The sequence below is a fragment of the Rutidosis leptorrhynchoides genome, chromosome 8 (genome assembly GCF_046630445.1).
Source record: "Rutidosis leptorrhynchoides isolate AG116_Rl617_1_P2 chromosome 8, CSIRO_AGI_Rlap_v1, whole genome shotgun sequence".
Lineage (NCBI taxonomy): Eukaryota > Viridiplantae > Streptophyta > Magnoliopsida > Asterales > Asteraceae > Rutidosis > Rutidosis leptorrhynchoides.
This window is the reverse complement of record NC_092340.1, coordinates 243,601,964-243,674,052: the sequence shown is the minus strand read 5'-3', so window position 1 is coordinate 243,674,052 and position 72,089 is coordinate 243,601,964. Positions and strand designations below refer to the sequence as shown.

The window sequence follows — 72,089 nt, the reverse complement described above, 5'->3', positions numbered from 1 at the left end:
CCACACCTTTTAAACTCGTTTACGGAAAAGCATGTCATCTTCCAGTAGAAATTGAACACAAATCATTTTGGGCTCTGAAGACATGTAATCTTGATTTACATGAAGCTGGAAGTCTACGGTTAAGTCAATTAAACAAATTAGAAGAATTAAGACATGAAGCATATGAAAATTCATTAATCTATAAAGAAAAAATGAAGAAATGGCATGATAAAAGAATCAGAAGTTCAAAAGAATTTAAGGAAGGAGACAGAGTTCTTCTTTTCAATTCACGATTCAAGCTATTTCCGGGAAAATTGAAATCAAGATGGTCTGGACCATTCATAGTCAAAAGAGTTTTCCCGTACGGAATAGTAGAATTAATAAATTCAAATGGAATTGAATTTAAAGTTAATGGTCACAGAGTTAAACATTACATAGATAATCCAATGGAAGTTGAAGATGAAGTTAATCACAATTTTGACACCACAGCTAACTAAGTGTGTGATGGTTCGAATCTTTTTAGGGTAATATATATTTCTGTTAGAGTTAGATATTCTATTTTCGTGTAGTTTCTGAGAATGGAATACTTATGGTCTTTCTCTAGCAGACCCTAAAGAACTAGTCTTCTCCCCCCATTCTGAATTTTTATTTTTTTTTTAGGTTTTACGAGATGAAAAATTCCTTTGATCTGAACCATGGTCTAATGCTACACGCTATGATTACTAAACGTATTAATGACACCCTTCCGAGTGAATTGGTATCATTCATAAGAAGCAAAATGGACGGAGTAAGAAAAGAACTCAGAAAAGATCATCATAAGATACATTTTGGTAAAGGAAAATCAAAATCCGCAACAAAAAGAAGAGCACGACACCTTGAAAGATGTTATAAATGCGGAAAATGGTCACACGAAGGTAAATGTTCAAATAATCAAACATATTCAAATACCAAATTTGTTACTCTATACAGAGAAGGACCGTTTATATGTATAGAAGAAAAGATATTGAAGATTCGAGGTTATGCTTATGTAGCTATGGAAAACCAAATCACACGACTCTCATATGAGTCGGTTAAAGCAGGTCTCTGAGAATTCTATCTCACAGGTAAGTATGTACAGTTTTTATTTTTTTATTGCTTTTAACCTTTTGATAATAAACGCTGAATCGTTCGCTATAAAGTACTAAATTGATATTCAATAAAATTAGGTATGCGTAACTGAAATTATTGATATCATACAAAAATTTATTACATCACTGCGAAATTTACCGTTTATTCTTAAGGTATAAATATCTTTAATCAATCAACCCAAAATATTTCAGAAATTCGTCAGGAGTAAAACTAGGTAATATAGCCGAAATTACTTTACCGAAAAGAGGGGCGTATAATATTTGATTGATTAAAGTGGGATAAAAGACCAAAAAGATTTGTAATTTTATTTTTACTTTATTTTTAAAATTAATATATAAATATTAAATTAATATTGTAAACTTTTTAAAATCAATATATTTAAGTTTGTAAATATTTGAAAAATTAATATTTTTTAATATAAATTTGTATGTATAAAAATGATATTTATATGAATTTTTAATTTTATGCATTTTAAATTTAAGTTTGGTGTGAATTTAAAAATAAAAATTTACTTTATTTCACTAAGTTAAAAATATGATTTTTAAAATTCGTCGTGAGTTGAAAACTAGGTCGTTGAACCGAAATTGCTTTACCCGAGGGAGGGACGAGAACTTTTATTATCATTATTTTTAATCTTATTGAATTAAAGTATGACAAAAACATTAAAAAAACCAAAATTCTTTACTTTTAAAACAACGCTTAAAAGTGACAAATTTTAAAATTTTGTCGAAGGACGGACTAGGACAACGATCCGAAACAACCTTGTCCTAAATAACAAGGACAACAAAATTTTAATATTTAATTAATTATTTGTTTTAAAAAGTATAAGGTTTTTATTAAAAATAAAAATAAAAATAAAAAAAATTACCAGAACCCCATGCGATCGCATGGGGTTTGGCCAGTAAAACCATGCGATCGCATGGTGTCAAACAACTGGTCAGGTTACAAGTTCAGCGAGTTCTGCTTCTGTCTCACTTCTCCAACACACACAATACACGAACATACACACACATACACTCCTAAATTCGCCATTTTTTCACCAAATTCAACCAAATTTCATCCTACAATCTACTCTAATCATGCCTAGGTTCGCATTTTTCAACAAGAAGGTAAAAATTACACCCCTCAACTCTTAAAATTCTTAGTTTATATGATAATTACTAATATTTTACCTAATTTGATTTTGTTAATTTCTAGTGTAATTAGAGTTAAATTGTTAGTATATTATGCATGTATAACCTAGATTGATGCTATTTAACATGATTTGAAGTCAAAAACTTCAAAATTTTTAGAAATCTAGGGTTTATGTTCTTGAGTAATTTGGGACTTTTTGATATAAACAGGTTATGGCCGATTTTTGTCATGAATTATTGCTAAATTAAATAGTGTAACATGTTTAGGTAGCTAAATGATCCAAACTTTGATCCCAAACATGATTTTTGAGAATTAAAGTGGACTTTTTAGGTATAAAATTCATGAACTTGATTAAATTGATTTAAATGCCATTTGAAACTTGTTTAATTGCTAGTAATGGTTGTTTTAACATGTTATTTGAGTTGAATGCTTATAAACTTTGTAAACATTTTCATATATGCTTATTTGAAAAAGTGCAGAATTGTAAAAATTGTGAAAATGTGTATAAGTTTAATGTTGATTGAACATGTTATTGTAATTGTTTCAAGTTGTTATTTTGCTAACACTAATGCATATTTGGATGCACAAATTTTGTGTTTAATGTGTTTTGCAGAGAAATACCGATACTGATGGTGCATCATCATCATCTAGACAACCTGCTCCAGAACCTAAACCAGAAATGCAATATGAGCCACAATATGAACTACAATATGAACCGGAGCAACAACAGGAACAACAACAACAACCTGATCAACACGTACCTTATTATGATCCGCAACAAGAATATGTTGATGCCTACGTAGTATTTCCGATGCATCCAATAGTACAACATCCAACGATTCATGAAGAACATTTGCATCCCAATTTGAGATTTGATCGAAGCTGGAAAGATTACCCAACATATCAAAGTAACAAATTCAAATTGGTACCAAAAAATGTAGAAGTGCCAATGGTAATCGATTGGGAGCCTTTGGAAAGGGTCCAACTAGCTAACCGTGTTAGAATGCTACTGATCCAAAGGTATGGCAGCTTTTCTTTTCCCGATTGGGAACGTTTATTCACCATTCGTAGGCCTGTATATAAGGAATGGTTCATTGAGCTTATGAGTACTATTTCACTTAATGCGGATGTAGATAGGATAGATGATAGAAGTTTTCTTAGATTTATACTTGGCCGTAGGATGTACAGGATGTCCATGATGGACATGTCCAGGGCTTTACAGATATATATGCCCGCTGAATTACTATTACCCGATTGTACAAATTTGATTTATCATGGTGAAAGGGTAGATAGGAATTTTGATGCTAACGTCGTCTGGAGGCGTATGTCAGAATATAATGTTTTTGGGCGGGCAGGAACACACTCCTACTTACATATTAACAGAGCCGAGCTTCGTATAATTCATAGATTTCTGGCTAACTCGATTACACAGAGAGGTCACAACAAGGAGAAAATGACCTTACATGATTTATTTTACCTTAAGTGTATTCGAGACCCAAGAGGCTTTGTTAATATCCCTTACTGTGTTGGTTTTTATTTGTCTAAGATGGTGGAAGGAATACAGGAAGGGGGAGTAATAGGAGGAGGTATTTTTGTTACTCTCATTGGAAAGTATTTGGGTATAGATAGGGATCAAGGGGGTCCACTTTTGGTATGTAGGGAACAGGTTAAGCCTTTAGGATTGAGGGTCTATCAGGGTGCTAAGGTATTAAAGAGTAGACGCAATCAGGCAGTACCCTATGATGGTAATCATCCACAGGTAGAGAGAGGTTCAGATGAGGAAATGGAGGAAGCAGATGACATTAGGAATGTCATTAGGGAGGCTATGACTGACGTCTACCAGCGTATAGATGAGGTAGAAATGACAAACGAGGATAGATTTAGTCAGTTAGAGCTGTGGCAAGCCCGGAATGAGTACGAGCATTCTAGGCAATGACAGCATGATAGATGGGACTATCATCAGCGTCAGATCATGAGTCGGCTATCACCTCAGGATCACTACATACCGACCCGACCCGCTTACTATCCTCCACACCAGCCCGAGATGAGACCACCATTTACTCTCTACGAGCCTAACCAGGCCTACCAGTACACCTATCACCAACCGTGGAACCCGACCGACGACATGAACTGGAACCCCTATATAGATTGATATAGTTCCCATTGGTGATTTCTATGATTTTTATCTTTTTTTTATTTATTATTTATATTTATTTATGTTTAAACATATAATATTGTGATACTTTTATTGTAATGTTTAATATTTTTATTATGTTGTACTAATATTTCATATTTGATTTGAAAGTGGGATTTTAAGTCCCATTTCAAATTACCATGCATGTTATTTGTATGTATGTATATTGTCAATTGTACACAACAGGGTAAAACAGTGCATTTTCAAAGACTGGCACTAAGTTCAGCAAAAGCTACTAATTTTGATGACAAAACGAAAAACAAATGTGATGTAACAACAAGGCGGAATGAACAAATGATTTGCACCATTTATCATTCAAAAAACAAATGCCAATATGTTTGGAAACTTTGGTAAAAATTTAATCATTTTTCTAAGCTAATCACCCTCAATAATTTAAATTGTACTGATTTCTTGCAAATGAGGGCATTGCAAGATCTTAAGTGTGGGAAGGGGGTTAAATTCTTTCGGATTTTTAAAATTTTAAACTTAAACACTTGGTTACCATTAAAAAATACTAGTAACGCAGTAGTTGTATTAGAATCTAGTGCTCTCTGATAATAAAGAACAGCCCTAGTCTTATATATTGACTACCCAATTCTAGTAAAAATTTTAAAATTTTCAAATAAATGAATTCAAAATCATGTTTATACATATTTATGAACGATAAAACTAGGTGTTAAACACCGAAATTATTGTTACCTCGGAAAGGACATAAATTGAGAAACAATCCAAAATGTTAGAATTCATTTAAAATGGAATAGATGACAATAAAAAGGCAAAGAAAGGAAAATAAAAGACAAGTGTGGGAAAAATTTACCAAGTTATTTAAAACATATATCACATATTTTAGTTCAAATAATTGAAGATACTTTTGTTTTGGACAAAATTAACCGTTTTACCCGGTAAATTGTAATATATTTGAAAGAAAGATGGATCTACACGATGAATCAATTCTATCATTAAAAGGAAGTAAAGTCTTCCGAAAAAGACACGCGCTTCTTGATTTAGGTCAGGAAGTTATCGTCCATACCAGTTGTAGAGTCTACGAAAAACCTTGAAAAGTTTTTTCGAAAATCAGCTGGAAATCCACGGACCTCAGCATCAAACAGGGTCGCCAAGTGGTCAGACTTATCCTAACCATGAGAGGATCTGTCTCGTAAAATGGGGAGGGCGCCGTGCAAATTAGCTTGATAAGACTAATGAATCAGATTCCCAGAAAGGATAATCTCCTTAAAGATCAAAAATCAGCTTTTAAGACTGATATTACTCAATCCTTGAGATTGACTTTTAAAGATTGAGAATTACAAACTCATGGAATTCGATAATATCTAAACTCGAGCTTGAACGAGAAAATATTTTGATCAAATTACAAATCGATTTGTTTTCTGAAAACCCTATTTTCAATGTGTTCATTACCATTGAACGTAAAATCCTAGAAATTCACCTGGAATTCATCAGGTCACCTGAACCAAATCAGGTGTCAACCGTAAGAACGGTGGTTGCATAGCATGGTCAAAGACAGGACCTTGTGCCAGACCGAAAAACCATAAGGGTGAGCTTTACTATTGCTCCTATAAAGGATAGTAATTGCATCCGACACGTTATAGACCATAATTAAAAGCATGTCACGGGACATTGCCTCAACAGTTGCTTGTTCAACGCTTTCCTTTACAACCGGACGGTAGTTTACCGAAAGGTAATATACGGAGCAAGTATACTGGACGTGTTGGTTTCCCAATACAAGGTTAGCAAGTGGGTGACACAAAACCGCAAGTTTTGAGCTAAAATTTTCAAATCTGAAACCCACAAAACCCACAAAAACAATTTTGCAAACACCGGTGAAGGGTTATTCCGGAAAACTTATCCAGGGTAAAAGCTAGATTTAATTTTTAAAAGATCAAATGTTTTCATAAAGATCCAATTTCCTTAAGGATCTAAATTTTCATAGTCATGTGAGACTGTAAACCATAACGTTACTATCATTGTTTATACCGCCATATAGAAATCACTGATTTATAAAGTGTGAAGAATAAAGAAGTGATTCTAGTATTTTTATTTCAAGACTATATTGCTTGAGGACAAGCAACGCTCAAGTGTGGGAATATTTGATAATGCTAAAAACGAACATATATTTCATCTCATTATCCCTCAAGAAACACAAGCTTTTAGTTGCAATTGTTTTATTTACAAGTGATATTCGTTTAAATAATAAAAGGTGAAGACAAAAGACAGATTCGACGAATTGAAGATGCAAACGACCAAAAAGCTCAAAAGTACAAAGTACAATCAAAGTGGTTCAAATTATTGATGGGATACGTCTCAAAATTACAAGAGTACAAGACGCAAAACGCAAAGTACAAGATATTAAATTGTACGCAAGGACGTTCGAAAATCCGGAACTGAGACCAGAGTCAACTCTCAACGCTCGACGCAACAGACTAAAAATTACAAGTCAACTATGCACATGAATATAATATAATATATAATTAATTCTTAAAATTATATATATATTATATTATATTTATAAAACCGTCGGCAAGAAGCAAACAACAAATGTGAGCTGTCCCAGCTGGCCATGTGATCGCATGGCCAGGAAGAAGGAATTCCATGCAATCGCATGGCCCCTATTTGAGGGTCAGGTCCTATAAATTTCGCAGTTTTGGTTGAACAAACACACATCTTTTTCTTTCTTCATTCTCTCAACGTATATATATATATATATATATATATATATATATATATATATATATATATATATATATATATTATAATTTTAATTTTAATTTTAATAATAAGGGTATGTTAGCGAATGTTGTAAGGGTGTAAGTCGAAATTATGTCCGTGTAACGCTACGCTATTATTAATCATTGTAAGTTATGTTCAACCTTTTTAAATTAATGTCTCGTAGCTAAGTTATTATTATGCTTATTTAAGCCGAAGTAATCGTGATGTTGGGCTAAAATATTAAAATTGGGTAATTGGGCTTTGTACCATAATTGGGGTTTGGACAAAAGAACAACACTTGTGGAAATTAGACTATGGGCTATTAATGGGCTTTATATTTGTTTAATTAAATGATAGTTTGTTAATTTAATATAAAGATTTACAATTGGACGTACCTATAAATAACCATATACACTCGATCGGATACGATGGACGGGATATTTATAAGTACTAATAATCGTTCATTTAACCGGACACGGGAATTGATTAATAGTCAATGGACTTATTAAAATAGGGGTGAATTATATACAATGACACTTGGTGTAATTATAGTTTAAGTCCCCAATTAGTTGGAATATTTGACTTCGGATATAAGGATAATTTGACGAGGACACTCGCACTTTATATTTATGACTGATGGACTGTTATGGACAAAAACCAGACGGACATATTGAATAATCCAGGACAAAGGACAATTAACCCATGGTAATAAACTAAAATCAACACGTCAAACATCATGATTACGAAAGTTTAAATAAGCATAATTCCTTTATTTCATATTTAATTGCACTTTTAATTATCACACTTTTATTTACTGTCATTTTATTTAAATGCACTTTTAATTATCGTACTTTTTAATTATCGCAATTTTATTTATCGTCATTTTATTTATCGTACTTTTATTTATCGCAATTTCATTATCGTTATTTACTTTACGCTTTAAATTAAGTTATATTTATTTTTAATATTTTACATTAGGTTTTAACTGCGACTAAAGTTTTAAAATCGACAAACCGGTCATTAAACGGTAAAAACCCCCTTTTTATAATAATAATAATAATACTACTTATATATATATATATATATATATATATATATATATATATATATATATATATATATATATATATATATATATATATATATTTATATTTTTACAAATATAGTTTTTAAAAATATAGCGTTAAACTTGGCGAGTTCCATGTGGATGAACCGGACTTACTAAAAACTACACTACTGTACGATTAGGTACACTGCCTATAAGTGTTGTAGCAAGATTTAGGTATATCCACTCTATAAATAAATAAATAGCTTGTGTAAAATTGTATCGTATTTAATAGTATTTCCTAATAAAATATAAGCTATTTCGTATACACCTCGCATGACATCACTCGGCTTCAAGTCTTTCTTTTCTCATTTTACTTGGGTAAGAAATCAGTGGTTGGTATGTTTTAACATAAGGCTTAGCCTTAACTGTGTTATCTTCATTAATCTTTTCAACTATTGGTTCTGTTTACTTCTCTTGTTCAGGCTATGGTTCTTGTGGAGTAGGAATAGAGTCATCAGAAATTATAGGCATTTCAGGTGGTTTAAGTGTAATATCACTTCTTGTGGTAATGGCTTTAGCTGTTTCATTCCGGGGGTTAGCATTTGTATCGCTAGGTAGACTCCCTGGTTTTCTTTCACGTATCAACCTTGCTAGGTTGCTTACTTCTTGTTCCAGATTTTGAATAGAAGCTTGTTGATTTCTAAATGGTTGGGTATTTTGTTCATTGGTATGTTTCTGAGATGTGAAAAATTGAGTTTGAGGTTCAACTAGCTTTGACATCATATCTTCTAAATTTGGCTTTTTATCATCAGTTTGTGGTGGTTTAATTGGAAAAATAGGTCTTTGCTGATTGTAAGTATTTTTGGATACTTGTTGATTGCTAGGACCTTGTTGGTTGTTGTATGGAATATTTCGGTTATAATTCTGGTTTTGATTGTAGTTTGGTCTTGGCGGTTGATAATTATTCTGATAATTATTTATAGGCCTTTGGTTCATGTATGAAACATTCTCTCTTTGTTCCATTGTTTGTTCAATACTGAGACAATCTTTTATCAAATGTGGTCCTCCACACTGCTCACAACTAATTCGTATTGAGTGAATATCTTTAGTCATCTTTTCCATTCGTCTTTCGACAGCATCTATCTTTGCGGAAATGGAATCAAAGTCATGGCTAGAATCGGCTCTAGCCGCTTTAAATGATCTAACGATATATTTTTCTTGATGCCACTCATGTGAGTGGGAAGCAGTGTTATCAATAATTTTGTAAGCTTCAGTTGCAGTTTTCTTCATAATGGAACCACCAGCTGCTATATCGATGTCTTTTCGTGTAGTGATGTCGCATCCTTGGTAGAATATTTGTACTATTTGATAAGTGTCTAAACCATGTTGCGGACATCTTCTTAACAACTTTCCAAATCTTCTCTACGCCTCATATAGAGTTTCATTTGGCTTTTGCATGAACGTAACAATTTCTCCATGAAGTCTCACGGCTTTAGATGCCGGAAAGAATTGTTTAAGAAAATTTTCAACTAAAACATCTCATGTATCAATCGCCCCTTCAGGTAACGATTCTAACCAATCTTTGGCTTCTCCCTTTAAAGTCCAGGGAAATAACATGAGATAGATCTGTTCATCCTCCACTTCTCGGATTTTAAATAGAGTACAGATCCTATTAAAGGTACGAAGATGTTCATTTGGATCTTCCTTCTGCGCACCACTAAATTGACATTGATTAGTTACCATGTGTAGGATTTGTCCTTTATTTCATAATCTGGCGCATTAATGTCTGGTTGAGTAATTGCGTGACCTTGACCAGTGCGTTTAGCTCTCATTCGGTCTTCCATACTTAGAGGTTCCAGATTTTCCATGATTGAATTTGTTGAATCTGAATCACTAGAGGATTCTGACTTAATGGTTTCTTCCTCGACAATCTATGGATGAGTGATTTGTGGTTCAGGAGGAATGATTAGTGGTTCAGGATCTCTGAATTGTCCCTGGATATCCTCCGGATTCTCATTTGTGAGGTCGGTTCTAAAAATGGATTATCGGAAATTTGAATTGGAGTACTTGGTCGACTAGATGACGATTCTAAAGAAAAATCAACGGCGACAATATTAGCTAGATGTCTTGATCGAGTTACAGGTGGTGAACGTATGAAAGGTGGTGAACGTTTTGCTCGGTGCATTCACTGAATATCCTATTAGTTATAAAAATAAAAATTATATAAGTTATCAAATTAATAGACTTTTCTGATTTTGCCCACATTTCGAATAGCCAATAGATGCAGCAGGTAGCCAGGACCCTTTAAATCGGAAGCCCACAACTCGCCACTAACAAATCCAACTATTACTACGAATCAGAAAATTTTGGATGTCTATCAATTTAACCGCTTAAAATAATTTTTCGTTTTGAAATTTTAGAGAAGAAATAGAAAATTCTATGTCCTAAAAACTAGATCGTCGAGAAATAAGAAAGAAAAAGAGCGCGTCGAAAAATGTCGAAAAATAAAAGGTCGAAAAATTAAGCGTCGAAAAATAATAAAATGCAGCGTCGAAACTTAAAAGTCTAAAAACTAAAAATTAAAAGTTACGTCTAAAGGTATTAAAGCTTAAAAGGAATTCTATATCCAAAAAGGCAATAACTTAAAAAAACCAAAATTTTAAATACTAAAGCAATAAGCGACGTCGTAAAATTCTAAAGCGCCTAAGTCTTAATCTAAAGAAAAAGCACTTAAGAGATTTTACGGCAAAGCCTAAAAATCTAGAAATAAAAATAACTACGGCAAAAACTAATCTTAAACTAATTACGAACGATAAATATACAATATACGAATAAACGATAAAAATATACAATTTATAAAAACACAAATAATGATTACATATTTTTTAAAAAATATATTATTTTTATATTATTTTTATAAAAGTATTAATTTTTATATTTAATAAAACTAATTAAAACTTAATATTACAAATTAAATATTAACACTAGAATTAAAAATTGATTAAATAACTAAAACCCTAATTAATAATTAATTAATAATAATAATTATTAAACACAAACCCTAATTGTACGTACTAGGATCAGACATGTCAGACAGGGTCATGCGGTCGCATGACTTTGTAACTGAATCCTTATGCGATCGCATGAAGGTCAGGTTCAGTTCACATGCAGGTTTAGATCGACAGGTTTAGGTTCAGTTTCTATTTTTTTCTGTTTTATATTTTTGTAAAATATTTATATAAAACTTATAAATAAGAAAAATTTACTTATTAGTTTTTATAACTTTTCACAATAAATAGAAATATAAACTTTTTAAATTTAACTAAACTTAAAAATATAGATATATATTTTTCTTTTTCTTTTATATTTTTAATTGTATTATATAAAATGTATTTTTATAAAAATGAATTAAAGCTTAATAAAATTTTTTTTTTAATAGCGTTTCGCTTCGGCGTTCCCCGGCAGCGGCGCCAAAAATACTTGATGTGTGCAGCAGCGTATACGAAATAGTTATATTTTTATTACGAAATACTATTAAATACGATACAATTTTACACAAGTTATTTATTTATTATTAGAGTGGATATACCTAAACCTTGCTACAATACTATAGGCAGTGTACCTAATCATACAGTAGTGTAGTTTTTAGTAAGTCCGGTTCGTTCCGCAGGGAGCTAGCCAAGTTTAACGCTATATTTTTTTAAAACTATATTTGTATATATATATATATATATATATATATATATATATATATATATATATATATATATATATATATATAAGTAGTATTATTATTATTATAAAAGAGGGGTTTTTACCGTTTAATGACCGGTTTGTCGATTTTATGTCTTAAGTCGCAGTTAAAACCTAATGTAAAATATTAAAAATAAATATAACTTAATTTAAAGCGTAAAGTAAATGACAATAATTAAAGTGCGATAAATTAAAGTGCGATAAATAAAATGACGATAAATAAAATTGAGATAATTAAAAAGTACGATAATTAAAAGTGCGATAAGATATAAAATAAAAGAATTATGCTTATTTAAACTTCCGTAATCATGATGTTCGACGTGTTGATTTTAGTTTATTACCATGGGTTAATTGTCCTTTGTCCTGGATTATTCGATATGTCCATACGGTTTTGTCCATAATAGTCCATCAGTCATAAATATAAAGTGCGAGAGTCTTCGTCAAATTATCCTTATACACGAAGTCAAATATTCCAACTAATTGGGGATTTGAACTGTAACTAGGTCTTAATACTTTATTTAATGAATACAACAGGTTATCGACTGCGTGTAATCCAAGGTTTTACTACTTTGTTAATAATTACACCAATTACCCTTGAATGTAATCCACCCCTGTTTTATTGAGTCCATTAACCATTAATCCATTTTCGTGTCCGGTCAAATGAACAATAATTCGAATTTATAGATATCCCGCCCACCGTGCCCGATTAAGCGTATGTGGTTATATATAGATACGTCAAATTGTAACCTTTATATTAAATTAACAAGGTATCATTCATAGTCAAATTTCCATAAGTGTCGTTCTTTTGTCCAAACCCCAATTATGGTACAAAGCCCAATTACCCCATCTTTAATATTTAGCCCAACATCACGATTACTTCGGTTTAAATAAGCATAATAATAACTTAGCTACGAGACATTAATTTAAAAAGGTTGAACATAACTTACAATGATTAATAATAGCGTAGCGTTACACGGACAGAATTTCGACTTACAAACTTAAAACATTCGCCACTATAACCTTATTATTATTAACTTAAAATTAAAATTATAATTAAAATATAAATATAAATATAAATTGAGAAGAGTGATAGATAGATATATTGTGTAAAAATTCGGCCAGAATTCGTTGTATTTAAAGAACCTCAGATGCTACAGTACTCCATGCGACCGCATGGAGTTTGTGCTTCCTGGCCATGCGGTCGCATGGCCGCCTTTCACTGGTCAGGTACTTTTGTTTGCTTCTTGCCGACGGTTTATTAAATATATATATATATATATATATATATATATATATATATATATATATATATATATATATATATATATATATATATATATATATAATATATATATATAATTTTATATAATTATATATATATTATATTATATTTATATGCATAGTTGACTTGTAATTTTAGGTCCGTTGCGTCGCGCGTTGATAGTTGGCTCTGGTCCCGGTTTCGGATTTTCGAACGTCCTTTCGTACTATTTAATATCTTGTACTTTGCGTTCCGCGGCTCGTACTCTTGTAATTTTTTAGACGTTTCTCATTAATAATTTGAACCACTTTAATTGTACTTTGTACTTTTTAGCTTTTTAGTCGTTTGTGTCTTCAAATCGTCGAATCTGTCTTTTATCTTCACCTTTAATTATTTAAACGAATATCACTTGTAAATAGAACAATTGCAACCAAAAGCTTGTCTTTCTTGAAGGATAATGCTATGAAATATATGTTCGTTTTTGGCATTATCAGATGCTTTAGTACTTCGATTTTATATACAGATGAGTGTACATGTATATTTGGGAATATTCTAGATGCATTTGTTAATGTCGGTTACCAAGTGTTCATCATATGAATGATTTTTATGCACTTGTGAGTGTGATTTTAATTATGAAAAATGAGAATCTTGTGGTCTATTAAAATGATGGAAATGAATATTTATGATAAACTAATGAACTCACCAACCTTTTGGTTGACACTTGAAAACATGTTTATTCTCAGGTTTGAAAGAAATCTTCCGCTGTGCGTTTGCTCAATTTAAAGATATTACTTGGAGTCATTCATAGCATATTCCAAAAGACGTTGCATTCAAGTCATTGAGTTCAATAAAGATTATTATTAAGAAGATAACAGATTAAGTCATTTACAGATTGGATATATTATGAAAGTGTATGCATGCCTATCAACTTTCAATGAAATGAAAGTTTGTCTTTTAAAAACGAATGTAATGTTTGTAAAATGTATCATATAGAGGTCAAATACCTCGCGATGTAATCATATGTTATTGTATTCATTCTTATGGATTAGGACAGGTCGCTACATGTGGTATCAGAGCGGTGGTCTGAGCGAACCAGGTCTTGCATTAGTGTATCTAACTAGTAGTTGTTAGGATGCATTAATGAGTCTGGACTTCGACCGTGTGTGCATGTCAAAAGTTTTGCTTATCATTTCTAGTCGGAAATCATCTGCTTATCATCCTTAGGAAATTACCTGCTTATCATTCTTAGTCTAGACACATCTTACTGCATTGATTGCATGAATAGTGTATAGACAAAATTCGTATCTTTGCGTATCTGCTAATTCATATCTTAACATATCTGTTACTGTAAACTTTGCCTGACATATTACGTAAATCCCTCCGTAATCTACGAAATCTTTTGCTCTATATATGTAGATATTCTATGTAATTAGAATACCATCCGATAGTTGGAAATCATTTCATACCGAAAAACCCTTTACTCAATAGTACGAAATGGAACTCGTCACTAGTTCAAGTTCTTCGGAACCCGACAACTATTCCTACATGGATGTTCACCTAAGCTCCGAAAGCAGTGTCACTAGAATGAATCAACCATCTCCAATTCATCTGATGGGTTCGTAGCCTACTTAATCAATGGAGATGCGAAGAAGGCGATCCCTTCCACCAACCGAATTCACCTCTTGGTGAAGAACCTGAAGCACTTACCGGCGAACCTGTCTGAAACACCATATTCACCCTCATTTCCCGAATATCTCACCATGATTATATACTATCTCAATTCCAAAACCTTATTCATCCACTCGTCCGAACCGACAATTATCCCGGAGTAATACAAGAAGTCAACGAACTTCATGCTCGAGTAATAGCTTTGGAGAATATGGTGCAAAACTTACCAGCTACAGCAACATCCGCATCCCACACCTCAACATCACAATCTGTACCTCGAGCATCAACGTCATACGCACCATAGATACCAAGGAGTACCAACAACAACAACCGATGAAGTATTAATCTATAACATCATTGGAGAAACATTCTGTGGCGATTATGTAATCTCTAAAGTTTTAGAGATTATTTATTCTAGTTCCAACCGGAAAATCAAATGAGATTAATATCATATTAACTCATTAAATCTATATTACATCTGAAGAAAATATATATATGTAAGTATATTTTCATAAAGATTGTAATTAAAAATTCTTTTGTACAAACTGTTAATAGTAAAAATATTTTAACGGGTAGGTAATACCCGAGAAATATTTAAATTTCACATTAATAAGTTACACTGTACATTCTTCGAATCTGATTCAACAGACATTTACTATCCTACTTACATCCACAAGATATATGAATCAGTTCACCACAGAATAACCATTTTCATTCAATTTCATATTTGGATTTTGACTTATCAGAATCCAACAAGTGGCATAATGAAGAAAACATTGGACAAAAATAAAATTTGTTAGAAACAAACAAATTAACTATGAGAAATTTTGTTAAGAATCCACGCTAACAAAATCGTAGCTAACTGTTCCTAGCTAACTGCTAATTCCTTATTATATTTTATTTATCGCAATTTATTTTATCGCAATTTTATTTATTGTCATTTAATTTCTGTTATTTATTTTACGCACTTTAAATATCGGGACACGTATACAAGGTTTTGACATATCATATCGACGCATCTATATATATTATTTGGAATAGCCATAGACACTCTATATACGGTAATGCTGGAGTTAGCTATACAGGGTTGAGGTTGATTCTAAAATAATATATATACTTTGAGTTGTGATCGAGTCTGAGACATATATACAATGGGTCACGATAAGTATTAATTAATTTGAATATTATATATTAAACTATATATGAATTGTTGAACTACTAATTTTGGACTACTAACTGTGGACTAATAACATTGGACAATTAAAATGAATTAAAATATTGATTAAAATATATGAAACTAAACAATTCTTCAAGTTTGCCACTTGAGTTCATCTTAAACCTCGTTTGTATTTTGACTATTACAATTTGCGTTCAAACCTTTCATGATTCTTGAAAACACCTCAATCGAGAGGATAAACCAACCGCACTTCATCTACGGAAGAAAAGATTGATGCATATAGCTATGCACCTGGAAAACTCTCGGAACCTAAATAGAAGTTTAACACGAATCTATGATTCCTTGGCTTTGTTATTACCGAAAATAACTTTACAATCTCTCTCCAGATTAGCCAATTTTGTCACAGCTCCAGCAAATCAACTTCGACTTTTATTCGAATTAGCCTTATTATAACCTCGATATATAAGTTTGCCTTTCGTCATCGTTACCGGGGAACCGTTTATATTCCACCACATTAACAGTAAACTTACCAGCAACTTCATTACTCATTGGCTTAAGTCTCTCCGAAGAACCATTATATTTGTTCGTTAAAACGTATTCATCTACTCATCCACATCTTATAACGAGAATTACCACATCAATTACCGGGGATTAGCAATCAGTATTTTTTTAAATCTCGCAGCATGTATACATCAACAGTTATATGTATACATATAACATTCATCTCTTAGGATTATGAGCTTTCATTCTGAAATTCTGAAGAAAAAAAAATACCCAGTCTACGAATCAATATTCTGAATGTTGAAAAAGCTGAATGAAGCAGCAAAGACTGTAAACGACCTTAACAGTCAGAAGTTTAATAATAAAGAATAGCATGCTGAAAAAGCTCAAAAATTTTGATACTGGAAAACGGATTGAGCAAATCATGAAGGAGGCTGTGGATAAATCACAAAGACTAAACCTGCCTTCAAAGAATCCAAATGATTCAGTATCTGCTGAAGTAATTAACGAATATCTTGCTCCTGACTCTAAACCTTTACGGACAAATTTTCTTCATCATCCATCAATATTAGGAATTCTAAGATATCATCGTATCTTTCATTATAAATATTCTCGATATTTCCGAAGATAAATTCATAACTATTCTCATCTGAGATTATTTATCTCTTCGCGCTATCTGTGTTACATCTTAAAGAAAACTATTTTAGTTTCTAAACATCTGAAAACTCTGAGTTTAAAGTATGAATGTTTTTGAAGTAGTGTTAGTATGAATGTTTTTGAAGTAGTGTTGAGAACTGAAGCATGAGTTAGTATAATATAATGACACTTGATCAACGTGATTATATTACAGTAATTCATGCTGAGTTTCTAAATAGAACGTGATGATTCACATACCATAAAGTCATCATGTGCCATGTTACACGACTCTTACATTCTGTCTAATCTCCGAATATATCGAGAACATATCTTCCTGATAATTCTATCTTTCTCTTGAATTTTGTTAATTTAACCAATCAAGATCGTGCTATTACAATTTCTTTCTTAGAACGTTAGTCATGTTCATTCGAAACTTCATACCTACGAATTCTGGACTATTATTCGCTTGACTTATAGTTGGGAAAAGAAAACAAAAGGATGGAACTCCAAAATATAAAGGAAATGAAGAGGGTGAATTTATAGTGAAATATCCGACAGAGCAATCGAAATAGATTATCGCATTTAACCAAAGAGGATCTTAATTTCCTTAATTACCGAAGAACCAAATCTTATTACGAAGATTTCCTCTAAAATCCCTGGATTTCGAAAATCAACTGTGACTACGTCACTAGTTAAGATGAACCTGCATTTACTCATTTCCTTCTTTTGCGATAGTTTCACTCATACTCTTCGAGTAATCCAATTGTTTTATCCATATTACTCGATGGTGATAAAACTCTATTTATTAACTTATATTCGTCACGAAAACATACTTATTGTCAGCCATGACCATCCCAATCAAATTTCGGGACGAAATTTCTTTAACGGGTAGGTACTGTGACGACCCGAAAATTTCCGACCAAATTTAAACTTGATCTTTAATTGTTTCCGACATGATAAGCAAAGTCTGTAATGTTGATTCTCAAAATTTTTGAACTGTTTCATATATGCATTTGCCCTTTTACCATTTCCGACGGTTCACGAACAATTGATTGTAAATAAATGTAAGTATATGTATATTAATTTGAAATTATAAAATCTAATTTAAGCATTAGAATTAAATATGTAAAATAGGATAAAAAATAATTAAGTGTAAAATTAAAATGAATCTATATATAAATGTATATGACTTCTATGATTAATTATTATTACATGTATATATATATATATATATATATATATATATATATATATATATATATATATATATATATATATATATATATATATATATATATATATATATATATATATATATATATATATATATATATATATATATATATATAATTTATAAATAGTAAATATTCAATAAAGGTTATCATATTATATATGATTATATTAAGTAATTAATAATATACAATACAATTTAAAATATAGTTGTTGTATTAATATTAATACTTTCATTATCATTATGAATATTAATATTAATATAAATATCAACATCATTAATAACATTATATGAAATTTGATACGATTGATTTATTACATTATTATTAATATTGTTATCATTGTTAATAACATTATTATTATAATTAGTAGTAAAATTTTAATTTTAGTTATTATGATTTATAGAAATATAAAAATTTAGTACTCATTATGATATAATACATATTATATAGCCATATTATATTTAAGTGCAAGATTGAAAATAATTGTTATATTAATATTATTATCATTACTTTTATAAATATTAAAATTTGTATAATTAATAGCATTATTTTTAATACAAAAGATATATATAAAAAATTTGATATGTATAAGTTATTATATTATTATATTTATCATTAATAATATTAATATTATCAGAACTAGTATTATTATTAGTATCATTAATAAGATTATTATTATCATTTTTATTAATTAAATTTATTAAAATTATCATTTTTGTTATCATATTATTATTTATCGTTTATTATTACTAGTATCTTTATCATTAATATTACTACTATTAATATCATTATTAACAATATTATTAAAAATTATAATTATACCTGATATTAATAGTATTATTATTACTATTTTTAATATTATTATTATTATTATTTTTAGTATTATTAATATATTTATATTTACTAAATATTAGTATTAATTATATAGTTATGAAATCAGATAAATTAAGGTAAACTGGTGCAGATCGCTTTCAACTTTTATAAATTTTATTTCTTGTTCTGAATCTGTTACATATCGAATCAAACGTACGATTTTGTTATCAGTCACACTCTACTGTTATTATTTTTTTTATCTTCTTCCTGGAACGAATATTTCATGTCGACCTTTTCATTCCATAAATCAAACCCATTTACTCCATGAATCTGACAGAAATTTATTCAAATATTTTCCTACGCTTATCATATATCAACTACATTTGTTTTTATAAATTAAACAGAATTATATTTTTTTTCTCTTTACTCGATATCTCTGTTTTTGGGATCAAATTCTAAAAGTTTCAAAAATGAATCAAATTTAAGAATCCTTAAATGCAGTTTTGTTAGGCTTCTTTTACACAAACTTTCTGCAAAATATCAAATCCCAATTCGTTATATCGACTTCAAATTTTGGAGTTAAAGTTAATTTTCAAAAAGTCAAAGAAATTGTTCTTGACGAAATTTGATTTTGTTTTTACAATTTAAGTTAAATTGATAAGTGAGAACATTTCTAAAAAGGATTTAAAACTTATTTTATTTTTAAACCGTGATCTAAAACACATTAAAACTCGATTTTGATGTTTGAGTATTCATCGTGTCTTTTCTTTCAGCTGCTATTGCTTGTTTTCTTTTTGTTTATTTATTTCTTTCCTGATTAAATCAATTCAACAAATAATAGAATGTTTTTGTTTAAGTTTCACATCCGAATTCAAATTTTTTATACTTGTTATGGATATTGGGTCTCTGGTCGTTTGTATCCTGATGAAGGAGAAGGGAACAGAAACAAACAGTTTAAATGAATTTCAAATCTAAATAAAACAAGAAAGAATCGGATAGAGTGATGGTTAAGTGTGTTTGTGTGTGAGCAGGATGTCACGAGTTCGAGCCTCGTTTGGGGCATTTCTTTTTAGAAAAACATTTACAAGGGTATACACTTTTAATTTAATTTCTATTATTATTATTATTATTATTATTATTATTATTATTATTATTATTATTATTATTATTATTATTATTATTATTATTATTATTATTATTATTATTATTATTATTATTATTATTATTATTATTATTATTGTTATCATTAATTATTGTTATTATTATTATGTTAACATAAATATTATGGTTAATAATATTATCATTTTTGTTATTAAGAAAGATCACTAGGTATTATTATTAGTAAAAATACTATTATTATTATTATTATTATTATTATTATTATTATTAATATCATTAACATTATTATTATCACAAATATTAGTAATATTATTAACATATAACATTTTTATTTATCTTTAGTAGTATTATCATTATTATTAATATTAAAAGCATTTTCATTTTTATTAACATTATTATTATTATTATTATTAGAATCATCATGAATTTTATCATAATTAGTATTATTTTTATATAACAAATTATTGATATAATGCTATCAATCTATAAATATATTAATATAACTATATATATAAATATTAATATACAAAATAAATATATATATAACCTTTAAAATAAAAAATATATTACTAAATTAAATTAAGAATATATATAAACTGGTTTGATTATTATTACATGTTAATTATATGTTTTAATATATATATAACTGATATAGGTTCGTGAATCCGACGCCAACCCTGCATTGTTCAATATCGTCATATGTATTTTTACTACAAAATACAGTATAGTGAGTTTCATTTGCTCCCTTTTTAAATGCTTTTGCAATATATATTTTTGGGATTGAGAATACATGTGCTTTTATAAATGTTTGACGAAAAAGACACAAGTACTCGAAAATTACATTCTATGATTGAATCATTATACCGGATATCACCCTTTCAGCTTGGTAGCCTAAGAATTAGGGAACATACCCCCTAATTGACGCGAATCCTGAAGATAGATCTATAGATGCTTTAGTACTTCGATTTTATATACAGATGAGTGTACCTGTATATTTGGGGATATTCTAGATGCATTTGTTAATATCGGTTACTAGGTGTTCATCATATTAATGATTTTTATGCACTTGCGAGTGTGATGTTAATTATGAAAAATGAGAATCTTGTGGTCTATTAAAATGATGGAAATGAATGTTTATGATAAACTAATGAACTCACCAACCTTTTGGTTGACACTTGAAAGCATGTTTATTCTCAGATTTGAAAGAAATCTTCCGATGTGCATTTGCTCAATTTAAAGATATTACTTGGAGTCATTCATGACATATTTCAAAAGACGTTGCATTCAAGTCATTGAGTTCAATAAAGATTATTATTAAGAAGATAACAGATTAAGTCATTTATAGATTGGATATATTATGAAAGGGTATGCATGCCTGTCAACTTTCAATGAAATGAAAGTTTGTCTTTTAAAAATGAATGCAATGTTTGTAAAATGTATCATATAGAGGTCAAATACCTCGCGATGTAATCATATGTTATTGTATTCGTCCTTATGGATTAGGACGGGTCGCTACATTAATGAAGACGGTAGCTCGACTCGTAGCTAACGGTCGAAACCAGCAGGTTGGTATTGATTGTGATGAGACCTTCAGCCTGGTTGTTAAACCGGCATCGATACGCATTGTACTCAGTTTGACGGTATCTCGACAATGGCCAGTTCATCAGCTAGATGTCAAGAACGTCTTTCTTCACGGACAGCTTTTAGAGATTGTCTATATGCACCAGCCACCAGGGTTTCGGGATCCCTGATACCCGGATCACGTCTGGCTCTTGCAGAAATCTTTGTACGGCCTTAAGCAGGCCCCTCGTGCATGGTTTAAGCGCTTTTCAGGTTATGCTCAGCGGTTGGCTTTCACCAGAGCCGATGTGATACTTCTCTTTTTATTTATCATCACGGTTCGGATACAGCATACCTGTTATTATATGTTGATGATATTGTGTTGACTGCTTCTTCTATAAGGTTAGTCCAGCGAATTATTGCTTCCTTACATAATGAATTTGCTATGACTGATCTGGGCCCGCTGAACTACTTCCTTGGCATTCATGCTACTCGTACTGCGTCTGGAATGTTCATCTCCCAAAAACAGTACGCCTCCGAGATCATTGAGCGGGCTGGTATGCCCTCATGTCATCCTTGCAGGACCCCGGTCGAACCGAGTGCCAAACTTATTAGTCATGGTCCCCCTGTTAAGGACCCCACTTTCTATCGCAGCGTCGTAGGCGTACTACAGTATCTTACATTTACACGACCAGACATCTCTTATGCAGTTCAGCAGATCTGTATCTTCATGCATGACCCTCGAGAGCAACACATGCACGCTCTTAAAAGGATCATTCGTTACATTCAGGGTGCCACTGACCTTGGTCTTCAGGTATATGCATCTTCTCCCACCACATTGGTCGCTTATTCTGACGCTGATTGGGCAGGTTGTCCCACCACCAGACGATCCACCTCAGGCTATTGTGTTTTCCTCGGCAACAATCTTCTATCATGGTCTTCTAAGCGGTAACCCACGCCCTCTCGTTCCAGTGCAGAGGCGGAATATCGGGGAGTTGCCAATGCCGTTGACGAGACTTGTTGGATTCGTAATCTTTTGCACGAGCTTCATTGTCCACATACTTCTGCTACCTTGGTTTACTGTGATAATGTCAGCTCCGTCTACCTCTCCACTAATCCGGTTCAACATCAGCGAACCAAGCACATTGAGATTGATATTCACTTTGTTCGTGATCTAGTTTCTCAGGGACAGGTACGGGTCGTACATGTTCCGTCCAGATACCAGTTTGCTGACATCTTCACTAAGGGTCTGCCATTTGCACTGTTTGACGAGTTCAGATCCAGTTTGAGCGTCCGGAGTACTCACGCTCCAACTGCGGGGGGGATGTTAGCCCATATTTATTAACCCATGTTTTGTATGTGTTGGGTTTAGCCCTCTAGATATTGTTAGGGTTATCATCTATTTATACATATGTACTACACAGTGATTTGGCAATGAAATACAATCAATCTATTCTTCAACAATAAACACTAAAATATAAGAGTTGATATTTTTTCCGTGTATATCAAACAGAAAATAAAAGTAAATATAAAATATAAACTAGATACTACTTCCGTCCCAAATCTATTGTCCCCATAAAAAAACACAAACACAAAATAAGGTCGTAGACACATAATATATAATATATAAAAATGAAATGAAGTGGAAAATAAGGTAGGAAATCATCATAGTATTATACTTTCATTATCAAGAAATAAATAAATGGTCCGATGATGAAAACACGAATAAGTCTCATGCCAAAACGCATATAAGAAATTCAACGGTATATGAGAGTTGATATATTGATAAGAAACTTAACTAAGCTGATTTTAAGGAGTTAGCAACGTCAATAACAAAACGATAACGGACATCAGATTTCTGAAGACGTTCCATGGCAGTATTAATATAGTCAATGGGGATGACCTCAATTGCTGCAGTTATCTTGTGTTTTGCTGCAAATTCAATCATTTCTTGTGTCTCTTTTATCCCTCCGATCAAACTTCCTCCCACTAGCTTCCTCCCTGCCATTACAAAAACGTTAACACATAACCAAAAGATGTAATACAAGATATAAGGAATGTTGCTAACTGAAAGTTTGTATATTTCCTTCGCATACGTTTTTAATTAGTACTATTGCTAAACTATAATGATCGACCAAATCGCAGTACATAGCAATGATATTAAGGTATAGACCACGACTAAAGATTATAAACTGGATGTGACAAACTGGGTGGGACAAGCACATATGTAAGTTTTCGACTAGAAAGGGCCAAATTAGGTTGATACAAAATTATTTTCTCAAATATTTATTTATTAATTTTTTTTTTTTTTTGAAAGGCAAGACCCTAAAGTGAGGTCGGTGGGGATTGAACCTGGGTCTCCTGTGGAGATTTTTTGTTTCTCCATTCTTTGTTTCTTTCATAAAATAAAAACTGAGTTTGATTTGATTGATAAGGTATGTTATTATTGTTATACCCAAAATAGAGAAAACAAAAAGTGGCTTCACCCATTTTAAGTACATCTGTAAAAATTGCCACATGTACTCAAAACTAGAGTTTGACCTCAAATACTAATTTGCTTACCTTCTGTTCTTAAGAAAAAAAGATGCATCAAATATTATTAAGACACGATTAATTCACACACCCCATTACGAATTTAAGAGACATTTGAGCGTCTCATAGGTGAAAAGTCAACTCAATAGACCTTTGGTACAAAAACAATACATTGAGTTAAAATTGTTACATACCAGCAAGCAAAGGGAAAGCTGGTACTTCATGTGGTTTAGTTGGAGCACCAACCAAAATCAATTTTCCGTTAGGCTTTAGAATATCAATCAAAGGCACAAGAGGATGGTCAGCAGCAACGGTATCGATAATTCCATCCATAGTACCCATAGCAGCCTGCAAATATAATTTAAATTGACACAATATTAAATCATTTTAAAATCAATTTTAATCATCAAAATGTTTCCTAGATGCACAGAAGTTGGTTTTTTTGGGCTACTTTTTTCATCTTTTGGGTTTATTTTGGACAAAAGATCAGCTAAAATTAAAAAGTTACCTGCATTTGGGCCTGCTCGCGGCTAACCAAGAACGAATCAGCACCGAGCTTACTAACAGCCTCTTCTTTTTTATCAGGGTTAGTACTAATCACAGTAACCTTAACACCAAGCGCTTTAAGAAACTTAACAGCCACATGACCTAGCCCACCAAGCCCAACAACACCAACATGCATTCCAACCTTATCAAGCCCATAATACCGCATTGGGCTATAAACACTGATTCCAGCACATAATAAAGGTGCACCACCATCAAGCGGAAGGTCTTTAGGCCATGAGACAATGAAGTGTTCATTAGTAACCATGTGGTCAGAGTAACCACCATAAGTTATTTCCGATGTAGCATTGTATGTCATTACAACATTTGAGCAGTATTGTTCTTGATCATCAACACATTGATCGCATGAACGGCAAGAATTAACCATACAACCCACCCCAACGTTGTCTCCGACTTTGACCTTTTTGACCTTGCTACCTACCTCAGTTACCACTCCTACAATCTCATGGCTGCAATGAAGTAACTTTGAGTCAGTTTAGTTGTATCGATAATCTCAATACTCATGTTTATGTTTTGAAATTATTAAAGTTTTCTGTTAGATTTATAATATGACAAAAAAAGGAAGAAAAAAAAAAAAAACCGTATGCTTGAATACGAAAGTAGTTAACTACTATTGCAAGCAAAAACATTACTAGTCAAGTTGTACTTCCCTCCAACAAAAAACATACAGTTGAAAATAATTTTTCTTTTGATAAAAGGTTACCCGGCAAATTGTACTAAAACTAGTTGTAGGGGCCGCACGATGCCGCTTCATCGTATAGATATTTTTTGGCAATGTTTAGGAAAAATTGTAGGGAAAAAGAAGATTAAAAATAACAAAATAAGAAGTAAGCATAACGTTTTTTGATGAAAATAAGTTTAAAAAAATCGGGGCAACATTTTTGTACAGTCCTTCAGTGAATTTGTAGGGGAGAATGAGAAGGAGAATTAAAAAAACAAAAAAAAAAACTGTAGCTCATTACTAGAGCTTGTAGGTACAAATGTTTCTGCGCAACGTGCAAGTCGATAAGGCGTAAAACCGGATACTATTCACTTACTATTCCCAAGGGAATTAGTATATAGTAGTAACTAGTTGTGGAGCCCTCGCTTCGCGCCGGAGGCTCCGTTTTGAATGCGAGTTAAAAAAAAAAGTCTTGATCTATTTTGTAAAAAAGAATTTTTTTGGACATAACATTGAAGGCTTGTTCCTTTTGTGAAAGTTGCTTCTTTTAGCGTTCGGGTTTTATTTTAAAAAAAAAAGTTAGTAAAGTGGGGGTTCGATTTGTATTTTAATAAAAGTTAGTGGGTTAAGTTTGTGAAATTTGAAAAAACTTTACGTATAAAGTGAGGGTTCGATTTGTATTTTAATAAAAGTTAGGGGGTTAAATTTGTGAAAATTGAATATTAGTAAAAAAAAAGTTAGTAAAGTGGGAGTTCGATTTGTATTTTAATAAAAGTTAGGGGGTCAAGCTTGTGAAATTTGGGAAAAAATATACGTATAAAGTGGGAGGTTCGATTTGTATTTTAATAAAAGTTAGGGGTTAAGTTTGTGAAAAGTGAAAAAATGAATAGTACTATTCATTTTCACTTTACGTAGGTATATAATTACCCGTCGGAGGTGTTAGAGTACGACCACCGGAGACCGGTGATGTCAGGCAACAGAGATTTGATTTGAAAATATTGGGGTAGAAACCACATGATTACCATTACAAATTAACCGTCGGAGGTGTTAGAGTACGACCACCGGAGACCGGCGATGTCAGGCAACAGAGATTAAAGCATGGCAGATGAGAGCTCCAGAGAACATCAGGTAGGTGAGGGAGTGAAACCCTAGAAAGTATAAGTAGGTGGGTGGAAAAGGGATGCAAATTGACCAAAATAGCCTTATCAGATTAACTGAAATGACATTGACCACACAGTCCAATCGAAACACTAACTCTCACAACATCAGTAGGTAACTTTTACAAATAGTATATTAGGATAATAAAAATAGTAAAGATGATAAAATGAATAACAACTACCACTAGCTATCAAAGAGATGAGCTTGTTAAGGGATGTTGATAATAAAAGGAACAAGGCAGGGGACCATGTAGATGTGGATAATGTTGCACCTCAACATGTGAGTGGTGATAATCATGCTAATGTCCAAGTTGATTATGATTATTTAATAATATAATAATAATAATAATAATAATAATAATAATAATAATAATAATAATAATAATAATAATTAATAATAATAATAATAACAAAAGTATAATAATAATAATAATAATAATAATAATAATAATAATAATAATAATAATAATAATAATAATTGACATTGCAAATCAATTGATGGTTGATGTTGCGGGTGTTGGGCAAGGTATCAGTTCGGTTGCGTATAATGCACAAGATATACAGATACAGATATGGCACTTGAAGGTCAAGGGTTCGCTAAAAAAAAAAGAAATTGAACGAGATCGTAAATGTTATTGTGACGCCGGTTGCTTCCCAATCGATTGGGTTGGAGACGAGATGCTTGTTAGATAATTTGGCTAATGTTGCTATAGATAATGGTGCGGGTAGGAGGCATTTTATTTGTTCGGACGTGAAGTGCGAAGGTTTTTGTCAGTGATGGTTCACGCATTCGAGTAAATTTCGTGGACCCGGGGTTAAGAAATATGCTTCTAAAAGCAATGCAAAGGATAAGGTAAAAAAGAAGATTGCGTCGGATAATTCGTTTAGTTTAAGGGATAGAAGTAATGATGATGAAGTGGGGGGTGAGATCTAAAATTCGTGTAAAGACGCTCAAGTGGACGGGTCTTGCAAGTGGTCTTACGTGGGCTCAGGATTGGGACGATCACTAGGAAAAGTAGATTCTTTTCGAGGAGTTTGGAACACGTGGTTTCAGTCCTCCTCCGTCGGGTACTAACATCGATGACTAAACCGGATACGGTACGACCTTTTCATTCAAGGCTAGTGCGGGCAATGTCGGCGACACCGACTTCACCGACGATGAGGCCATTGGTTAGTGGGGTTTGGATTTGGTTGTTAGTTAGTAGTTGTCTTGTGTTTGAATTGGTTACTATATCCGTATTTTTTTATGTTGTAGTTTGTTTGTCATGTTGTTTGTTGGCTCTCAGCAGTGTTTGGTTTTAGGTTTAGTTTATTTTTTCGAGCTCTCTGTCCGCGTTAATTTCTTGTATCATGTTTCTCTTTTTCTCAATCCAAGATAAAAATTGTAAAAAAGTCCAAATAACTAGACCACCCAAAACAACCAAATTAAAAAAACAACTAATCAAGATGTCAATCAACCTTGAGTCTATCAACCAAACTAGAAGGTTTAAATCGGATCATCATACGTTTTAGATGTATTAAGAAATCATTAGTCATTGTATATAACTAATAACAGCCATAGTCCGATGCACAGTAATGAAGGGCATAAAAGTGATTTTTTTTAATTATTTATAGAAATCTACAATTAATTAATTTAGAACTAAAAGTAATAGATAAAAATAAATTACGAATGGAGGGAGTAGTATAAAGAACTAACATTATGGAAAGACCATACATGATCATTAAACCTTCTCAATGACACCAAACCGCATTTTGGCCAACGGTATCGTGGTGGCCCTCCAACCAAGAGGTTGAGGGACATATTCGTGGTTGTAAATATTCGTGTTAATGGTGTGTGTGATTTTGCCTTTAAAAAAAAAAAAAAACCTTCTCAATGACATATTGAATGTAACGTCAAAACATAACTTACCCAGGGATCAAAGGATACTTGGCATTGAACCAATCATTCTTGATAGAATGAAGATCAGTGTGACAGACGCCACAGTACAACACTTTGAACCTCACATCTTCATCTCCTGTTTCCCTACAATCAACAATCATCACACTTTTGTTATGTGTTTAACTAAGTGACACCACACATGAAACATACACTCGTTTCAGTTGTCATAACAGAAATAACGTGGCGCTCATGTAATTTTCTAACATTTGTATCAATTTTAATATATTCAACGGGTTCCTAACCTTTACCCCTAAAAAAAAAAATTACTAACAAAATTTTGTTTTTGTTCTTCATCAAAAACCGAATATCAAATTGAGGTGACTACATAATTTACGATATTTTGTATTACTTATCAATGAAAAATGTTATTGATATAATTTTGTATACTTGTGATTCGATCATGATCCATTTAGAAGTGTTAAATGTAAAGCGTAAGTATCCTTCACAATATACTATAGTAAAACTTGCACAATAATTTAATATTCACATTAACGTAATAAAACGCTATATATTTTGTGTTATCTTCTATCTATCTATATAACATATAAAGCATCAGATCTATGTATTGTCTTCCTTTACAAAATTGAATCTACGTAAACGTAAATACAAATGAAATAAATTTAATAAATAGATAAATAAATTAAATATACCTCCTCGAGAACTTAATGGGGGACAGTACGCCGGAGGGATCTCTAGCGGCGTATCCGAAAGCCTTAACGGGATATGCGGTCTCCGATGAACTCTCCATCTGCTACGATATGTGTGCAAATGCAAATGAAAAACGATAATATGTTTGATGGAGAATGATTTAATTTATGGTTGTGGGGTGTATATATATTATGAATGCTGTATAATATATGTATGGAATGGCAATATTTTTTGAGCAAAAGAGATTTATTACCATAACAAATGATGTACGATCTTTTTATTTGTTTTCCTAACGTCACATATGATGAACATCACGTTATACATCATACATGTTTATATTGCATTTGCGTGTATTTAATAATAATGTATATATCGCTGTAGTCTATTTCTATTAAAATCCTATAAAAAAAAAAATTCCTAAAAGGTATAAACATGGTTTTTCAAAAACAAAAATGGTTTTTCAAAGTCAAAATTTATAAAAATAGGGAAACTGACATTTCAAATGCTGGTTTGCAACTTGTCACCCCAAACTGGCATTTCAAATGCCGGTTTACCTACGTGACATTTTTACAAAAAAAAAAAATTTAGATCTTACAAACTCGTGATACGCTCCTTTTGTTTTGAAAGATTTTAAAGCTCGTTTTGTTTTGAAAAGTTCAAAACAACGCTCGATATATTTTGATACGGAGTAATACATATTGTTAACTAAATTTACGAGTAAAAAACTTCTCAAAACAAAAAAAATTATATGTTCTTGAAAGATTTTAAAGCTCGTTTTGTTTTGAAAGGTTTTAAAGCTCGTTTTGTTTTGAAATGTTTTTTACTCGTAAAATTTAGTTAACTATATGTATTACTCCGTATCAAAATATATCGAGCTTTGTTTTGAAACATTTCAAAACCAAAACGAGCTTTAAAACTTTTCAAAACAAAACGAGCTTACGAGTTTGTAAGATCTCAAAATAATAATAATAATAAATTAAAAAAATGCCACATATGCAAACCGGCATTTGAAATACCGGTATGGGGTGATAAGTTGCAAAACCATTTTTGTAAGACCTTATAAATAAAACTATTTAAAAAAAAAAATTCACTTTTAGAGTGAATTATAATATAATTATAATTATAATATAATATAATATAATATAATATAATTATAATTTATTTTTATATAATATCATATCATTTTAACTTTTCTCATATACCAAAAACGTCCATTTCATAATTATACAAGAAATAATGTGAATGATGCTATGTCATCATCGTTGCAAGTCACCCACCACCTTTGGTGTGGATAACTTTATTGACGAACTTCACTTTTCAAATGTGTGGCTCAAATAGTCAAATCCTCATATCAACAAACAACAAAACTATCAAGTTTCACTAATACGGTATAGAAGAGGTAATACCGTAATATGGGTAAGATATAGACAGTCGTATTTTTAGTCGAGGGAACAAAGACTTGTGGTTCATATCATTATGTTTTTATCAAATCCAAAAATATCATTCATATCAATTCATGTCAATTTCGCAATGATTCATCACTTCATTTCTTTTATCGATTTAGATAATATTAGAAAAATTCGGATCCGTGCGTTGCGACAGAAAATTCTAACGTCTTTTCTAAAACTAATGTTGAGCGAGAACTAAGAATAAAATTGCAAACAAAAAGGAAAAAAAGGGCGAGAGGGACACAAACCCATGTAGTTTCTCTTACAACTCATGAACTAACCAGTTGCTCTAACCATCAACTTGTTATAATAAGGTGGGTTTGTTAAAGTAAAGTCCGTTTCGAATATAATTAGTTGCGTTTTGTTCGTAAAATTATTTCGGGTCATAACAGTGAAATCTAAATCACGACGGAAAAAAAATAAGGCCCGTTAAAAATTGAGTGAATTTTTTTATTGGATATTATATTAAATTGAAAGTTCAATTTAAGACCCTAGTTAAGAAGAGAAAATGTAAATGCTGATGAAAAGTCACATTTGATAGTTAAAGTTGGAGAGGGTAAAATGGAAATTGGGGTGGTGATTGGATGCCGTTTAGATGGTTGTTGGGGTTCACAACGACCAAATGTGGTGTCCTTTAGTATATAAGGGAGACAACAGAGAAATCTAACTCACGGCAGGAGAAAAACCAAGGCCCGTTAAAAATTGAGTGAATTTTTTTATTGGATATTATATTAAATTGAAAGTTTAATTTAAGACCCTAGTTAAGGAGGGTAAATGTAAATGCTGATGAAAAGTCAAACTTGGGGGTGGTGATTGGATGCCGTTTAGATGGTTGTTGGGGTTCAAAAAGACCAAAGGTTAGGTGTCCTTTAGTATATAAGGATAATAATTATAGGAATAATATTTGTTTCCTTAAACTTATTTTTCTATATCTATAGTTTCTATTAAATCTCTATAATGATGATGTCATTATTAGGCTATTTTCTTTATTAAGAAAAAATCAAAAAGAAAAAGAAAAAATTCTAGAACCTCTAAGTGATGTCATAAATGTATTTATTTTATAATTTAAAAAATCATATTATTATTAATTATTTAACTTCGTATTTGTATCTGTTCCAAATTAGGGTTTCTTTATATTTTAAAAAAAAACACGCCATACGTACTTTTTTAGTCTGTATATTGAAAGGAATACATTTTATTATTAAACCCTAGATTCAAAATTCACGCGATTCATCACGCGATTTATCAAGCTATTCATCAGGTACGTACCAAAATTGATTATCTTCATCACGCGATTTATCAAGCGATTCTAATCCATTCAAAATCGAGAACCTGATGCGGATAATAGCGTTTAAAAAAATCTGTACTTTAGTTCTCTCTGATTTAATATTCAATAATAGGGTTACAATTTATATCCATATTGTAATTGAAGTGTTCAAAATAGGCTTTTCAATCAACCAATCCATTTACAATTTATAATTGTTTGACTGTTCGTACACATTTACAAATTATAATGGTTTGATTTGCAGAAACTATGGATCAAGTTTCTGATAGGGGAATCATCTAAATCCAAATATATAAATAAGTTTGATGAACTTAACTAGGTTGAAACATGGCGGAATGAATGGTGTTGTTCTTTCCTTATTACTTCAATCGGAGGCCCCCCTGAATTATTTGTCGAACATGGTAAGTTTCATAGCTTTGTTGTATATAAATTTTAATTAGCTTCCCGTTTGAATTTCAGTTTCACATATGCCATCCAACTATTTGATGAAATGCTTATAAAGTTGAAACACCCTGCTCTTTTTTTTTTTTAATCACAGCGGAAGTCTTGATTCACATAAATACCCTTAGTTAATTACGAACATGATTATCACAAATCATTAGCTAGTTACTTATTACAAATAACCGGTGTTACGTTAAACAACTAGTTACATATTTATAAAAGTTAAGACATCAGAGTTCGTCTTGTCAAACATATCGTCAACCCAACTCCCGTCCCTACCAGCACTAAGATCGAAAACCTGCAAGGGATGAGGTGAGGGGGGTTAGCACGAGGCTAAGTGAATAGAATCATCTAACAGATCTAGCATACAGTACCAACTTGTACAACTACAGCAACTACAACAATCCATAACAGGCAACTGACAACTAATAACTAGCAACTATCAACTGGCAACAATCAACTAGCAACTATGCTCCAACTAGAGACTCGGCGGCTTGTACGAGCACACGACCACTAGCTGATCAGTCTAGCGTCTACCGAAAGTCCTTACTACTGAATCCCCAGTATAGTAAATCCACACGCAGGTGATGCGTCATTCAGCACTATACTCAACAAACAGTAGCCAACTGGACCCAACCACAACAAGGTTGACCTCTCTGAGCTGAACCTAACAACAATAGGTTCCAACAGGCAACTACAACTTGTGCACACAACTGTTAAGCAACTACCACTACGAACAACTGTTCCTACGACTAGCATGGCAACTCTACGATGATCATTATTACAACATATCTACTAAGCATAGCAACTATAACAGTATAACATAGTAGCACAACTTGCTACTCTATACTACACCCGGAGATAATCCCACTCACCGATTACCAGCAAATGAGAAGGTGTTCAGCTATCTAATCACTGAACCTTCTCTGTCTCCTTTTCTCCTGAGAAATACATATACACGAGTTAGTTTATGTCCATAAACACTAAATAACACAAATATAGAAATTTTGTCAGAAAATCTGTCCGCTAAAATTTTTCTCCTTAACACTTGTGCACTTTTGAAATTTACATCAAAATCTCAAAATACAAACGGACAGCATAACGGCTAGAAATCAACACTTAGTAAAAATTTCACTGTCTAAGACCATCGGTCGATCGTCAGAGACTATCGGCCGATCGTCACTACTCCATCGGCCGGTGGACTACACCATCGGTCGATCGTTAAATTTTCAACCGTTCGTCGAAGGACTTCCACCATCGGTCGATCGTCTAGTCCGTCGACCGATCGTCTCACTCCATCGGTCGATGGTCAGAGACCATCGACCGAGGGTAGTTCATCTGCAGAAGCTGAAGCCAAAGTGACGGGTTTCACCCAAATTCATCCAATTCTTGCTCTAGAGCTCGATTTTTACCTCAAAACTGATCAAATCTAAGACACTATACATCAAGAAACATAAACCCGGACTCAACCAACATCAAATTCAACTCTTTTGACCCAAATTACCCACTTTGTAAAAACTATCACAAAAACCCAATTTTCTTGAAGATTAAATCATGAAAACTTGTGATTCTTACCTTGATAGAATCAGTAGATCATAAGGAACACGAAAATGTAAATGATTTGAGCTCAAGAACAAAGATTAGAAATTAGGGTTTGGTAGGATGGAGAGGTGAGTGAACGGGTGGGTTTGGGGAATTTTCTAGAAAATGGAAGAATAACCCTCCCACCAAACACTTATGAGTCTTAAAACTCATACATCACAACACACGGGTATTTATCAGTTATCTGATATCTTTCGTACATCATTTAGCAACCCAAACGAAGTCCAAATTCAACAAACGAACCTGTTCTGTGACCCTTGTCACAAACTGGTCTCAACTAAATAACCAAATAATTATAAACATATAATTATTAAAATCACTAATTACACCATACCCTAAGGGTACAATGGTCATTTCATCTAGGCCCAAAACGCGGGTGTTACAAATCTACCCTCCTTAAAAGAGATTCCGTCCTTGGAATCGGGTCAACTATGGTCAACAAACCCAAAAATTGTTACTCGAACTGTAACGACCCGCACTTTTCCGATCGTTCTATACTTATGAGATTAATATTTACATAAATTAAACCTTACCAACATGATAAGCAATCCAAATTGTTGAGACTTATGTTTTTGAAAAGAGTTTTACACAACGTTTGACCGTCTAGTTTGACCGATGATATCACGAACTATACAATATATGATAATTATACATACATATTTAACATGATCTAAGGATGTTTTAATATCTCATTTTGTATTAATAACAAAAAGTCATAAGTATATTTTGAAACTACTAACTTAAGTTTTCAAAACAATAACCTACGTAACGTTATTTGACATAAATACTGATGATTTATAATGTTTATACATATATCGTATAAGTAATGTATTTAATCATTTTTAAAGGGCTTTTATACATAAAACAATATAAGTATATTTACAAAAGATAGTTATATTTGAATTCTCGTTCCGTTTCCTCAATAATCCTATACGTATATCTAGGGTACTATACACAGCTTCTAGAAGTATTTACTATTGGTATATACCAATAGAAATCTTCAATTATTGGAATAATATGTCATTCATGACATAATAAATTTTAACTTATCTTAGATATTTTCACTAAAAACCAAATTTTCAAGCCTATAAATAAGCACCATTTCTAACTCATTTTTACACATTCATTTTCCAAATTTTACTTCCAATTTTCACACACACTTGCAAGAACTCTCTCAACTTTTATTTTACTACTTCTTTCCAGCAACTTTACATTTTAAACTTGAGGTAAAAACTATACTTCAACTATTTTTCAATTCATATATTTAAAGCTATATATATAAGAGTTTATAAACTAGAACATAGTTTGAATGATTTCAAACTTGTTCGCAAACTAAATAGATCCTTCTAACTTAACTTTTAAAATACTTCAAGACCTGTAACATATCTTAATTATATGCTAACTTAACAAGGTATAACTTGGTTTTTCAAAGAACACCTTAAAAACCGAATTTACGACGTCGGAGTGCAACCGGGGGCTGTTTTGGGTTGGATAATTAAAAACCATCTTAAACTTTGAATTGGAGGTTTATTTTCTGAAAAAAATGATTTTTACTATGAATATGATAACACATAAAAATTTCATGATTTAACTCAAAGTATAAGTATTTTTAGAAAAATAATCATTTGAGGTTGTTTACATGATGGAAAATGATTAACTTCATAAGTTTCACTAAAGTTTGACCTATGCCGTGTGATTTTGAATACAAACTAAGGTATTTACAGTTCATAGTCTTAAAGAGGGACTCGATCCAAGGAGATGGCAAGTTGAATCAACGAAAACGGAGTTGTAACGAAGAAACTATGACCGAAACAAAATCGGATATCCAAGACTAGTTTAGCCACGAAAATAATTGGGAAAAAATTAAATAAATCACATCTTTTTAAGTTAACATGATATTTTATATATATGTACTTATAATTCAATTTTATATGGTTCAGGATCACCCGTAAACAACACGAGAAGATTAATCATAAGATCCCATGATTGTACGCAACACGTCATTTGACAACACCGGTACTTTATGTACGCAACACGTCATTTGACAACACCGGTACCATGGGTCAAGATTAATCTCGACCAATACATATACGATGGGGTTTTGTTTATTTCGTTGGGGGTTTTATTTATTTCATTGCGGGTATATTAAACATCTAAAAATGAACCATTAAAATTGAATTACTAACAACGAACTGCTAACTACGGACTAAGGAATTATTCAAAGTATTAAAAGTATAACAAGTATATATATGTGACGTTTGTTTAAAAAGAAAAGGTATTGATATATTATATATGGATAGGTTCGTGATATCAACCGGAGACCAAGTCAAATTATATATATATCTTCAAGACGAAAGTGAGTATATAGCCCCACTTTTAAACTCTAAATATTTCGGGATGAGAATACATGTATTTTATATTTTACATTATGGACACAAGTAACTGAAAAATATATTCTACGTTGAGTTGTACCACTGGCATACTTCCCTGTAGCTTGGTAACTAATATTTACAGCGGTATTGTAAACGCGAATCCTGTTGATAGATCTATCGGGCCTGACAACCCCAACCGGACTGGACGACCAGTATTCAACGGTTGCACAGTACTTCGTTTCGTAACTACACTTGGTACGGTGTAGTAAGATTTCATAATAAAGGGAATATGCGACGTGATTAAATGTTAAGTATGGTTACCAAGTGCTCAACCACTTAGAATATTTTTATTAAAACGTTTATATATGAAATCTTGTGGTCTATATATATATTGCTGCCGGCATTAAACCTATATCTCACCAACTTTATGTTGACGTTTTAAACATGTCTATTCTCAGGTGATAATTAGAAGCTTCCGCTGCATCATGTTGAATCTAAGCAGGATCTTGCGTACGCATATTTGTGTCAAAAATAAGACTGCATATCCAAGAACTTGTGTTGTAAAATATGCTAGAAATCGGGTTGTTATTATCATTTGTAAAGTTTGTAAGTCGAAGATTATCACTAAACGATAATCATCTTTATTTTGTCCAAAGCTTGTATCAAAAATAAGGATCATGGTTTGTAATGTATAATATATGCAGTTTTTCTTTAAAAAAATGTCGCATATAGAGGTCAATACCTCGCAATGAAATCATACGTTATCTAACACGTTCTTATGGTTAAGGACGGGTTATGACATGTGGTATCAGAGCGGTGGTCTTAGCGAACCAGGTTTGCATTAGTGTATCTAACTGATAAGTCGTTAGGATACATTAGTAAGTCTGGACTTTGACCGGGTCTGATTTAAAAACCATTGCTTATCATTGTTGGTTAAAATTTATATGTAAATATTATGTAGTACTAATGGGTTAGTTGTTGTGTGATAGATGTCGGGCTCAAAACTTGTTATCACATTCAGCGACTCCGAACCAGAATCTTCAGATGGTGTTCCAGTCATTAACCTATCCGATGACGAAAATAATATCTTTGGGGAAGACTCACAAATTCTGGATGAACCGACTATAGAGAACCCGGAAAGTGAACCCGAGGAGGAAAGTGAACCCGAGGAGGAAAGTGAACCCGAGGAGGAAAGTGAACCCGAGGAAGAAATACAGGAAATTACAAAAGACGAGTTCGAACTAGGAAAGAAACGAAAGGCTAATGAATTAGAAAATTCAAATCCCGAGTTTAGTAAGGATGATGTGGCACCAACTCCACTAGACACTACCACCCCTATTCCCGCTATTCCTATTCGTGCTGTCCCGGCATCCAGTTCTTCAGCCCCACAGCCAAAATATAGGCAGACAGCTAGGATAAGCGTTAGGCCATTCCTTGAACCTAAACGTCCTAGAAAATAGACCAAACGATGCGCTGCCGTATTAAACCATGGGATCATATAATGTTTTGTATAATATTATTAGTGTGGTTTGCTTAATGTTCGATATAAGATAAGCATATGTAAAATAGTGAAGTGTGAAATGCAATAATTTTCCATGGTTAAGTATTATTTAGATGGTAGTAATTGATTCTGTACTAAGCTATTAAGTATGGACATTAACGGGTAGGTACTACCCTAGATATAATTATAAAACGCTAATAAGAAGAAAAGGCTTTTATAATAATACCTGGTTCATATTATTAATAAGCTATAATGTACTGTAAATATACACTACATCTATAATATTCCATGTGAATAATTATTTTCTTTTCATTCTTATAGAAGAATATGGCGCGATTGAACCGAATGACGGAACAAGAAATCCAGGAACTCATCAATCAACGAGTGAACGACAGAATGTTATGGGTCGAGGCTGCAAGAGGTGCTGCAGTTAACCCAAATCCTCGTGTGGGGTGCACTTACAAAACTTTTCAAGCTTGCAAGCCCTCATCATTCAGTGGAACAGAAGGACCAATCGGTTTAACCCGGTGGATAGAAAAGATGGAGACTGTGTTTAAAATCAGTGGTTGTGTTGAAAAGGACATGACCAAGTATGCATCGTGCACTTTACAAGATAGTGCACTCACGTGGTGGAAAAATTATGTGAAGGCTGTAGGAGGAGATGTAGCTTATGATACTCCGTGGGAAGAATTCAAAACAATGTTAATCAACGAATATTGTCCAAGGAACGAGGTTAGGAAGTTGGAAGATGAGTTACGAAGTCTGAAGGTTATTGGTACTGAAATCACCAACTACAATCAGCGATTGATGGAATTAGTTTTGCTATGTCCTGAATTGGTTCCAACCGAAGAACGGAAGATTGAAATGTACAAAGATGGTTTGCCCAAAAAGGTCAAGGCAAATGTTACAGCATCGAAACCTAAGACAATTCATGAAGCTATAACCATGGCAAACGAGCTAATGGATCAGGTCATCATGGATAAGAAAGTATCCAATACTGATGTGAAGGTATCAGGTAACAAAAGAAAGTGGAATGGAAATTATGATCGAGGTAACCAACAACAATCTTTTAAGAAACAAGAAAACACGCAAGGTGCGGGTAGTGGTTTAAGCTTTGGTTATAAAGGACAAAATCCTTTATGCAACCGATGCCACAAACATCACTCTGGTTACTGTAATGTGGTATGCAACAAATGTAATCGAAAGGGTCATCTTGCTGAAGATTGTAGGGCTCTCGTTACAAATACAAATGGTACCAAGACTCCTGCCACCAATGCAAATAGAACTGCTTTGGCTACCATTACTTGTTTTGGGTGTGGAAAACAAGGTCACTATAAGAGCCAGTGCCCGAATCCAGAGAAGAATATCGGACCTGCACGTGGGAGAGCATTTGTTATTAATGCTAGAGAGGCATGTGAAGACCCGGAGCTTGTTACGGGTACGTTTACCATTAATAACTTATCCGCATCTATTATATTTGATACTGGTGCTGATAGAAGTTACGTGTGTAGAGACTTTCACGCTAAATTGAATTGTTCATCATTACCTCTAGATGCTAAGTACATGATTGAGTTAGCTAATGGTAAACTAATTAAAGCCGATAAAATTTGCCGTGATTGTAAAATAAATTTAGCCGGAGAAACATTTAAGATTGACTTAATACCCGTAGAATTAGGAAGTTTTGATGTAATAGTCGGCATGGACTGGATGTCCAAAGTAGGAGCTGAAGTTGTGTGTGCCAAGAAGGCAATTCGCATTCCTTGTAAGGATAGAATGCCGGTGATGATTTATGGAGAGAAGGGTAACTCAAAGCTAAAACTCATTAGTTATTTGAAAGCTCAAAAGTGCTTGAAGAAAGGGTTCTATGCTATCTTAGCACATGTTAATAAAGTCGAAAAGAAAGAAAAAGAGAAGTGCATCAATGACGTGCCTGTGGCAAGAGATTTTCCTGAAGTTTTTCCGGAAGAGTTGCCGGGATTACCTCCATTTAGATCTGTAGAATTTCAAATAGATTTAGTACCAGGAGCCGCACCAGTGGCTCGTGCTCCATATAGACTTGCACCGTCCGAGTTAAAAGAACTTCAGAGTCAGTTAAAAGAATTACTGGATCATGGATTCATACGACCAAGTACTTCACCGTGGGGAGCTCCAATTCTATTTGTTAAAAAGAAAGATGGATCTTTTAGGATGTGTATAGATTATCGTGAATTAAATAAGTTAACTATCAAAAATCGGTATCCACTACCGAGAATTGACGACTTATTTGATCAACTCCAAGGATCATGTGTGTACTCGAAAATTGACCTAAGATCGGGCTATCATCAATTACGTGTCAAAGAAGAAGATATACCGAAAACTGCTTTTCGGACACGTTATGGTCATTACGAATTTTTGGTCATGCCGTTTGGGTTGACAAATGCGCCAGCTGTATTCATGGACCTCATGAATCGAGTTTGTAGTCCATATTTAGATAAGTTTGTTATCGTTTTCATTGATGATATTCTTATCTATTCCAAGAGTGAGCAAGAGCATGAGCAGCATTTAAGGTTGATATTAGAGTTGTTGAGAAAAGAACAGCTATACGCTAAATTTTCTAAGTGTGCTTTCTGGTTGAAAGAAGTGCAATTTCTTGGCCACGTTGTTAGTAGCAAAGGAATTCAGGTTGATCCAGCAAAAATTGAAGCCATTGAAAAATGGGAGACTCCTAAAACACCAATGCAGATACGCCAATTTTTGGGTTTAGCCGGTTATTATAGAAGGTTTATTCAAGATTTTTCCCGAATAGCTAAGCCGTTGACAGCATTAACGCAAAAAGGGAAGAAATACGAATGGACCTCGGAGCAGGAGAACGCATTTCAATTACTGAAGAAGAAGTTAACTACGGCGCCTATTTTATCGTTACCTGAAGGGAACGATGATTTTGAAATATATTGTGACGCTTCGCGACAAGGTTTTGGTTGTGTTCTTATGCAACGAAAGAAAGTTATTGCATACGCATCTCGACAATTGAAGATTCACGAGCGGAATTATACGACGCATGATCTAGAACTGGGAGCAGTCGTGTTTGCGTTAAAGATATGGAGACACTACTTATATGGGGTTAGATGCACTGTGTTTACTGATCATAAAAGTCTTCAACATATTTTTGATCAGAAACAGCTGAACATGAGGCAACGTAGGTGGGTCGAGTTAATAAACGACTATGATTGTGAAATTCGTTATCATTCCGGGAAAGCGAATGTGGTGGCTGACGCACTAAGCAGAAAGGAACGAGAACCAATTCGAGTACGAGCGATGAACATAAAAATTCGCATGAATCTCAACTCACAAATCAAAGAAGTTCAACGAGAAGCACTTACTAAAGAAAATATAGGAAATGAAATAATGAAGAAGTATGAGAAGCAACTCGTTATACGGGAAGATGGAATTCGATATTTTGCAAACCGTATTTGGGTACCGAAGTTGGGTGGATTAAGGAAGTTGATATTGAACGAGGCACATAAGACAAGATACTCGATACATCCTGGAGTTGGAAAGATGTATCAAGATCTTAAGACACATTATTGGTGGCCTAACTTAAAGACAGATGTTGCAACATATGTTGGGGAGTGTTTAACTTGTTCCAAGGTCAAGGCAGAACACCAGAAACCATCAGGGTTACTTCAACAACCAGAAATCCCAGAATGGAAATGGGATGGTATTACCATGGATTTCATCACGAAGTTACCAAAGACTGCCTGGGGATACGACACCATTTGGGTGATTGTTGATCGTCTTACCAAATCTGCCCATTTCTTGCCTATAAAGGAAACGGATAGAATGGAGAAACTATTACGATTGTATATAAAGGAAATTGTTTCAAGGCATGGAATACCTATTTCCATTATATCCGATCGTGATAGTAGATTTACCTCAAAGTTCTGGCAATCACTGCAGGAGGCACTAGGAACTCGTTTAGATATGAGTACCGCATATCATCCGCAAACCGACGGGCAGAGTGAAAGAACGATTCAGACTCTTGAAGACATGCTCAGGGCATGTGTGATCGATTTTGGAAACGGATGGGATAAGTATCTACCGTTAGCAGAATTTTCGTATAATAATAGTTATCATGCAAGCATTAAAGCTGCACCATTCGAAGCATTGTATGGAAGGAAGTGTAGATCTCCTATCTGTTGGAATGAAGTAGGAGATCGACAATTAACTGGTCTCGAGATCATACACGAAACGACTGAGAAGATAGTACAAATCAAGGAGAGATTGAAAACAGCCCGAAGTCGCCAAAAGAGCTATGCCGATGTCCGAAGGAAACCATTAGAGTTTCAGATTGGGGACATGGTTATGCTAAAGGTGTCACCTTGGAAAGGTGTAATACGTTTCGGTAAAAGAGGTAAACTGAACCCAAGATATGTAGGCCCGTTCAAGATCATCGAACGCATTGGACCGGTAGCTTATCGACTCGAGTTACCGCAACAACTCGCCGGAGTACACAATACCTTTCACGTCTCAAACCTTAAGAAGTGTCTTGCAAAGGAAGACCTCACCATTCCTCTTGAAGAAATCCATGTCGATGAGAAACTACAATTCATCGAAGAACCAATCGAAATCATGGATCGTGAAGTTAAACAGCTCAAGCAGAGCAACATACCAATCGTTAAGGTTCGTTGGAATGCTCAAAGAGGTCCTGAGTTTACTTGGGAACGAGAGGATCAGATGAAACAAAAGTATCCACACTTGTTTCTCGATGACGCAAAATAGGTACAATTTTAAAATTTCGGGACGAAATTTATTTAACGGGTAGGTACTGTAACGACCCGCACTTTTCCGATCGTTCTATACTTATGAGATTAATATTTACATAAATTAAACCTTACCAACATGATAAGCAATCCAAATTGTTGAGACTTATGTTTTTGAAAAGAGTTTTACACAACGTTTGACCGTCTAGTTTGACCGATGATATCACGAACTATACAATATATGATAATTATACATACATATTTAACATGATCTAAGGATGTTTTAATATCTCATTTTGTATTAATAACAAAAAGTCATAAGTATATTTTGAAACTACTAACTTAAGTTTTCAAAACAATAACCTACGTAACGTTATTTGACATAAATACTGATGATTTATAATGTTTATACATATATCGTATAAGTAATGTATTTAATCATTTTTAAAGGGCTTTTATACATAAAACAATATAAGTATATTTACAAAAGATAGTTATATTTGAATTCTCGTTCCGTTTCCTCAATAATCCTATACGTATATCTAGGGTACTATACACAGCTTCTAGAAGTATTTACTATTGGTATATACCAATAGAAATCTTCAATTATTGGAATAATATGTCATTCATGACATAATAAATTTTAACTTATCTTAGATATTTTCACTAAAAACCAAATTTTCAAGCCTATAAATAAGCACCATTTCTAACTCATTTTTACACATTCATTTTCCAAATTTTACTTCCAATTTTCACACACACTTGCAAGAACTCTCTCAACTTTTATTTTACTACTTCTTTCCAGCAACTTTACATTTTAAACTTGAGGTAAAAACTATACTTCAACTATTTTTCAATTCATATATTTAAAGCTATATATATAAGAGTTTATAAACTAGAACATAGTTTGAATGATTTCAAACTTGTTCGCAAACTAAATAGATCCTTCTAACTTAACTTTTAAAATACTTCAAGACCTGTAACATATCTTAATTATATGCTAACTTAACAAGGTATAACTTGGTTTTTCAAAGAACACCTTAAAAACCGAATTTACGACGTCGGAGTGCAACCGGGGGCTGTTTTGGGTTGGATAATTAAAAACCATCTTAAACTTTGAATTGGAGGTTTATTTTCTGAAAAAATTGATTTTTACTATGAATATGATAACACATAAAAATTTCATGATTTAACTCAAAGTATAAGTATTTTTAGAAAAATAATCATTTGAGGTTGTTTACATGATGGAAAATGATTAACTTCATAAGTTTCACTAAAGTTTGACCTATGCCGTGTGATTTTGAATACAAACTAAGGTATTTACAGTTCATAGTCTTAAAGAGGGACTCGATCCAAGGAGATGGCAAGTTGAATCAACGAAAACGGAGTTGTAACGAAGAAACTATGACCGAAACAAAATCGGATATCCAAGACTAGTTTAGCCACGAAAATAATTGGGAAAAAATTAAATAAATCACATCTTTTTAAGTTAACATGATATTTTATATATATGTACTTATAATTCAATTTTATATGGTTCAGGATCACCCGTAAACAACACGAGAAGATTAATCATAAGATCCCATGATTGTACGCAACACGTCATTTGACAACACCGGTACTTTATGTACGCAACACGTCATTTGACAACACCGGTACCATGGGTCAAGATTAATCTCGACCAATACATATACGATGGGGTTTTGTTTATTTCGTTGGGGGTTTTATTTATTTCATTGCGGGTATATTAAACATCTAAAAATGAACCATTAAAATTGAATTACTAACAACGAACTGCTAACTACGGACTAAGGAATTATTCAAAGTATTAAAAGTATAACAAGTATATATATGTGACGTTTGTTTAAAAAGAAAAGGTATTGATATATTATATATGGATAGGTTCGTGATATCAACCGGAGACCAAGTCAAATTATATATATATCTTCAAGACGAAAGTGAGTATATAGCCCCACTTTTAAACTCTAAATATTTCGGGATGAGAATACATGTATTTTATATTTTACATTATGGACACAAGTAACTGAAAAATATATTCTACGTTGAGTTGTACCACTGGCATACTTCCCTGTAGCTTGGTAACTAATATTTACAGCGGTATTGTAAACGCGAATCCTGTTGATAGATCTATCGGGCCTGACAACCCCAACCGGACTGGACGACCAGTATTCAACGGTTGCACAGTACTTCGTTTCGTAACTACACTTGGTACGGTGTAGTAAGATTTCATAATAAAGGGAATATGCGACGTGATTAAATGTTAAGTATGGTTACCAAGTGCTCAACCACTTAGAATATTTTTATTAAAACGTTTATATATGAAATCTTGTGGTCTATATATATATTGCTGCCGGCATTAAACCTATATCTCACCAACTTTATGTTGACGTTTTAAACATGTCTATTCTCAGGTGATAATTAGAAGCTTCCGCTGCATCATGTTGAATCTAAGCAGGATCTTGCGTACGCATATTTGTGTCAAAAATAAGACTGCATATCCAAGAACTTGTGTTGTAAAATATGCTAGAAATCGGGTTGTTATTATCATTTGTAAAGTTTGTAAGTCGAAGATTATCACTAAACGATAATCATCTTTATTTTGTCCAAAGCTTGTATCAAAAATAAGGATCATGGTTTGTAATGTATAATATATGCAGTTTTTCTTTAAAAAAATGTCGCATATAGAGGTCAATACCTCGCAATGAAATCATACGTTATCTAACACGTTCTTATGGTTAAGGACGGGTTATGACACGAACCGCCAAAACACACGGTTAACTTTATCAATCTTATCCCCAATACCGACAATATCCACCACAATTGCATAGGAAAATGAGATTCTTGACGTCAATACACTCCCGGTACAAAATAAGTTATCATAATCTTCATCGATCAACGTCCGTTAATCCACTTAAGCCCACAAATTACACGATCAAGTCAAATAATCAGAGTCAAATTCGTGTTTCTTCGCTATTCCGCATCATAAATTTCACGATCTGTCATCCAATTCAACTCTTTATACTGTCCACTTTTCCCAATTATCCAAAGCTTAGGCAATAGAATTAGTCATCATGCTAAAATCTATACCTATGTCTACGAAATTGCCTCATAAGTCAACAGAACTTCACAGGTTATTCATCTCATATCCAGTCACATCACAATCCAATATAGCACAGGCCGCCTAATTTTCCTTCAGCTTCCCAGAAATTTCGTATGATTTATCACAATATACTTCTGTTGGCCAGACACAAGCATATTATCCTAAATCATACCTTCATTCTGAGTTGCTCGTAACGAAAAAATTCTACTTGTCTCATTCACTAACTTATGTCCAATCAATCACCTCAATAAGCATCGGTAATTAATTTAACTACTTTATAACTAATCAATCACAACATCTGTCCAATCATAGTTACTCAAAACATTGTCCATCAAATACTCAAATATAATCTACCAACATTACTACACATCCAACAAGCATAGGAAATCGCAACATATGTTCATCAATGTCAAAAATACGCTTAACTAGCAGTATCATACATCTGTTTAAGCAAAGGAATTATCCAATCAGCACAGTCCTCTTTCTATCATATCTGTTACAACAGTGTTACTATCATATAATCTCATGTCGACAAAAAGTCCACTACATCAGGGTACCCAACACATCTCTATCAAAGTCACAGTTTTCAATCTCAAAATTAATCTAAAGGTCTCCCTTACCCAACCAGGCACACAAGGGTCGCAACTAAGCATACAACAACATAGCACAACAAAATAAATTTTACACTACCAACAAGATTTATCAATCTAAAACACACATATATGTATATATACACAATCATACATATATACAACTAAACAGTACGAGGATTTTGAATCATACCTGCATTCACATCATAATCAACATCTGCATCTACAACCATTTGATAAGCTCTTGCTGTTGCCGTAGGTGGATTCTTTCTTTTCTGCCCAACTGGAGAACCAGAAGATCCACCTACTGATCCCGACTGCGCTCCTGGCCCCGCCCCAGAACCTGATCCTCTTACATACGGACACTGAGCTGACCTATGCCCCACTTGATGACATTTCCAACATACATCCTCTTGGAATGAACACATTCGAATCTCGTGCCCCACAATACCACATCTCAAACATCTTTTGGTTGAATCTGAACAAGGACCACTATGAGATGATCTGCAACTATAGCACCAAGAATTCTGACTTGATGCTGACCCACTATGTTCTGACCCACTCTTCTGTTTCAACTTAACAGACTTCTTTGACCTAGAGTCTGAATGACTCATCACCTGATCTTGTTGTGGCATCTCATAACCTACTATTCTATTCCTTGCTGCTCTGACGTCATCCTCTACCATCTTTGCCATAACAAACGCTTGCGATAACGTCGTCGCCATCCTAACCATTGTTCTGTACTCCGGTAAAATTATATTAACAAAGTGCTGAATTCTGGACTGCTCATCTGGAACCCACTGTTGCACAAACCTTAATTTATCCATATACTGCTCAATCACCTCATCTATCGCCATCTGAGGTGTCATTTTCATTGCCAGAAATTCCGTCTTAATTCGATTGAGGTCATAAGACGAACAATACTGCTCACAAACTTTACTATAAAATTGTTCCCAAGTAATCATGTTCACTTGCTCTTTTGGTATACTAGAAATAACCGTATCCCACCAAACCATTGCCCTATTTTTCAACATACGACTAGCATAAATAACCTGTAATTCTGGTTCGCACTGACAGGCCTCAAAAACCTTTTCTATCTCTCTTAACAAGTTAAGTGTTACCGTTGGGTTAAAACTTCCTGAGTACTCTGGTGGATTACAATTCAGAAACTGTTTGAAGGTACATTTCTTTGGTTGTTGAAACATCGGCGTCTGATACGGACCCCACATCTGATTTGGGAACTGTTGATTAAACTGAGGTGGCATCTGAAACTGTTGAGGAAACTGATATTGAGGTGGTAACCATTGCTGTTGTTGGAAAGCACTTCCAATTTGCTGATAATTATTTGACTGCACCGGATACCCACTAATCGTCTGATTCGGTACACTACCACTTGGATTCACGGTTACCTGGCATTGTTCTAATTCCCTTATTCGATCACATGCTTCCTTTAACTTACTTTGCAAATCTAAAATTTGTTCCTGCGGATCCTCTTCTGACACATATCCGTCTTCATCTGGGGCTCTGAATGTTCCGGGGGCTGACGGACCAGTTGCGTTTCCTGTATTATCTGCCATATCTACACTACCACAACATCTCACACAACTCTTAGTGGAAAACAGGTTAGTACCTATCATCTAACACATGTAATCCCTACATTCACTTAACCCGTTCCCTCATATATGTTTGACACAACACAAGGTTTGGGAACATAACATTCAACACAATGTACATGCGGCCAAACCTATGCTCTGATACCAAGTTGAAACACCCTGCTCTTTTTTTTTTTTTAATCACAGCGGAAGTCTTGATTCACATAAATACCCTTAGTTAATTACGAACATGATTATCACAAATCATTAGCTAGTTACTTATTACAAACAACCGGTGTTACGTTAAACAACTAGTTACATATTTATAAAAGTTAAGACATCAAAGTTCGTCTTGTCAAACATATCGTTAACCCAACTCCCGTCCCTACCAGCACTAAGATCGAAAACCTGCAAGGGAGGAGGTGAGGGGGGTTAGCACGAGGCTAAGTGAATAGAATCATCTAACAGATCTAGCATACAGTACCAACTTGTACAACTACAGCAACTACAACAATCCATAACAGGCAACTGACAACTAATAACTAGCAACTATCAACTGGCAACAATCAACTAGCAACTATGCTCCAACTAGAGACTCGGCGGCTTGTACGAGCACACGACCACTAGCTGATCAGTCTAGCGTCTACCGAAAGTCCTTACTACTGAATCCCCAGTATAGTAAATCCACACGCAGGTGATGCGTCATTCAGCACTATACTCAACAAACAGTAGCCAACTGGACCCAACCACAACAAGGTTGACCTCTCTGAGCTGAACCTAACAACAATAGGTTCCAACAGGCAACTACAACTTGTGCACACAACTGTTAAGCAACTATCACTACGAACAACTGTTCCTACGACTAGCATGGCAACTCTACGATGATCATTATTACAACATATCTACTAAGCATAGCAACTATAACAGTATAACATAGTAGCACAACTTGCTACTCTATACTACACCCGGAGATAATCCCACTCACCGATTACCAGCAAATGAGAAGGTGTTCAGCTATCTAATCACTGAACCTTCTCTGTCTCCTTTTCTCCTGAGAAATACATATACACGAGTTAGTTTATGTCCATAAACACTAAATAACACAAATATAGAAATTTTGTCAGAAAATCTGTCCGCTAAAATTTTTCTCCTTAACACTTGTGCACTTTTGAAATTTACATCAAAATCTCAAAATACAAACGGACAGCATAACGGCTAGAAATCAACACTTAGTAAAAATTTCACTGTCTAAGACCATCGGTCGATCGTCAGAGACTATCGGCCGATCGTCACTACTCCATCGGCCGGTGGACTACACCATCGGCCGGTGGACTACACCATCGGTCGATCGTTAAATTTTCAACCGTTCGTCGAAGGACTTCCACCATCGGTCGATCGTCTAGTCCGTCGACCGATCGTCTCACTCCATCGGTCGATGGTCAGAGACCATCGACCGAGGGTAGTTCATCTGCAGAAGCTGAAGCCAAAGTGACGGGTTTCACCCAAATTCATCCAATTCTTGCTCTAGAGCTCGATTTTTACCTCAAAACTGATCAAATCTAAGACACTATACATCAAGAAACATAAACCCACAAGATTTGGACTCAACCAACATCAAATTCAACTCTTTTGACCCAAATTACCCACTTTGTAAAAACTATCACAAAAACCCAATTTTCTTGAAGATTAAATCATGAAAACTTGTGATTCTTACCTTGATAGAATCAGTAGATCATAAGGAACACGAAAATGTAAATGATTTGAGCTCAAGAACAAAGATTAGAAATTAGGGTTTGGTAGGATGGAGAGGTGAGTGAACGGGTGGGTTTGGGGAATTTTCTAGAAAATGGAAGAATAACCCTCCCACCAAACACTTATGAGTCTTAAAACTCATACATCACAACACACGGGTATTTATCAGTTATTTGATATATTTCGTACATCATTTGGCAACCCAAACGAAGTCCAAATTCAACAAACGAACCTGTTCTGTGACCCTTGTCACAAACTGTTCTCAACTAAATAACCAAATAATTATAAACATATAATTATTAAAATCACTAATTACACCATACCCTAAGGGTACAATGGTCATTTCATCTAGGCCCAAAACGCGGGTGTTACAAAAGTAGTTAGTGCCATCAATCATTAAACTTAATAATCGATATTAGTTATTACATTTAAATAGTGTTAGTTATGCTTGCATCCTTAAAAAAACATATGTTTTAGAGTCGGAAAGTGGAAACCAGGAAACAAAATAGATGCCTTGTCACAAAAATTGATAATGGTATAACCGTTCGTGGTGAAGAAGACCATTACTGTAAGTTATATATACATATTTCCTCAATCAGTTTCTATGCATTTGAATGCTATAAGAATTTTGATAATAACTATCTTTGTTGTGATTTCTTAATTACTTTCGTTCCATGCTTTTAGCATTTGTGTACCTATACTATTTAAAAAATTTATTTTCTCTTTCCTATTAATATAAGTGGCAACTGCAATGTATAATATATGTAAATGCAGGGTGCTCAACTTCAACAACACAATGATGCAACTTTGGGTAGTGGAAATCTAAGAGAAGTTGTGAGCTTATCCCCGGGAGAAGATTTTCACGGGTGGCTGGCAGTCAATGCTAAGAACCTTATGTTTTTGCAGCAGTTGATTTCGTTAATCAGGTGAATAACCTTTATGGTACTCTCAAGTTAATAACAAATCAATATTTCCTCAAAAACTGGGTGTGTGATAATTCAGAATACAACAGAATGTTATTTTATACTCAGACGCATTTGGGCTGATTTTAGTATGCTAACTCTTCAAGTGGGTATGATCATGATATATATTTTGTTTTACAATGAGTTATCTATTTTCAAGACAAAACCATGTTCATATTTTCCGTTATCAGATTGTTTACGGCCTTTAATCTTTATCTTTTGTATTATCAGACAGTTTATGTATCTTTAATCTATGCAGACATCATATAATCAAAGTTGTGTTCAAGTGATACTTAAAGACCCAGTGACAAAGAAGGTAAATTAGTTTTGGCATTTATAAGCTTAAATGGGCTTGGGTACTCATTGATGTCGAGGTTGATGTACACTTAAATGCAAACATAGTTGCCAAAGCTGTAAGTCGTATGATTGTTTGACTATTTACTTTCTTTAAAATTTCTCTCATATTGTTCTTTTAAGTGGGATGCTAATCTTAGGGTCGTTTGACTTTTTACAACCTCTTCTGCGTAGGAGACAAAGGCAACGAAGGAGTCCAGAGTCCCTGATATTTTCAATGCGTTGAGGTATTTTATTATGTTTTAACGATTGCATTTTCATTTGTACGTTTAATGGATATGCCTATCTAATTGTCAAGGTAATCTTAACTAAACGAATAACAATTTAAATTTGTTCAATACCTAAAACATAGAAAATTAACAGTTTCATTTAAAAGAACCCGTGGTTCCACGGGTCCTCTCACTAGTTTAAATTTAAATGATGACTTGAAAGACGTTTCATTATCTTATTAATGTTTCTTATTTGGTTGCTATATCTTCATATTCTAGAAATTTAATACATTTAATTAAATTATAGTATTACACTAGTTGAAGGACCTGTGAATACACGAGTTTGTCAAAAAGTATATAAAAAAAATACAACTAAAATATACATTATTATTTGATCATTAAAAAGAATAGTAGATAGTAGCTATATTCAAATCTGGACAACTGTAACATAGATAAAATCCTAACTATAGAATAGAATAGAATAGAATAGAATAGAATAGAATAGAATATAATTACAATTGCAATTACAATGACAATTTATAGTTAAAGATAAAATCAAAGTATAAACATAAAACATACTCTATACAATTTAATGTATTACCTTTACTTCTTTAGAGTCACCTTCTTCATAATCGTCCTTTTCAGAATTATACTCAACATCAACAATTATGTCTTCATTCACTGTGTTCTTTAATCATTCATTTAACTTTCTATTTGGTGCACCTAAACATATACTTTTTTTGAACGGCCAATATATATATATATATATATATATATATATATATATATATATATATATATATATATATATATATATATATATATATATATATATATATATATATATATATATATATATATATATATATATATATATATATATATATATATGAAAACAAGCTTTCTAGCAAGGCGCTAAAGGAGGAAAATTACAAAGAAGATAGGAGCCATAAGTTTCAATTAGAAACTACATGAACCCTATGTTTAAGCCATCTAAAAGCATACATTTTAATAACATCTACTAAAGAGCTATTACTACAAAACGATCCATTAAACAAGATGCCATTCCGAAATCGCCATAAAGCCCAAAGTAAAGTGATCGCAACTGCATAAACTTATTTCTTGGTGTTAACCACAACTTGGAGACCCTCAAGCCAACTAGTGACGTCTTCCCAAGAAGCAACAACTGGATGTTACAGTTAGTCCAAATATGAATATTACGTCATACTTCCGATGCCACAGAATATTCGAAAGAGAGATCATTACGGGCCTCCACCCCATTGTTACACACCTGACACACAACAAAATTTAGATCTATTCCGTTCGCGGATAGGTTCCAATGGAGTGGGAGAGATTCTAAATTAAAACTTCTCAGTTTACTTGAGCCACAACGTTTTGAACTGCGAGAATGGTAACATAGCACGATCCGTGCACATTTTTGCCGATTTAACCGGGTAAAGTTGTTCTGAGTTCAAAGTTCATACCCATCTATCGTCACGAGTACTGAAATGAATATGTTCCAGCTCGTTACAAATCAACATGAGTTGTTAGCTGTTCATGGCTCAAATATTTTCTCTAGACCACATCCACTTTCAATCGTTGTTGTCCTTTTTCTCCGAGTCAGCTAAAGAGGTTAGCATTTTCGACTCGTTTACATGACAAGGGATTAGGAAAGACCCGGGATCGCCCAATTTGGGTTTTTAATCCTTTTTTTCCTCAAAATTCCATCACACTCTAATTTTAAGAAAGCGGTTGATGCTTGTTCAAATTCGCCCTTTTTGGCCATGAGTGTCTTTACGAATTTCCCATAGTTCGGCATATACGAGAGCACTTCCACCAAGGGAACATTCACACAAATATTTTCATTTTCAACGTGAGGAGACTTACAAACCGCCTCCTTTGTTTGTTTTGGAAGTAAAGCTTGAGGATACGAGATAGGTGTCTTGTATTCCTTCAACTTTGGTGTTGCATGCACCTCAATCTCGACCTTTCAGCCCATTTCTTATTTTTGCCATGTTTTCGGCCTTGTTCAAATTAACCCCTTATCATCCTTGCTTAATTCAATATCCTTGACCTCATTTCCTCTTATCACACATGGGAACTCGGTAGTCTCCATAGAGATCACGTCCTTCACACAACGAGGAGTATAATCCGCAACATCAAACCAATCAGAAAACTTAAATACACCAAAATTCATTATAACGGTGTTTATTCCTTCATCCATATCAAACTCTTCACTTTCCTCATTAGAATCATCATTTTCATCCTCATACTCAAATGTGAAAACAAAAGGACAATCGATTTTGTAAGTAACCAGAGGGGGGGAGGGGGTGAATAGTTAATACGATTTTTAAAACTTTTTCGATGATCAACAAGATTTAAAAAATCCTTTATCAACTTAATCAACACAAACCAATGTGTGTAGTATTTATGTTTGTAGTAATGCGAAATGTAAAGTAAAGAACATAAACACAAGGATTTATAGTGGTTTAGGCTGATGTTAACTAATCCACCTTAATCCACACCCTGATTCACTAATCGGCATTTTTGCTTCACTAAGCACCTTTCTCCAAATCCAGTGGAGATCCGATTTACAAGTCTTGTACTTCTCCTTAAACAACAAACCTAATCCTTCTATCCCGTTGAAAGATTACCTCTAACTTAGATCAACATGTTTTCACCTTGGACAAGTGATAATGCTAAAAACGAACATATATTTCATAGCATTATCCCTCAAGAAAGACAAGCTTTTAGTTGCAATTGTTCTATTTACAAGTGATATTCATTTAAATAATAAAAGGTGAAGACAAAAGACAGATTCGACGAATTGAAGACGCAAACAACCAAAAAGCTCAAAAGTACAAAATACAATCAAAGTGGTTCCAATTATTGATAAGAAACGTCTCAAAATTACAAGAGTAGAAGACGCAAAACGCAAAGTACAAGATATTAAATTATACGAAAGGACGTTCGAAAATCCGGAACCGGGACCAGAGTCAACTCTCAACGCTCGACGCAACGGACTAAAAATTACAAGTCAACTATGCACATGAATATAATATAATATATAATTAATTCTTAAAATTAATATATATATTATATTATATTATAAAACCGTCGGCAAGCTAGGAGCCAAGCTTGTGTGAGCTGGATTCCACTGCTCCGCACTCGCGGAGCTTATAAAGGCAAGAACCACCGCACTCGCGGAGGTCAAACAGTAAACGTGGGCCTATAAAAGGCCGAGCATTCGGCCGAAATTTACACATCTTTTTCTCTTCACTCATACGTAAACTTATATATATATATATTTATATTTTAATTTTAATTTTAATTTTAATCCTAATAATAAGGGTATGTTAGCGAATGTTGTAAGGGTGTAAGTCGAAATTCTGTCCGTGTAACGCTACGCTATTTTTAATCATTGTAAGTTATGTTCAACCTTTTTAATTTAATGTCTCGTAGCTAAGTTATTATTATGCTTATTTAATACCGAAGTAATCATGATGTTGGGCTAAATATTTAAATTTGGGTAATTGGGCTTTGTACCATAATTGGGGTTTGGACAAAAGAACGACACTTGTGGAAATTAGACTATGGGCTATTAATGGGCTTTATATTTGTTTAACTAAATGATAGTTTGTTAATTTTAATATAAAGATTTACAATTGGACATACCTATAAATAACCATATACACTCGATCGGACACGATGGGCGGGATATTTATATGTACGAATAATCGTTCATTTAACCGGACACGGGAATGGATTAATAGTCACTAGAATTATTAAAACAGGGGTGAAATTATGTACAAGGACACTTGGCATAATTGATAACAAAGTATTAAAACCTTGGGTTACACACAGTCGATAATCTGGTGTAATTATTAAATAAAGTATTAAGACCTTGTTACAGTTTAAGTCCCCAATTAGTTGGAATATTTGACTTCGGGTATAAGGATAATTTGACGAAGACACTCGCACTTTATATTTATGACTGATGGACTGTTATGGACAAAAACCAGACGGACATATTAAATAATCCAGAACAAAGGACAATTAACCCATGGGAATAACTAAAATCAACACGTTAAACATCATGATTACGGAAGTTTAAATAAGCATAATTCCTTTATTTTCATATTTAATTGCACTTCTAATTATCGCACTTTTATTTATTGTCATTGTATTTAAATGCACTTTTAATTATCGCACTTTTTAATTATCGCAATTTTATTTCATCGCACTTTTATTTATTGCAATTTCATTATCGTTATTTACTTTACGCTTTAAATTAAGTCTTTTATTTATTTAATATTTTACATTAGGTTTTAACTGCGACTAAAGTTTTAAAAATCGACAAACCGGTCATTAAACGGTAAAAACCCCCCTTTATAATAATAATATTACTTATATATATTTGTATTTTTATAAATTAAAACTAATATAGCGTTAAGCTTTGTTTAAAAGATTCCCTGTGGAACGAACCGGACTTACTAAAAACTACACTACTGTACGATTAGGTACACTGCCTATAAGTGTTGTAGCAAGGTTTTGGTATATCCATTCTATAAATAAATAAATATCTTGTGTAAAATTGTATCGTATTTAATAGTATTTCCTAGTAAAAATAAAGCTATTTCATATACACCTCAAAGCACATCAAGTATTTTTGGCGCCGCCGCCGGGGAACTTAAACGCCGAAAGCGCAACGCTAATGATATAAAAAAAAAGATAAAAGTTTTTATTAAGTCCTTCGTATAAAAATATAAGTTTTTTTTTAAATATAAAAATATAAAAATACAAAAAGAGTTTGTTAAAAAAATATATAAAGTTTAAAAGAAAAAAAAGTATTTTTACTTTTGAGTTTAAAAATAAGTATTTTATTGTTTTATAAAAATATTTAGTTATATTTATATTTTATATATATTTGATAAAACATAAAAACATAAAAAAAAAAAAAGAAAAAAAACTGAACCTGTAAAAATCGACCCCTTTTGAGCTGAAATTGAACCCTCCGCGACTCGCGGAGGTTTTCTACTGGGACTATCCGCACTCGCGGAGGTCTTCTGACAGGCCACACAAACAACCCTAATTCTGTAATCATTACGGGGTAATTATTATTATTATAATTTAATTTAAACCCTAATTAGGTTTAGATTATTTAATTAGTTAATTTAGTTATTTATTTAATTTGTATTATTAAGTTATAATTAGTTTAATAAATTTATAAAATTAATAGTTTAATTAAATAAATAATATAAAAATAATATTTTTATAAAAATTGTACTTTTTACAACTTTTAGTATATTTTTATATTTTGTCTCTTTTTAATTGTTTTAGAGTAATTTTTGTATTTTTCGCTTATATTTAGTTTTTAGACATAGTTTTTGCCATAGTTATTTTTACTTCTAGATTTTTAGGCTTTGCCGTAAAATCTCTTAAATACTTTTTCTTTAGACTAAGATTTAGGTGCTTTAGAATTTTGCGACGCCGTTTTTAATTTTTAGTTCCTTTTTAAGATATTGCCATTTGGGATATAGTTTTTCTATTAAGCTTTAATATTTTTAGACGCAAATTCTTAGTTTTTAGTTCCTTTTTAAGTTTCAACGCGCTACTTTCTTATTTTTATTTTTCGACATTTTTCGACGCGCTCTTTTTCTCTCTTATTTCTCGCCATTCTAGTTTTTAGGACTTAGAATTTTCTCTATTTCTTATCTAATATTTCTTTAAATTTCAAACGAAAAATTATTTTAAGCGGTTAAATTGATAGACATCAAAATTTTCTGGTTTGTAGTAATAGTTAGATTTATACGTGGACCGGGTTATTGGAGCCAAATAGTACTCAATTATATTGAGACCAAACGAATCCTGCCCCTCTGCTGCATCTTTTGGCTATTCGAAACGTGGGCAAAATCAGAAAAGTCTATTAATTGGATAACTTATATAATTTTTCTTCCTTTTTAAAAACTAATAGGATATTCAGTGAATGCACCGAGCAAAACGTTCACCACCTTTTGTACGTTCACCACCTGTAACTCGATCAAGACATCTAGCAAATATTGTCGCCGTTGATTTTTCTTTAGAATCGTCATCCAGTCGACCAAGTACTCCAATTCAAATTTCCGATAATCCATTTTTTGAACCCGACCTCACAATTAAGAATTCGGAGAATATTCAGGGACGATTCATAGATCCTGAACCACTAATCTTTCCTCCGGAACCACCAATCATTCAAACAGAGATTGTTGAGGAACCAACCATTAAATCAGAATCCTTTAGTGATTCAGATTCAACAAATTCAATTATGGAGAATCTGGAACCTCTAAGTATGGAAGACCGAATGAGAGCTAAACGCACTGGCCAAGGTCACGCAATTACTCAACCAGACATTAATGCGCCAGATTATGAAATCAAAGAACAAATCCTACACATGGTGACTAATCAATGCCAATTTAGTGGTGCACTGAAGGAAGATCCAAATGAACATCTTCGTACCTTTAATAGGATCTGCACTCTATTTAAAATAAGAGAAGTGGAGGATGAACAGATATATCTCATGTTATTTTCCTGGACTTTAAAGGGAGAAGCCAAAGATTGGTTGGAATCGTTACCTGAAGGGACGATTGATACATGGGACGTTTTAGTTGAAAAATTTCTTAAACAATTCTTTCTGGCATCCAAAGCCGTAAGACTTCAAGGAGAAATTGTTACGTTCACACAGAAGCCAAATGAAACTCTATATGAGGCATGGACAAGATTTGGTAAGTTATTGAGAGGATGTCCGCAATATGGTTTAGACACCTGTCAAATAGTACAAATATTCTACCAAGGATGCGACATCACTATAAGGAAAGACATCGACATAGCAGCTGGTGGTTCTATTATGAAGAAAACAGAAACTGATGCTTATAAAATTATTGATAACACTGCTTCCCACTCACATGAGTGGCACCAAGAAAAAGATATCGTTAGATCATCTAAAGCAGCTAGAGCCGATTCTAGCCATGACTTAGATTCCATTTTCGCAAAGATAGATGCTGTCGAGAGACGAATGGAAAAGATGACTAAGGATATATACTCAATACGAATTAGTTGTGAACAGTGTGGAGGACCACATTTGACAAAAGATTGTCTCAGTATTGAACTAACAATGGAACAAAGAGAGAATGTTTCATATCTAAACCAAAGGCCTGGAAATAATTATCAGAATAATTATCAATCGCCAAGACCGATTTACAATCAAAACCAGAATTATAATCGCAATGTTCCATACAACAACCAACAAGGTCCTAACAATCAACAAGTATCCAACAATACTTACAACCAGCAAAGACCTAATTTTCAAAACAAACCACCACAAACCGATGATAAAAAGCCGAATTTAGAAGATATGATGACGAAGCTAGTTGAATCTCAAATGCAGTTTTTCACATCTCAGAAACAAACCAATGAACAAAATGCTCAAGCATTTAGAAATCAACAAGCTTCTATTCAAAATCTGGAACAAGAAGTAAGCAACCTAGCAAGGTTAATAGGTGAAAGAAAACCGGGAAGTCTACCTAGTGATACAAATACTAACCCCCGAAATGAAACAGCTAAAGCCATTACCACAAGAAGTGGTATTACACTTAAACCACCTGAAATACCTGTAATTTCTAATGAAGCTATTCCTACTCCACAAGAACCACAACCTGAACAAGATAAGGAAAAAGAACCGGTTGTTGAAAAGGTTAATGAAGATAACACAGTTAAAGCAAAACCTTATGTTAAACCATACCAACCACCACTTTCTTACCCGAGTAAAATGAGAAAAGAGAGACTTGAAGCCGAGCAATCCAAATTCTTGGATATGTTTAAACAGATAAATGTAAATCTTCTTTTCATTGATGTGATTTCAGGAATGCCTAGATATGCTAAATTTCTGAAAGATCTAATCTCGAATAGAAAGAAAATGGAAGAACTCTCGACTGTTACTATGAATGTTAATTGTTCAGCAGTGCTGTTGAATAAGATACCAGAAAAATTATCAGATCCAGGAAGTTTCACAATTCCATGTTTTTTGGGTAGTCTTAGTTCAATAGAAGCATTGGCAGACTTAGGTGCTAGTATAAATTTAATGCCGTATTCACTATACACTAAATTAGACCTTGGAGAATTGAAACCAACACGAATAAGCATACAACTAGCCGATAGATCAGTAAAATATCCTAGAGGGATAATGAAGAACATGCTAGTTAAAGTTGGTACTTTAGTATTTCTAGTAAATTTTGTTGTTCTGGACATGGAAGAAGATTCTCAAGTTCCTCTCATATTAGGAAGACCATTCTTAAACACGGCTAAAGCAATTATAGACATGTTCGGTAAGAAACTGACCCTAAGTATAGAGGACGAGAGTGTTACCTTTTCAGTTTATAGAGCAATGCAACAACCGCAATCTGCAGATGATACATGTTACTATATTCAAAGTATAGAATCACATGCAGAATTGTTAGAAGAATTTCCAGAATTACAAGGAACGGGAGAATGTTCTTTAGGAGAAGGTACTGAACCGATTGATGAAACTGAAATGTTAGCTACACTTATGGCTAATGGATATGAACCAACAACAGAAGAAATTCAAATGCTAAAAAAAGAAGACAGATATCGATATAAATCATCGATAGAAGAACCACCAAAATTAGAGTTAAAGCCACTTCCAAACCATTTGGAATACGCTTATTTACATGGTGAATCTGAATTACCTGTAATAATATCGTCTTCTCTTACTAAAAATGAAAAATCTCAACTCATTTCTGTGCTAAAAGCTCATAAACCAACTATTGCATGGAAGATTCATGATAGTAAAGGAATAAGTCCTTCGTATTGCACACATAAAATCCTTATGGAAGAAGGTCATAAAACGTATGTGCAACGCCAACGAAGACTAAATCCTAATATGCAAGATGTTGTTAAGAAAGAAATTATTAAACTGCTTGATGCAGGTTTAATTTATCCAATTTCTGATAGTCCATGGGTAAGCCCAGTTCAATGCGTGCCTAAGAAGAGTGGCATGACTGTCATTACAAATGAGAAAAATGAGCTTATTCCTACTAGGACTGTAACAGGATGGCGTGTATGTATTGATTATAGAAAATTAAATGACGCCACCAGAAAAGATCACTTTCCGTTACCTTTCATTGATCAAATGTTGGAAAGATTAGCCGAAAATAGTTACTATTGTTTTCTTGATGGTTTTTCCGGATATTTTCAAATTCCAATAGCACCCGAAGACCAAGAGAAAACCACATTCACGTGCCCTTATGGTACTTTTGCTTACAAACGCATGCTATTTGGACTTTGCAACGCCCCTGCAACCTTTCAAAGGTGCATGATGGCGATTTTTCATGACATGATAGAAGAATGCATGGAAGTTTTCATGGATGACTTTTCAGACTTCGGTGATACATTTGAATCATGTCTAGTTAATCTTGAACGAACGATTATTAGATGCGAACAATCAAATCTAGTTCTAAATTGGGAGAAATGCCATTTCATGGTTAAAGAAGGTATCGTTCTTGGACATAAAATTTCAAAGGAAGGAATTGAACTGGATAGAGCTAAAGTAGATGTAATTGCTAAACTTCCACATCCCACCAATGTTAGAGGAGTTAGGAGTTTTCTAGGGCATGCCGGTTTTTACCGACGTTTCATAAAAGATTTTTCTAAAATTGCCACTCCTATGAATAAACTCCTAGAAAAGGATGCTCCATTCATCTTTTCAGATGAATGCATCAAATCTTTTAATATTCTTAAAGAAAAACTCACTAATGCGCCGATTATGATAACTCCAAATTGGAATCTACCGTTTGAACTTATGTGCGATGCAAGTGATTTTGCAATGGGAGCCGTTTTAGGACAAAGGATTGAAAAATGATTTCAAACTATTTATTATGCTAGTAAGACGTTACAAGGAGCACAAACAAATTACACAACTACTTAAAAAGAACTCCTTGCTATTGTCTTTGCTTTTGATAAATTTCGTTCATATCTCGTTCTAGCTAAAACGGTGGTCTATACCGACCATTCTGCTCTTAGATACCTATTTTCGAAACAAGATGCTAAACCATGATTAATCCGTTGGATCTTACTCTTACAAGAGTTCGATATTGAAATCCGAGATAAAAGAGGAGCAGAAAATCTCGCCGCTGATCATCTTTCTCGTCTTGAAAATCCCGAATTAGAAGTTCTAAATGAATCGGCCATACAAGACAACTTTCCTGATGAATATCTATTGAAGATAGATTATAATGAAATTCCATGGTTTGCAGACTATGCAAACTCTTTAGTATGTGGATTCCTTGAAAAAGGATTGTCATACCAAAAACGAAAGAAATTCTTTAGTGATATAAAATACTATTTCTGGGAAGATCCACATTTGTTTAAAAGTTGTCCAGATGGAATAATACGCCGATGTGTATTCGGAGATGAAGCTAGTAAAATCTTAAACCATTGTCACACAGGACCAACATGAGGGCATTATGGGCCTCAACTAACAGCAAGAAAAGTTTATGATGCTGGATTCTATTGGCCTACAATTTACAAAGACGCACACCTTCTTTGCAAATCCTGTGATGCCTGTCAAAGGGCCGGAAAAATAAGTCAACGTGATGAAATGCCACAAAATGTCATTCAAGTATGTGAAGTATTTGACATTTGGGGTATTGACTTTATGGGTCCATTTCTAAAATCTCATAAAAATCTATATATTCTCGTTGCCATTGATTATGTATCTAAATGGGCAGAAGCACAAGCTCTCCCAACTAACGAAGCACGAGTTGTAGTCAACTTTTTAAAACGTTTTTTGCAAGGTTTGGAACACCGAAAGCTTTAATAAGTGATCGGGGTACTCATTTCTGTAATAATCAACTTGAGAAAGTTCTTAAAAGATATGGAGTAACTCATAAAATCTCCACCGCATATCATCCACAGACAAGTGGACAAGTTGAAAATACCAACCGAGCTTTAAAACGTATTCTAGAGAAAACCATAGGATCAAATCCGAAGGAATGGTCCATTAAATTGGAGGATGCACTCTGGGCTTTTAGAACAGCCTATAAAACTCCAATTGGAACCACACCTTTTAAACTCGTTTACGGAAAAGCATGTCATCTTCCAGTAGAAATTGAACACAAAGCATTTTGGGCTTTGAAGACATGTAATCTTAATTTACATGAAGCTGGACGTCTACGATTAAGTCAACTAAACAAATTAGAAGAATTAAGACAAGAAGCATACAAAAATTCGCTAATCTATAAGGAAAGAACGAAGAAATGGCATGATAAAAGAATCAGAAGTTCAAAAGAATTTAAAGAAGGAGACAGAGTTCTTCTTTTTAATTCACGATTCAAGCTATTTCCTGGAAAATTGAAATCAAGATGGTCTGGACCATTCATAGTCAAAAGAGTTTTCCCATACGGAATAGTAGAATTAATAAATTCAAATGGGATTGAATTTAAGGTTAATGGTCACAGAGTTAAACATTACATAGATAGTCCGATGGAAGTTGACAACGAAGTTAATCACAATTTCGACACCACAGCTAACTAAGTGTGGGGAGAATCAAGTCTTTTAAGGATAATATGTATTTCTGTTAGAGTTAGATTTTCTGTTTTCGTGTAGTTCTCGAAAATGGAACCCGAATGGTCTTTTCCTAGCAGACCCTAAAGAACTAGTCTTCTCCCCCCATTCTGAATTTTTATTTTTTTTAGGTTTTACGAAATGAAGACTTCCTGTGAATTAAACCATGGTCTAATGCTACACACTTTGATTACTAAACGTAATAATGACACCCTTCCAAGTGAAATAGTATCAGTAATCAGAGAAAAATTGGACGGAGTAAGAAAAGAATCCAGATGCGAAGATAATAAGTTACAATTTGGTAAAGGAAAATCAAAATTCGCAGCAAAAAGGAGAGCACGACACCTTGAAAGATGTCACAAATGCGGAAAATGGTCACACGAAGGTAAATGTTCAAATAATCAAACCTATTCAAATACCGAATTTGTTACTCTATGCAGAGATGGACCGTTCATATGTTTAGAAGAAAAAACGTTAAATGCTCGAGGTTACGCCTATGTAGCCATGGAAAATCAATTAGTCCGACTATCTTATGAGTGGGCTAGAGCATATCACTAAGAATACTATCTCACAGGTAAGTTTGTACAGTTTTCATTTTTATTTTTATTTTTATTTTTAACCTTTTGATAATAAACGCTAAATTGTTCGCTATAAAGTATTAAATTGGTATTCAATAAAATTAGGTCTTGCGACCGAAATTATTGATATCATACAAAAATTTATTACATCACTGCAAAATTTAACGTTTATTCTTAAGGTATAAATATCTTTAATCAATCAACCAAAAATATTTCAAAAATTCGTCATGAGTTAAATTAGGTCATGGAATCGAAATTACTTTACCGAAAAGAGGGGCGTATATTTTTGATAATATTTGATTGATTAAAGTGGGATAAAAGAACAAAAATATTTTTAATTTTATTTTTACTTTGTTTTTAAAATTAATATTAAAATAATATTATAAACTTTTTAAATTAATATATATTTAAAATTGTAAATATTTGAAAAATTAATATTTTTAATATAAATGTATGAAAACAAAAATATAATATAAGTTTGGTGTGAATTTTTAATTTTATGCATTTTTAATTTAAGTTTGGTGTGTTTATAAAAACAAAAATTTACTTTATTTCGCTAAGTTAAAAATATGATTTTTAAAATTCGTCGTAAGTTGAAGACTAGGTCGTTGAACCGAAATTGCTTTACCCGAGGGAGGGACGAGAACTTTTATTATCATTATTTTTAATCTTATTGAATTAAAGTATGTCAAAAACATTAAAAAACCCAAAAATCTTTGCTTTTAAAACCGCGCTTTGAATTGACAAATTTTAAAATTTTGTCGAGGGACGGACTAGGACATCGATCCGAAACGCCCTCATCCTAAAAAGAAACAAAATTTTAATTTTTAAATTAATTTTATGTTTTATAAAGTTATAAGGTTTTATATAAAAAAAAAAAAAAAAAAAAAAAACCACCGCGACTCGCGAAGGTTTAAATGGCCCCACCACCGCACTCGCGGAGGTCAAAAAACCCAGAAAAAATATAACTGGTCGAACAGACTAGTTTCTTCACCACCATACCCATTTTTCACGAAAAACCCACGAAAAAATCGCCCAAATTCGTAATTTTTCACCATAAATCGTCAAATTTGTTGCTAAAATCACAATGAGAAGACTATTATCAAGGAATTACTCAAGGAAATCGGTAAATTTCTACACCTAAACACCATTTAATCTGAATTTTAGTGTTCTTGAACAATTTCATACATAATTTGATTTTGATGCTTTCTAGTGTAATAATGCTTAAATTGTTTGTATATTATGCTTGTATAACCTAGATTGATGCTATTTAACATGATTAGAAGCTTTGAACTTCAATTTTTGAGTAATCTAAGGTTTGTGTTCTTGAGCAAAATTAGGGCTTTTTGATATAAACAGATTATGGCCGAATTTTGTTGTTAGTTTATGCTAAATTGAGTAGTGTAACATGTTTAGGTTGTTAAATGATCAAAACTTTGATCCTAAACATGATTTATGAAGATTAAAGTGGACTTTTTGAACCAAAATTGCATGAACTTGATTTAATTGATATGAATGCCATGAGGAACTTGTTTAATTGTTATAATGATTATTTTTGACATGTTTTAGAAGTTAAATGCGAAGAAACTTTGTATACATTTTTGTAAAAGTATATTTGTAAAAATGTAGAATTGTTAATATTTTGAAAATGTGTATAGAGTTTAATATGGATTAAACATGTCATTGTAATTGTTTAGATTTATGATTTTGCTAAAACTAATGCATATTTGGATGCACAAAAATTGTGTTTGATATATTTTGCAGACTGAAAGGGGTGAATCTTCATCCCAGGCTCGCAATGCTCCTTCGGAAGATACAAATCAACAGGAAATTAATAACCAATACCGACAAGATATGCCTCACCCAATTGTTTCATATTCAAACATTCATGAGGCAGATTTACATCCGAATTTGAGATTTGATAGATATTGGATAGACTATCCAAAATATCAAAAGAACCTGCACAACCTTGTGTCTAATAATGTTGAGGTACCCAGAGTTATAGATTGGGCACCATTAGAGGTAGTGGAATTGGTCGAGCCAATCAGGGAATTACTTACTCAAAGGTATGGTAATTCTACTTTTAGTGATTGGGTACATTTATTCAACATGCGTTGACCTGTATATAGAGAATGGTGTATAGAGTTATTGTGTACTATTGAAATAAATGATCGGGTAGATACTTTAACCGATCGTAGTTTTATTAGATTTTTATTAGGAGGGGAGATGCGCCATATGTCCTTACTAGACATGGCTCGGGCTTTAGGTATATATACGCCCGAGGAGCTAGCATCTTATGATTGCCAGAGGTTGATAGTTTATGGTAGGAGGGTGGATGAGAATTTTGATACAAATGACGTATGGAGTAGGATGACTAGCCATCGCCAATTCCAGGGGGGATTATACTCTTATCTTGATATTGATAGAGCTGAATTAAGAGTAATCCATTGGTTTTTAGCCAATTCGATTACACAACGAGGTAAGAATAAGGAAAAGGTAAATGAACAGGATTTGTTTTACCACATGTGTATTCGAGACCCACATAGCGCTGTAAGTATACCTTTTTGTGTTGGTTATTATTTATTGACTATGGTTAGGGGTATGAGGCGTGGTAGCATAATAGGAGGTGGTATATTTATTACTTTAATTGCTGAATATCTCGGTGTGGATAGAAGTCGGGGGGGATTATTAATGGCAGAACCAGAACCCCGCGATAGAATAGATTTGCGTGTTTATCATGGTGCTAAGGTCTTAAAGAAACGAAACAACGCGGCAGTACGTTATGATGGCAGGCATCCACAGGTTGAGAGAGATCAACAGCAAGGTCAACCGGGAGGGGGTAATCCAATGACGGAAATGCAAATTTTTATGGCTCGACACGAGTATGAAATGGCTAGACAAAAAGCATTTCAAGATTGGCAGTATCATCAAAGCCAAATCATAAGTCATTGTACACACGTAGGTAGAGACTACATTCCTACCGTTATGCCCGAATTTGCTCCTTGGACTATAGAGAGCCGACCACCATATCCTACATATGACCCGGCCCAAGCATTTTACAGCATCTATGGATACGCTTGAGACCCATACTGGAACCATCCTCCTCATCCGTAATTTTTTTATTTTCTATTTTTGTTTATTTTATTGTAATGTTACTAATTCTTAATTTTCTTATTTATTATTTCTTATTTTATTATTATAATAGCTTTTATAATTTTCTAACTTTATTAGATTTTAATAATTTTTGAATGTGGTGTGAAAACCCAACTTCAAAAATATGTATATATGTGTTTGTAGTTTATCTCATGTACAAAACAGGGTAAAACAGCGCATTTTCAAAGACTGGCATTAAGTTCAGCAAAAGCTATTAATTTTGACGATAAAACGAAAAACAAATGTGATGTACCAACAGGTGGAATGAACAAATGATGTGCAACATTTATCATTCAGAAAACAAACGCCAATATGTTTGAAAACTTTGGTAAAATTTAATCATTTTTCTACGCTAATCACCCTCAATAATTTAAATTGTTACTGATTTCTTGCAAATGAGGGCATTGCAAGATCTTAAGTGTGAAAAGGGGTTAAATTCTTTCGGATTTTTAAAATTTTTAACTTAAACACTTGGTTACCATTAAAAATACTAGTAACGTAGTAGTTGTATTAGAATTTAGTGCTCTCTGATAACAAAGAACAGCCCTAGTCTTATATACTGACTACCCACTTCTAGTAAAAAATTTCAAAATTTTCAATTAAATGAACTCAAAATCATGTTTATACATATTTATGAACGATAAAACTAGGTGTTAACACCGAAATTATTGTTATCTCGGAAAGGACATAAATTGAGAAACAAACCAAAAAGTTAGAATTCATTTAAAATGGAATAGAGGACAATAAAAAGGCAAATAAAAGAAAATAAAAGCCAAGTGTGGGAAAATTTACCAAGTTATCTTAAACATATGTCACATATTTCTGTAACAAATAATTGAAGATACTTTTGCTTTGGACTAAACTAAACAGTTTTACCCGATTTACTGAAAGAAAGATGGATCTACACGATGAATCAATTCCATCATTAAAAGGAAGTAAAGTCTTCCAGAAAAAAAAACGCGCTTCTTGATTTAGGTCATGAAGTTGTCGTCCAGACCAACTGTAGGTTGACGAAAAATCTAGAAAAGTTATCTCTAAAATCAGCAGGAAATCCACGGACCTCAGCATCAAACAGGATCGCCAAGTGGTCAGACTTATCCTAACCATGAGAGGATCTGTCTTGTAAAATAGGGAGGACGCCGTGCAAATTAGCTGGATAAGACTAATGAATCAGACCCCCAGAAAGGATAATCTCCTTAAAGATCAAAAATCAGCTTTTAAGACTGATATTACTCAATCCTAGAGATTGACCTTAAAGATTGAGAATTACAAACTCATGGAATTCAATGATATCTAAACTCGAGCTTGAACGAGAAAATATTTTGATCAAAATTACAAACCGATTTGTTTTCTGAAAACCCATTTTCAATGCGTTCATTACCATTGAACGTAAAATCCTAGGAATTCACCTGGAATTCATTAGGTCACCTGAACCAAATCGGGTGTCAACCGTAAGAACAGTGGTTGCATAGCATGGTCAAAGACAGGACCTTGTGCCAGACCGGAAAATTATAAGGGTGAGCTTTACTATTGCTCCTACAAAGGATAGTAATTGCGTCCGACACGTTATAGACCATAATTAAAAGCATGTCAGGGGACATTGCCTTAACAGTTGCTTGTTCAACGCTTTCCTTTACAACAGGACGGTAGTTTACCGAAAGGTAATATTTGGAGCAAGTGTACTGGACGTGTTGCTTTCCCAATACAAGGTTAGCAAGTGGGTGACACAAAACCACAAGTTTTGAGCTAAAATTTTCAAATCTGAAACCCACCAAACCCACAAAAATATTTTGCAAACATCGGTGAAGGGTTGTTCCGGAAAACTTATCTAGGGTAAAAGCTAGATTTAATTTTCAAAAGATCAAATGTTTTCATAAAGATCCAATTTCCTTAAAGGATCTAAATTTTTATAGTCATGTGGGACTGTAAACCACATCGTTACTACCATTGTTCATACCGCTATATAGAAATCACTGATGTACAAAGTGTGAAGAATAAAGAAGTGATTCTAGTATATTTCAAGACTATATTGCTTGAGGACAAGCAACGTTCAAGTGTGGGAATATTTGATAATGCTAAAAACGAACATATATTTCATAGCATTATCCCTCAAGAAAGACAAGCTTTTAGTTGCAATTGTTCTATTTACAAGTGATATTCGTTTAAATAATAAAAGGTGAAGACAAAAGACAGATTCGACGAATTGAAGACGCAAACAACCAAAAAGCTCAAAAGTACAAAATACAATCAAAGTGGTTCCAATTATTGATAAGAAACGTCTCAAAATTACAAGAGTACAAGATGCAAAACGCAAAGTACAAGATATTAAATTATACGAAAGGACGTTCGAAAATCCGGAACTGGGACCAGAGTCAACTCTCAACGCTCGACGCAACGGACTAAAAATTACAAGTCAACTATGCACATGAATATAATATAATATATAATTAATTCTTAAAATTAATATATATATTATATTATATTATAAAACCGTCGGCAAGCTAGGAGACAAGCTTGTGTGAGCTGGATTCCACTGCTCCGCACTCGCGGAGCTTATAAAGGCAAGAAACACCGCACTCGCGGAGGTCAAACAGTAAACGTGGGCCTATAAAAGGCCGAGCATTCGGTCGAAATTTACACATCTTTTTCTCTTCACTCATACGTAAACTTATATATATATATATATATATATATATATATATATATATATATATATATATATTAATTTTAATCCTAATAATAAGGGTATGTTAGCGAATGTTGTAAGGGTGTAAGTCAAAATTCTGTCCGTGTAACGCTACGCTATTTTTAATCATTGTAAGTTATGTTCAACCTTTTTAATTTAATGTCTCATAGCTAAGTTATTATTATGCTTATTTAATACCGAAGTAATCATGATGTTGGGCTAAATATTTAAATTTGGGTAATTGGGCTTTGTACCATAATTGGGGTTTGGACAAAAGAACGACACATGTGGAAATTAAACTATGGGCTATTAATGGGCTTTATATTTGTTTAACTAAATGATAGTTTGTTAATTTTAATATAAAGATTTACAATTGGACATACCTATAAATAACCATATACACTCGATCGGACACGATGGGCGGGATATTTATATGTACGAATTATCGTTCATTTAACCGGACACGGGAATGGATTAATAGTCACTAGAATTATTAAAACAGGGGTGAAATTATGTACAAGGACACTTGGCATAATTGATAACAAAGTATTAAAACCTTGGTTTACACGCAGTCGATAACCTGGTGTAATTATTAAACAAAGTATTAAGACCTTGTTACAGTTTAAGTCCCCAATTAGTTGGAATATTTGACTTCGGGTATAAGGATAATTTGACGAGGACACTCGCACTTTATATTTATGACTGATGGACTGTTATGGACAAAAACCAGACGGACATATTAAATAATCCAGGACAAAAGACAATTAACTCATGGGAATAACTAATCAACACGTCAAACATCATGATTACGGAAGTTTAAATAAGCATAATTCCTTTATTTTCATATTTAATTGCACTTCTAATTATCGCACTTTTATTTATTGTCATTGTATTTAATTGCACTTTAAATTAAGTCTTTTATTTATTTAATATTTTACATTAGGTTTTAACTGCGACTAAAGTTTTAAAAATCGACAAACCGGTCATTAAACGGTAAAAACCCCCCTTTATAATAATAATAATATTACTTATATATATTTGTATTTTTATAAATTAAAACTAATATAGCGTTAAGCTTTGTTTAAAAGATTCCATGTGGAACGAACCAGACTTACTAAAAACTACACTACTGTACGATTAGGTACACTGCCTATAAGTGTTGTAGCAAGGTTTTGGTATATCCATTCTATAAATAAATAAATATCTTGTGTAAAATTGTATCGTATTTAATAGTATTTCCTAGTAAAAATAAAGCTATTTCATATACACCTCTCAGCACATCAACAAGTATTAAGCCTCAATGGAATTAATTAACTCCCTAGTTCCCTTTAAGGAAGAAGATAACTAAACTAGCATACGCTTCTAGTTACAAAGTACAAGACTGACTCTTTCTAGTGATGACAATCCTAAAGCAAGTCTTAGGATTAATACAACACTAAGTAAACTCACAAAGATAGTAGTTTGATAGTAAGTTTACAACCCCTTCTATAATATATGATATTATAGAACTTCTCTTGCTGATCACACCCATGCAAATGAATTATGATCTTGTGATTCTCTGATGATTTTGAGTTGAAGCATTGTAACACCCCGTTTTCCCCATATATGATTTATTGGTGTATCATGTATGTACGATAGGTGTATGAAGGCTTCGGGACATGTTCGAGGGTTAAAGTCTTGTATATGAGAAAATGAGCCAGGTCATGTTGTATGTCGCGGTGCAACATAGGAGGCCGCGGCGCGGCAATTAACAGGAATCAGGATCAGGAGGCATGTAAACAAGGGCACCAGACCACGGTTTATCTCGCGGCGCGGAGAAGGGTGTCGCGGCGCGGCATTCAGCTGATTTCAATTCCAGGAAGCATGTTAAGGAAACCACCAGAATACGTTATAGGTCGCGGCACGACGATTGAGGCCGCGGCGCGGCAATCTGGGCGGACTGGTACCAGTTTTATGATTTTGAAAGATATTCAAGGGCATTTTGGTCATTTCGCATTTGAGCCAGATTTGAGATCTTAATCTCATCCACTCATTCATTTTTCTTTATTTCTTTTTCCTTTTCTTCTCTTTTTTCTCTCAAAAACTCAAACAACCCAATTGATTCAAAGGGATTTTTGGAAAGGAAGAAGCGGGTTTTGATCGAAAGCGTAAGAGACAAGTTTGTCCTCCTCGTTCGTAGCTACAATTTGATACTAGCGGTAAGCTCTAACTCCAAATTTCATTTTTGTGTTCATCATTCAAATTTGGGATTTTTGATTGTATGTTCATAATGGAACCCATTTAATTGTTAATTGAAGATTAACACCAAGATTTGGGTTTATTGTTGTTGTTGGTGGGTTTTGGGTTTGGTGTGCAATTTTATGCTTGTAAGACTTGTAAATGGGTGTAATCACTAGTATTTAGTGATTATTGAGGTGTTGGAAGCCTTTAGGGTTCATTCGGTTGACTAATTTTGAAATGGGTCAAAATTAGGGTTTTAGTGTCAATTTGGGCAAGACAAGTGTTTAACACTTGTGTTCAGGTTTAATTGACATATTAGGACCATTCTCACTTGTGTTAGTGATTATCGGTTAGTTTTGGCGCGGTTTGAGCTTGGAAGTGCAAATTGGGTCGAAATTGCACTAGTTGTCAATTTGGGTTGATTTGTAAATCCACCCTAA

General features: G+C 33.2%; 1 protein-coding gene across 1 annotated transcript; it reads right to left on the bottom strand.

The window, feature by feature from the left end:
• Positions 1–23,577: 23,577 nt before the first annotated feature.
• LOC139862150 (8-hydroxygeraniol dehydrogenase-like) lies at positions 23,578–29,662 on the bottom strand. Its single transcript, XM_071850710.1, has 5 exons — positions 29,431–29,662; positions 28,751–28,864; positions 24,968–25,472; positions 24,654–24,807; positions 23,578–23,928 (listed from the first exon to the last, which is right to left on the bottom strand). Exons 1-5 carry the CDS (start codon positions 29,526–29,528, stop codon positions 23,726–23,728), a joined length of 1,074 nt encoding a protein of 357 aa, XP_071706811.1. The 5' UTR covers positions 29,529–29,662; the 3' UTR covers positions 23,578–23,725.
• Positions 29,663–72,089: the final 42,427 nt, after the last annotated feature.

Excerpts from the sequence above, each read along its gene's own strand:
- LOC139862150 (XM_071850710.1), bottom strand. The coding sequence starts at position 29,528 with ATGGAGAGTTCATCGGAGACCGCATATCCCGTTAAGGCTTTCGGATAC. Across the intron at positions 28,865-29,430 it reads CCCATTAAGTTCTCGAGGAG|GGAAACAGGAGATGAAGATG; the intron begins GTATATTTAATT and ends TGTTGATTGTAG. Across the intron at positions 25,473-28,750 it reads AAGTATCCTTTGATCCCTGG|CCATGAGATTGTAGGAGTGG; the intron begins GTAAGTTATGTT and ends ACTTCATTGCAG.